Genomic DNA, 72,089 nt, shown 5'->3' with positions numbered 1-72,089 from the left:
CACGGCAAAATACTGTAGGTACAATTCCTATCCACTGCTGAGGAAACCGAGGCAAGTCACTTAAGTTCTCAATGTTAGTAAAGGGTGGAGCCAAGCTTCATGCAGTCTAAAATTGGAGCCTACATTTCTAACTCAAAGTCCCCTATGTACTTACTATTAGGGTTGTTGCTGGAAAACTACTTACTCTTTGGGTAAAGCTATCTCTGTGGAAGTTAAGATTGGAGGTAGACATCTATGGAAACTTGAAAGATCTGGGGGGAATTTTTCTACCAGCTAGAATCCAGAGTAGCAATTCCTCTGCAGGAAGAAACCTCTAGAACTGGAAAACACTGCAGAACTCTGCATGTTACCTCTGCTCAAAATACCATATAGACAGTATCAATGGAGCAGATCTTGACCAAGATGACCTCAAAGAAATGGTACAAGTGGAATCCAACTCTCAACATGTTTGAGAATTCTAAGATTTTTTTGATTCAAGCCAATCCTCATCTGGAAAAGCAAGCAATGGGACTTTTGATTTCATCTGAAATACCTACCCTTGTAATCAGGGATTTCATAATTTACTGCCATCAGAGTTAGAGTAAAAATTTGTAGAATGTCAAATATGACAAGTATCACTATGCCAGAGACCATTCTAAAAGTTAAAAATTCTTATCCAAGTTAAAAAAAAAAAAAAAGCCATGTACTTTTGAAATTTCCTTTCAAGCAAAAATTTCCTATTCAATTCCTTTTGTATTTTAAATACACAGCCTGGATTTATTTTTTAAATTTTCAGGTATTGGCTACCATTTTTTGCAAGAAGAGAAGTAACAAAGATCCAATTACTTGTTTAATAAAAGGTTCTCTCTGTACCTTTTTAGGAGAAAAAACTTTGTACGTAAACTTATGTGAGTGCTTACATGCAGTTTGTGGAGGAAGTAGGAATCACCAGTCTGTAGTTTGAAACTGTCTTTTATGATTTTGTAGCTGAGAAGTAGATAGTTTAAGGGGTGAATGTATGGGAAGAATAGGATTTTGTTGGAAGTCTGTGTGTAGATATTCTCAATGGGTCCCTCCAGATTCACTCTCTATCCCTCCAGCTCTTCCTTGAACCTCTGGCAACTGACATGTATGGAATACAGCATGACTCCCCTGCCTTCTGGCTTCCAGTTGGTTCTTCTACCTAAAGCCACTCTCGTCAGCAGCCCCTCTCTTTCAGCTTCCAGTAGCTGACACTTCCCATGGCCCCTTTAGGCCTAGGGCTGGCAACTGTTTCTACTAGACCATCACCTTTTATTTCCCTTAAACTTGACCACATCTCAGTAAATAGTCTCTTCACTACAATCTCTTCAATGACCTTTTGACTATGTTTTATATTAGCACCCTGATGAATGCAGGCTGTCTCTCTTCTTTCACTTTACCTAGTTAAGAGGATTTTCTTTTAAGGGACTAAAAAAAAAAAATAAAAGAGATACATCACCAAAGACCTGATCCATGAAAGAAATAATTAATAAACTGGATTTCATGAAAATTAAAAACTTCTGTTCTTTAAAAGACAATGTCAAGGGGCCGGCCCAGTGGCTCAGGCGGTTAGAGCTCCATGCTACTAACTCGGAAGGCTGCCGGTTCGATTCCCACATGGGCCAGTGGGCTCTCAACCACAAGGTTGCCAGTTCAATTCCTCGAGTCCCACAAGGGATGGTGGGCAGCGCCCCCTGCAACTAAGATTGAACATGGCACCTTGAGCTGAGCTGCCACTGAGCTCCCGGATGGCTCAGCTCAGTTAGTTGGAGCACGTCCTCTCAACCACAAGGTTGCCGGTTCGACTCCCGCAAGGGATGATGGGCTGAGCTCCCTGCAACTAGCAATGGCAACTGGACCTGGAGCTGAGCTGCGCCCTCCACAACTAAGACTGAAAGGACAACAACTTGACTTGGAAAAAAAAAACTAAGACTGAAAGGACAACAACTTGACTTGGAAGTACACACTGTTCCCCAATAAAGTCCTGTTTCCTTTCCCCAATAAAATCCTAAAAAAAAAAAAAAAGACAATGTCAAGAGGATGAGAACACAAGTCACAGAAAGAGAAAAAATTATTTGCAAAAGACACCTGACAAAGGAATGTTATCCAAAATATACAAAGAACTCTTAAAACTCAATAGTAAGAAAACAAACAAGTTTAAAAAAATGAGCCAAAAGACCTTCATAGACACTTCACCAAATGAGCACATGAAAAGATGCTCCATGTTGTATGTTATAAAGAAATGCAAACTAAAATAAAAATGAGATCCTACTACACACTTATTAGACTGGCCAAAATTCACACCACTGACAACACCAAATGCTGATGACGATGTGGAGGCAAAGAAGCTCTAATACATTGCTGATGGGAATTCAAAATGGAACAGGCATTTTGGAAGACAGTTTGGTGATTTCTTACAAAACTAAATATACTGTTACCACAGAATCCAGCAATCACACTCCTTGGTACTTACCCAAAGGAGTTAAAAATTTCGTCTATACAAAAACCTGTACAAAGATGTTTATGGAAGCTTCATTCATTATTGCCAAAACTCAGAAGCAACCAAAATGTCCTGTAGATGAATGAATAAATAAATTGTGGTACATCTAGACAAAGGAGTATGATTCAGTGCTAAAAATAAATGAGATATCAAGCCATGAGAAGGCTTGAAGGACCTTACGTGCATATTGCTAAGAAGCAGGTCTGAAAAGGTTACATGCTGCATGATTCCAATTATACGACATTCTGGAACAGGCAAAAGTATGGGGACAATAAAAATTGTTAGTGGTTGCCAGGGATGGGTGGAGGGAAGAGAGGAATAGACAAAGCAGAGAGGATTTTTAAGGACAGTGAAAATACTCTGTGTGATACGATAATGACAGGCATATTTAATTACACATTTATTCAAATCCATAGAATGTACACCAAGTGAACCCTAAAGTAAACTATGGACTTCAGTTGATTATGATGAGTCCATGTAGGTTCATCCGTGGAAAATATATACAGAGGGTGCCAAAAAAACGTATACACATTTTAAGGAAGGAAAAAACTGTATTGAAATTGTGATACTCAGTGTATACCGACAACAAAAGATGAATACAAGTCACATTTGACTTCAAGAAGTGCTCAAAGTGGTTACCATCAGCGTAATTTTAATACAGTTTTTTCCTTTCTTAAACTGTGTATACATTTTTTGGCGCCCTCTGTATATACCATTCAGAGGAGAGATGTTGATAAGAGGTGAGGCTACGCATATGTGAAGAGAGGGGATCTATTAAAAATCTCTACCCCCCTTTTAATTTTATCGTGAACCTAAAACTGCCCCCAAAAATGTCTTTAAAAGATTTTAAAATTATTTTAAGTAATTTAAGACTGAATTTAGTACTTGCTCTACATTTCTCTTCTACCACTTTTTCTTTTCAGTGTAATCGTTTTTGTAACCTGAATAGTCACAAGGCTTTCTGCCACCTTTTGACTCACCCCTGCCGTCTCTCTCTATACCACTATGGAGATCTCCAGAAAACACAATTGAGCGCCATAAAGCATTAATGAATAGTGGTGTCTTTAGAGATATTTTCTTGGGCAGCTGAAGAAAACGGTTGTATCAACCTTTCATAGAATAATTTCTCCTAAATTCTCCTCTTTTGGAATATCTTTCCAAAGTGCCTCCCCAGGAGCAGCTTCCTCATCCTCTCATCTCTCTCCAGAACTCACCTGTCTTTCCTGATGCTTGGCCCTGCCCCTTCCCCTCCCCCACCTCCACACATTTGCACAGCAAAACAAAGACCAGCCAAAACACTGCTCTAACACTACTCTCCTTCCACCAGATGTCCCTGATGCTTTGTTCCATGGATGTATCCCTACAATGCTGTCTGAGGGGAGGTAGCAGTAACTATATATAATCAACTCCCTTTATTCCAAAATGATTCTCTGAACCGTTGTCACCAAACCATCAAATCTCTAAAGATTGTCTTGATGTACATTTTTTCAAAAGAACAACAAATCTCTTTTCTGATAAGAAACTAATGCTCCCTCATTGCTAAAAAAAGAAACTTCAAACATTTCAGAAATGCATAACTTATAAAGTTAAATGTCCCTTTAATTCTAATATCCATAGATAGCCACTTTGTTGGTTTGAGGAAGGGTCCTCCAGGCCTTTTTCTTTGCATATACTAACCAATAGTATTTCTTTTTATTTAAAAAAACAACAGGTAATTTTTTTAACGAGCAAAAGATTTGAACAGATATGGATGGCAAATAAGCATATGAAAAGATGCTCAACAGTATTAGTCATTAGGGAAATGGAAATTAAAACCACCATGAGATACCACCGAGCACCTATTAGAATAATTAAAATTAAAAAGTCTGACCATATCAAGTGTGGGCCAGGATTCTAAGACTGGGACTTTCATACACTGCTGATGGGATGTAAAATGGTACAGTTACTTTGGAAAACAATTTGACAGTTTCTTAAAAAGTTAAACATATTCGTACACCTGCCTTATGAGCCAGTCATTCCACTCTTGAGTATTTACCCTAAAGAAATGAAACCATATGTTTATACAAAGACTTGTACACAGATGTTTATAGACTTTCTTATAAATAACCCAACACTGGAAGCAATCCAAATGTCCATCGACAGGCGAATGGATAAATAATTTATACTGTATCCATACAATGAGTTACTACTCAATGATAAAAAGGATAATATTATTGATAATAAATATTGATAATAAAATGATACTACTCAATAACAACAATAAATAATACTATAATAAATGATAAATGATACTACTCAATAATCATATACTAGTCAATAATAATAAAAATTACTGATATATGCAACAACATTGATGAATAAAATACTGAGTGAAAGAAGCCAGATAAAAATAGTATGTACTGTTTGTATAATATTTCCATTTTCTTAAAACTCTAGAAAATGTAAACTAATCTATAGTGACAGAAAGCAGGTCAGTGATTGTTTGGGTGGGAGGGAAAGGTAAGAGAGATTATTAAGCAGCACAAGGAAACTTTTGAGGTTGATGGATATTTTCACTCTCTTGATTGTGGTGATGAGTTTACAGGTATAGAGATGTAAAAACTTACCCAAGTGTACACAAATATGCAGTTTATCATATGTCTATTATATCTGAATAAAGCAGCTTAAAAATGGAAACAACACAAGACATACAAGTTTGTTATTTATGGTTCTCAGTGAACATGTATTTGATTTTATTTTTTTTATGTAAAGGAGATGAAGGGCATAATTAACATCAGTTGTACAAAACAAAATGCCCACCAATAATGAAAAACTATTCAACGAATAATCTGTTACCGGATGATCCCCCACCTTTTTTTTGCATATTTCACTTGTGTGATCTATAAAGTTTCTTTAAAATAACCACTGATTTAAGATTGGTAAAAATTTATAGTATAAATGGGAAAGTCAGTTATTCTATATGTTTTGTTGCCTTTCTCAGCTATTTCTCAATCTCTAATTGGTTTAATTCTATTTTTATCTTAAATTATTTGGAAAAGGAAATGCTTATTGATATATATTTTTAAATGCTAGTAGTTTTGATGCCCATATCTCAAAGTCAGACAATCTGAGTTTGAATCATTGTTTTGACCACAGTTTAAATTTCCTAGCTTTAATTTACTCGGTAATAAAAAGGGACAAAATGATATCTATATATTAGGGTTTTCATGAAAAGTAAATGTAATAAATTCATATAATGTACTTATCATATAGTAAGTACTCAACAAATGTTAGTGTCCTTCCCCTTGTTCTTCCTACTAAGCAGATTCTTTTACACCAGAACATAATTTGCTATGTAGGTAGTGATAGGAAGACAAATGAAATGTTTCAGATAATCTTGGAGTGGCAGATGTAGCCTTACAGTTGAAGCCAGTGGAAAAAGGACCCACACATTCAAAGGGAGAAACTAGACACATCACCTCGGACATAGGTATGTTGATTCAACAGCCAACATCCACCAAGAGCCCAGAGATTCATTGGAGAAAAGAATTCCTTCGTGGAATTCTTGAGAGGAGAGAACACTGCAGTAGTATAGACCCAGGACTGCAACAAGATCTCAATGCAGTGTCGAGTGACTAAGAATTCTTATGGACGCTTGTCATATGTCCCCCAGGTTTGGGGGCAGAGGCTGATGCCTGAATGACCCTGACCACAGGAGAGTGATCTGAGCTATCAGCAACGTCAGGGTAAGGAGGCAAGACAGGAGAGGGCCTGCCATCTGTTTAGCCACGAGTTAGAAATATTTTGAGTTGCAATGAAGCTAATAATGTCTCCTATCAAAATAAAAATTACTCTCACAAACTGAAGACAAATATATATGCATCTGCGAGGTGAAAGGGGAGTTTAGGGTTTCATTGGATTTTCCATCAATGTTTATATAGTTCGTACATATATGAATAAGAAGTACTTAAACATAAATCCTTAGGTAGTTCTAGCTGGAGGCAGAAATATTTGAATATGTTACGAAGAGAAAATATGTGAACATAAGAAATTATAATAAGATTCTTTGAAATAAAATTATATTTGAAGGTAGGGGTACTTACATCCCCTTAACTATAAAAAAGTTTGTTCTGTATACAAGTGTAGGTAAATAAAACCTTGGAGGGTAATATCACTGAACTCATAATCTGTCGGTTTAGTTGAGTCAGATAATTTCTATGATCAAAAGAAGCTGTCCTCAGAACAAGCGAGTACTTCTAGTGCCTTTGACATAAATGAGTCAAAGATGGCCCCTGTGTTTTGGCCCTTAGTTTGTTTCTTCGCTGCAGGCTGAGACAATCTCAAAAGCCCGTGGTACCAAACTTAAATTGGTATACATCCAATTATTTTATAAATAGCAACAATCACAATTTTAACCGTTTTGCATCTGCCCACTTTACATACCCCCAAAACGTCATCCAACAGCATCACCTATTGATAAAACAGGTACTTGCGGTGGTAGGCCCCTAAGGCAATGCTGCCAGGCGAGCTCTCTCACCCAGAGACTCCACATCAGCCCCCTCTGTCATCCCTGTCTCCCCTGGGAACTCCCTTGCCTTCCTCTCCCTCTGAATGGTGGCCCCTTGCAGTAAGCCTCTGTCTGGATGGTCTCATGCTGTGAGGGACTTCCTGTCTCATGCAACCTTTTTCAAGTGCCATCCAATAAAGCTTCTGGGTTACTCTTCATCACCTGTTTCCTTGATCAGCCCATATTCCTCAGAGCCCTGCATAGACTAATTACAAAGTCAGTGGAAAAATTACGAAATGCTGCCAATTAATGATTAAGATACAACTATAGAAAACAATACTGTGAGATACATAGGTTAAAACAGAATTAAAGTGAATAAATGTGAAGATGACTTGGCTTTATTAAGCAATTCATGAACCAGACAGCACACCATCTGGCAACTAGAAGGGAGCCCGAGGGGTTGTACAAAATGGAAGTTTTTTAGAGGAAGAAGGATAGGGCAAGCTATTGACAAAAGAAAAGAAAGGATGACTTGTAGACCAGGACGTTTTGGGGAGGGAAGGGAATGGCAAGGGTTTTTATCATGCAGATTACCTCTCTGTTCTTGGAGGGAGCGTGGTGGGGATGTCCCACATGACCTATTACCTTCCTGGGGCTTGACCAGAAAATTCCAGACGGGTTGATTAAGATTACATTTCTGGGAGAGACTTAAACTCCAGTTAGATCAGGTATTAAGTCTAGGTTTGGTATCATGGGCTTTTAGCACAAGTGATGCTTTTTGGGGCCTGTGATTTTCTCTTTAACACATTTAAAATTCATTTATTGTAATCTGAGATTATTAAGGAGAGAAAAAGTGTGGGAATTTTACAAAGATTCAAAAGATGTCAATTTGGGCTTAACAACCAAATATGTTTCAAACTTAAGTAAATTGTTCCTATTTCCACCATATATTCAAATGGGAATGGACCATGATCTTGGTTCTGTCATTTACTAATAGTGCAAACTTGAACACTTTTTTTTCAATCTCTTTGAACTTTCAGTTGTATACCAATAAAATGGTACACAACTAATCATACTTAGTGTGAAGTTATTGTGAGTTATTGAGAATATTATTTGAGATAAATGTGAGTACCTGCTACCTAACAGTTTTCCCAATTTGTTAGCTCTCCACCCTAGATATAATGGAACCATGTTATTTCTTTACAAGGGTCATATTAATATGTATTTTGATTTATGTCATTGATCTTTACAAATAGGGGAGTGTTTCAGCAATAATTTACTCCAGAAAAAGCTAACGGTTCCAGAGGTAGAGGCGGTCCAGCTCACTTGCTTATGAAAAAGGTTATGCTTATAGTCGCTCCCCTCCCCCTTGCCTCAAAAGAAGTCTTCGCACAATCAATGAGTGGAAGAGTTTCCTTCCTGCTGGCTTTCAGCAGTACTTTGGTTTCGTTTGGAAAACAATGTGGTCTAGTGGCTAGACAGAACAAAGATCTTGGAGCCAGCCGATTCCGGCAAAGTGTAGAGGAGGTTAGCCACAAAATCACGCGTCCTGAGACCCCAGACAAATCCCTTGACCTCCCAAGCCCCAGTCAAACCCTTGACAACAAAGTGCAACGTGCTAGAGTCAGGCTCCCTTTTTCTAAGAGTAAAGCATCCGTTAAAGGGCCAAAACAGCTTGAGAATTAAAATATATGTGTATATATCATTCAACAAAATGAACTCTGAATGCAGTAGCAAAAAACAAGAACGCAAATATCGTTGTTTTGCATCAAAATCCAAATGTCAGAATCACAGAGATGGCAATTCCCCCTATCCTTCCTAGCTAGATATTTGGTTTAAGCTTCTATGATGCCAAGCAGAACGGGGAATTCTGATATCTAACATGTTGATTCAGAAAAATGAATGGAAGGGGTTCCCTTAGGTACAATCCAAACTTTTACTATGTGTGGGAGAGAGGGTGGTCTAGTTTGCTTAGAACCTCACATTCAACTTAGAAACATTTTAAAGATTGTTGTTCTAAAACTATCTAATCCAAAGCAAAGACCTGGAAAATATTTGCTGCAGAAAAAGCAGGAGGGCAGAACTTAGAATCTGCATCCTCAAGTCTCAAGATGTGCAGCTTCCATGCTGAGTCATTCTGCATTCTAGGTCTCAACATTTGAATTCGATTTTAAGTCCATCAGGCTGTCAAAACATACACATATACATGCAATATCGAAAAATCTCTACATCACATAACTCAGGATCTAATGCCATCTAAAGGCAGCTGTGGCAAATTGCAAAATAAATAGGAAACTTTTCACTCTGGATACAAACATAAGTGAGATGTTTTAGCTTAATATATTCCTGTATTGATTCTTTTGGAGACAGAAAATAATTTTCTTCCTACCCTCCTAAATTCTTCTAGCTGGTCTAATAATATTCAAATGACATACAGCAGATTAACAGGAGGAAATTGCACGGGGGATTTCACATATATATGAAAACTGCAAAGATAGTAGGTAATGAGGTATACATGTCATTTTGAACTAAGGAGGGGAAGTAGGGGTTTGGACTTCAAAGGGAAGTAAGGCAATTCACAGGGAGATGAAAAGAGTTAACGTTTAGTAAGCAAATGTTTATTGAGTCATCTTAAAACAATGGGACACAGAAAGGACTTTGCAAAAATGGGCCTTACTAGGTTCCTTCATGTCTATCACCCCGAGTTCATATTAAGCTATAGTTACCTATGATGATAGCTCCCTTCCTGGAGCAGGTCCTCTATCTAAATTCTTGTAGGCAGTTAGTGGGGAGGTCAAAGTTTTTTTCCTGAGTCTTTCCTTTCTTGAAAAGAACCAGCTTGAAATAATATTCCAAAGAGGCATATTTTGGGCTAGCAAATTTTGTTCACTTTCAATTCCATATAATACTTATTAAAGTCAATAAAACTTTTGTCCAAAGGTTAAGCATAAGCAAAATTACAAATAACTAATCAAGAGGGGAAAAATATGAGTGTATGTATGTGTGTATGTGTGTGTGTTCAGCGTTGCAATAAATCAAACAAATATAATTTAAAATACATAGGGAAAAGTCTTTGTATGTATGTATGTATGTATATATGTATGTATGTATGTATTGAATGGGGCACTTTATTTTTCAAAAGCCTCAGACGTTATTCTATTATAAAGGAACACAGTGAACAGGTAGGAAACAGATTCCCCATTGTGAGTTCCACGATGGCTTCTGCAAGAATGATGGAGATGTTGATTACCTGTGTTTTGGAGCACACTTCATCTTATCCTCCTGAGATATGATATTGGTGACTACTATCGCTTCAAAGCATCCGTTATCAATGCCAAAAATGGCTGGGCCAGAAAAGATTGCCTGAGTCAAGATGGCATAAACTCTGTTGGCTCCCGCTGAAGGAGGTTTGTCATCTGCATGGCAGATTGTGCCACAAGAGTCAGCCATGTCATCCACTAGGATGGGTGACCCAATCCTTCACGTCTCCCACCAGCACCATGGGTTCCATTTCACTGGCCTTCTTCCATTCGTTGTGAGTCAAGGGCAAGTCCACATTCAACTGGTCTGCAATGGAGGTTGATGTAGGTGATGTTGGATCTGCTAGCAGTTTCTGAGTATGGGCCAGGATCGTGTCTCTTGAAGCCAAAGAATGGAAACACGGACCAGGGAGAGGCAAAAAGTTTTTAAAAGAGGATAGTTTATTAGAGGCAGGAGAAGAGGTCTCAGCTCTCGAGCCAAATGGGGTCCCGAATGAGGGGTGCTCCATGACTGAGGCAAAAGCTCCTACTTTTATAACTTCCCTTTGCCTGTTTGGGGGAAGGGGAACTCTTTGGAGAAGGGAACTGTTTGAAGAAGGGAACTGGCGCCTCCTAATGAAATTCGTCTACCAGGTTTGTTCTGCTTACCCATCCTGAAGGAATTAGCAAAGTAACCCACTCTTATCTATCAGATCTGCTCCATTTGTCAGGCCAAAATGAATTTTATGATTAACCTGAAGGCCTTGTTACATTATGTCCTGGAGAGAAGGAGTGATTTCAAGACGTGGAGTTTTAGGATATGGCTGTCTTTTCTTTATTCCACTAGGGACATCCCTGTCTACCTAGGGACATGCTAACTCTCCTGTATCACTGCCGCTGAAGATTTTGAAATTCGGTAACTTGGCCAACTATCCTAGGCACTCTTTGCTCAGTGATCACTGCTGCTGCTGAGACCCAAACTGAATTTGGCCCAGAGACTCAGTACTACTAATCGCTTTGCGTTGCTACTCGGCAAGGCCAACTTACCTAGAAGAGTCTTTTTAAAATTTATAATTCAGCTAGCCAAAAGGTGGAAGCAACCCAAGTGTCCAATGACAGATTAATGGATGATAAACAAAATATTGTATCTCCCTGTAATGGAATGTTATTCGGCTTTATAAAGGAAGGATATTCTGACCCATGATACAGCAGTGTTTAATGGGTATAGAGTTTCACTCGGCAAATGAAAAAGTTTTGAAAATGAATGGTGGCAATGGTTGTACACTTAAAAATTATTAAAATGGTAAATTTTATGTTATGTATATTTTACCACAATAAAAAAATTTCAGTGGTGGTTTAAGTGGCATGAGATGCACTAGTACACTGCTGACAAAGTGATGTAATATTCCTGGAAAATATGTGATAATATGTAGCAAGAAATTCTTAAATATTTGTATCCTTTGATTTGTTAGTTGTGTGTCAGGACTCTACCAAAATATATATATCAGCGATACATTCAGAGTATTATGTACAAGGATGATCATCAAAGCCTTATTTACAACAGAGAAAAACAGAAAAGAGCTTACAAATCCTATATATAACAGGGGAATAGATAAATTAATTATAGAGGACCCATATAGATTGGTGTGTTGCATTTATAACCATGTTTATGAAGAATACTTAATGACATGCAGAATTAAATGGAAAAAGGGGGATTCTTGTCTGATTTATTTTTGTGTATTTTACATTCTATTATCAGCATTTCTCACTGTTAATTGTAAAAATGTTTATATATATAAACAATTTGTGACATGAGAGAGTTGAATTAATTCTCTATTTGAAATATATTGTGAAGTTATTTAAGCAAAGTCTCAGAATACCTCATGTCACAAAATACTAATGGCCAAAACTATATTCTGTTTTAACTTGATGAGAAATCCATTGAGAATGTTTTAAAATTTTTAAGGCTTTTCTTGAGATGTAATTAGTCCCTTGTTTCACAGAAAAAATTATTTGGATATTCAAATTTATTAAAAATTCACAATCTGTCTACCATTATGAGAATCCTTTATGAGTGACAAGAGCTTACAAATCCTGTATATAACAGGGGAATTATTAGGCCCTATATTAATAGGCCCTTAATAGATTAAGTAAATTGTATCTAAAACCACCATCTCCTTTCAATCACCATTAGACTTTGCCTGAACCTAAAGGCGTGATACAATTTTTAGATTAACAGAAATCTTGTTCTGTAAAAATAAAAATAAGCATTTGGCTCCATGCCAAAGACAATGTTTCAAAATATTGATTGTTTTATTCAATTTAATGAGTATTTCCTAAGTACTGTCTAGGTAGGTATTTGAGATACAGCAGTGAACAAAACAGATTAAAAATCCCTGCCCTCATAGAATTTACAGTCTAGTGAGGAAGAAAGAAAACAAACAATAAGTAAAATATAGACTATGTTAGATTATGGTAAGTGCTGTGGAAAATAATAAAACAGAAAAAAAAGATAAAAGAGTTTTGAAGGAAAATGAGTCGGGTGATAAAGGAAGGTGATCTTTGAGGAGATATAATGGAATTGAGGGAGTAAGCCATGCATTTGGATATCTGGGTAAAAGGTAAAGGGCATTCCAGACATGTGCAAAGGTCCTGAGGTAAGAGAATGCCTGTATTGGACAAAGAAGAGCAAGGAGGCTAGTATACCTGGAGCAGAATAAGCAAGAAGGAAAATCAGAGATCAGAGAGGACAGGAGCTCATATAGGGCCTGTCCTCGTCTATCATTATAAGGACTTTGGCTTTTGTTCCACAAAAATGCCTGTGAAGCCTGGAGACATAATAACAATTTGTGTTATTTTAATTTTTACAAATTGAAGATGTCCTTGATAGCATTATATGTATTAGCCTATGTTTTCAGACTTTTTGACACACCTCTGCTCCACATGTCTCATCCTACCACAGGTTAGCTTAGAGATGTTCACATGGCATAGGAACCAGACACCAAGTGACAATGGGCATGCGCTTTTTCAAGTCTCTACTTGAAAACATCTCATTGGTCAAATCAAGTCACATGGCTAAGACCAGTATAGAGTCCTGAGGCAGAAAATCCCATCCAGAATCGGAAGGTACTACAAAGTTACAAGGGCATGGATATGGGAAGGAGTGAAGAAGTGGGGCCAATTATGAACACAACTCGTGGTTGAGAGCGAGTGGCTGCAGATCCTTCTCCTTTCTGAGTCAGATGATAACCTAAGGACCTGCACTAGAGGACACCAATACTAGCATCTAAAATCCATCGTTCCTGTGGGAAGTGTGGTTGTCAAACAAAGGTACAGCCCAAGATGAAGATCAATCTATCTAGGTCCAGCCAGCAGGGAGAGGATGAATAAACAGAATCCTCAGAATGATTCCTTATTGAAAGAGAGCTGCTGGAAGAGAATTAAAAGTATAATAAGAGGGCTGGCCCGGTGGCTCAGGCGGTTAGAGCTCCATGCTCCTAACTCCGAAGGCTGCCGGTTCGATTCCCACATGGGCCAGTGGGCTCTCAACCACAAGGTTGCCGGTTCAACTCCTCGAGTCCCGCAAGGGATGTTGGGCTCCGCCCCCTGCAACTAGAATAAATGGCAACTGGACCTGGAGCTGAGCTGCGCCCTCCACAACTAAGACTGAAGCAACTTGAAGCTGAAGTACACACTGTTCCCCAATAAAGTCCTGTTCCCCTTCCCTAATAAAATCTTAAAAAAAAAAAAAAAAAAAATAATAAGAACTCAAAGAGTTTCATGAACAGCACAAATGGACGAGGAATTCAGCATATTAATACAAGAGAAGATGTTTAAAGTTGACAAATTACAGGTCTGAAGATCAAGTGAAAGAGATCTCAAAGCATAGAACAAAAATACAAAGAGATGGGAAATCATTAGGGAAATGAGATTTGAAAGATAGATCCTAAAGACCTAACATATGAATAATAGGCATTCCATGGAAAGAAATAATGGGGAGAAAAAAAGGGAATAAACACAGCATAAGAAAATTTCCTTGAGCTGGAGAAGGACATGCAGACTGAAAGGACTCACCGAATCTCAGACGGTCTTAATCAGGAAAGATACATTCCTAGGCATATTCTGGTAAACTTGAAACTCTAAGTATTTTGGATAAATAAAAGCTTCCAGGGGCCGGCCGGTGGCTCAGGTGGTTAGAGCTCCATGCTCCTAACTCCGAAGGCTGCCGGTTCGATTCCCTCATGGGCCAGGGGGCTCTCAACCACAAGGTTGCCAGTTCAATTCCTCGACTCCCGCAAAGGATGGTGGGCTGCGTCCCCTGCAACTAGCAACGGCAACTAGACCTGGAGCTGAGCTGTGCCCTCCACAACTAAGACTGAAAGGACAACATCTTGAAGTTGAACGGCACCCTCCACAACTATGATTGAAAGGACAACAACTTGACTTGGAAAAAAGGCCTGGAAGTACACCCTGTTCTCCAATAAAGTCCTGTTCCCCTTCCCCAATAAAATCTTTAAAAAAAAAAAAAGCTTCCAGGAAGAAATTTTTTCTTTTTTTTTCTTTTTCTTTTTTACTTACAAAGGAAGTAAATAGAGAAACTGCCATCTAACTTCAACTCTGTAATATAAGAAGCTAGAAATTCGTAGAATAACATCTATACATTATTATAAAAAGAACTGAAACTCTAGGATATTTTACATAGATTAAAAAATATTTGGCCAACTGGGAAAGAAAGTTAAATGACTTGGTGTGAGCGAGTCCCAGAGTATAGATAATGTGTACTCAAAGCAGACAGAGGAGGCCATTTGTGAGAACAGTGAGAGTCACACATTTTGCAGTCTGAAATATAAAACAAAGCCAGCATCTATGGCTGCAGTTCAGGGGTGGAGAAAAGGCTAAAGACCTAGGACCTTGCTCTTAAGCCTCTTTCAATGACAGGGTAGTCTCATGTTTGCTGGAGAAAGGAAGAGCCATCCTGCATGGCTTGTTACCAATCTTTCTTATCCTTCATCTGTCGTTGCTTCCAGAGTCATAACTAACTAGAGTCAGATGCCAGCATGCCCCAGGGGGAGAATAGCAAGGCCTGATTCAGGAGGAGACAGCTCTATCCTAACATAAAAAAACACATAATAGCTACACTCTTATGGTCTCAGGTCCTTCGGAATAAAGGTTATAGTCACCCAATAAGGTAAAGAATTCCAACAATGAAGGCACTGGGTGAGGACAAGAGGACTATGGAATGGGAAGTGAAGGAAGTAATAAATATCACCTTTGACCTTGTAATAGTTACAGAAATAAGAGTTGTAGCACGTATGCAAAAATACACACACACACACACACACTCACACACAATATCTATCTATCATCTATTTAATCTGTGTATACGTATACACACCAGATCTTTTTCTTTCAGATTTTCCCCCTCTCGCTTCCCCACTATGTTGAAAGAGAATTGGTAGTGCTTAATTTTACAATTGAGTTCATAGGTCAATGTCAGGAGCCACATTAATGAGGATTGCACGTCACCTGAAGAACCTTGAGATGGATGCAATGGCTGATAATACTTCAGTCTCCCCTTGCTGAGAGGATGTCAGTATCTTTGTTTGCATGATGGATAGTAAGCTTCATGTTAGGCAGAGCATTAAGTTTCTCTTCTGTTGATCTAAGGGTAAGAATGGATGCTAAATAACAAAGAGGCTAGATTCTCGAATCCATTGTCTGCCCTTCAGATGCTCTACTCTCAGAGCGTAACTATTATACATCTCCCAGTTCCTTCTTCCGCTGGCTTCAAGGTAGGTTCAGCCTATGAGAGGCACTGGCAGAAGACTGAAGGACAGGAGGAGGGGAGAAGGTAAATCATTTGCAACTCTGCCTCATGCAGCACCTGCAGAAGTGGTTGTGTCACATTCTTGGTTTGGGTTCCTGCCAGGCAGCCCACTCTGTCCCAGCTCAGTGGGAAGCTGAGTGCCCCCCATTCTAGCCCATTTTCTGGACTTCAGTAAGTACACCTCCTCCAGTGGTCCTGCTTTGGGGTGGTGGTAGCCTAATCTCTGGGTGGCCTCAATGTCCTACGTCTCAGCTTTTCTATCTTTGGTTTGTGACTATTTAATTCTCTGAATTATTATCCCCTTTTGTAAAAGACCTTGAGTGGTTTCTGTTTTCCTGCCTAGACTCAAACAGAAACATACATATATTTCATTATAAATGACCTCAAACTCTTTTAGAAGTAGATAGGAGTTTTAAAAAGTAAGATATTATAACCATCTAAATACTTAAAAGTTTATCACAGTCATCTCTTTTAAAAGTCACCGTTACTGATTTTATAAAATGTAAAAAAAAACTTTGTCCCTTTGTAAATACCAAAGCCCTTTAAATGTAAGATGGTGTTATTATTTACATGAATATTATTGACTATTTTTCTTGTAATGTGGCAAAGCAATAACCTTTTAAATTTTAGTCTCTTGATTTACACAATGGATGTAGATAATCTTTTGATGGATGGAATTCCACAAATCTACCCCAAAAAAGCATATTTCCCAAATTTTATATTTGACCAAGCTCTAAATATATTCTTTCAGGCATTTTTTTTTTCTCCTTGAAATTGCATGTGAAGTTGTAAATAATCCAGATGTTACTGATTTGTTAATATTTAAGTAATCAGCATTGTTTGGTATAAAACATTTGAAGGCTTATGATGCTTTTCAAATATCTTTATTCTTTGAAGAGCAAGGTTGAGGACTGCCAAGGCTAAATGAAACTTGAACTACGCAAGACTGAAGTCCAGTGAACCTTAGAAATGTTAAATTTGCACAAAGCTAACTGATGTTTTCACATCTGGCCTTTGATAGATACCATGCCACCAAGGAAGAGTGGGTTATTTTTTGTTCTGTTTTGCTTTGTTTTTTTGATGGTTAATTCTGCTCTTGTTGAAGGTTCCCATTCAATCACAAATTACATTTTATGATTTATGATTTTGACCAGATGGCTTCAAGATTATACTGCATTGGCATGCAAGAAGGCAGCCAATCATATTTGGCCTCTATTCTGAAGCAATGTTTATTTTGGTTTGTTTTTTTGTTTGTTTGTTTTTTTGTGTTTTTTTTTACTGATCAAATGAGATAACCAGTTGCCAAATAATACCTATACATTTTTCCCCCCACTTACCCAATTTTAGTAAGCTGATTATAGCCAAAGGTTTTTGAAGAATTTAAATATATTGAAAGAAGTAAAGATCAACAGTATGGCAGAGTGATTGAACACAAGTTTTAGAGTCAGTAAGACCCAGGTGTGGTTCCTAGCTTGTCAGTTACATCAATGTTCTTCTCTGTAAGTGAAGATAAGAATAGTAGCAGTCTCATGTAGCTGTGGTAAATAAAAGAGAAAATATATGTGAAGAGCTGAGTATATTGCCTGGCACATAGCATATCTTCAATTAGCTATTGCTACTCGTATTTTAATACATTTTTCAGAACATACTTTTTCCATGTTAGAAAATTATTTTATACAAGATGAAAGAGATGATAAGACATTCCTACATGTGGGTAGAACCAGTGAAACATATGTGGGTAGTTTGTTCACCTGTATAACATTTTCGTTTTGTTTACATTTATTTTTTTTCCAAATAGTACATTTACATAGTTCAAAATTCAAAAGGTACTAAAAATATACAATGAAAGAACTCCCTTTCATCCCTGTACCCCGTTTACCCAACTTTACTCCTCGTGAGGCAACTAATGTTAGCACTTTTCTGGTGAATCCATAAAAGATATGTTATGCATATACAAACAAATATTAATATGATCCCTTTCTTTTGCATAAATAGTAGCATGCTACACAGTTTGCTTGTTACTGCACTTGGCATTTTTGCTTCACAGTGTATTTTGCCTATCATTCCATATCAATATGACTGCATAGTATTCATCTATGCATTGTTTAGCATATATGTATATGCTATACATGTCAGTAGGGTAAAGCCTGTATATCTGTAGGATAAATTCCCAGAAGACCTGCTGGGTCAAAGAGTATATGTGATTGTAATTTTAATGGTTATTTGCAAATTGTTCCCCCTAGAGATCACACCATTTTATATATGAACGAACAATGTGGACATGTAAGAATCCATTTTCAGGGTTAGAAACAGACCAAAGGTTCAGCTAGCTCAACAGTGCATGTTGAGATCTGCATGTACTTTGAGTCCCAGGTCCTTTTTTTAGTGATAAGCTCCAGGCAGAAGCATATCTCAGAGAGATGTCCTTTTTTTTTTTACTGGGGAAGGGGAACAGGACTTTATTGGTGAACAGCGTGTACTTCCAGGCCTTTTTTTTTTTTTCCAAGTCAAGTTGTTGTCCTTTCAATCTTAGTTGTGGAGGGTGCCGTTCAGCTTCAAGTTGTTGTCTTCAGTCTTAGTTGTGGAGGGTGCAGTTCAGCTCCAGGTCCAGTTGCCGTTGCTAGTTGCAGAGGGCACAGCCCACCATCCCTTGCAGGAGTCCAACAGGCAACCTTGTGGTTGAGAGGACGTGCTCCAACCAACTGAGCCATCCGGCAGCTCAGCAACAGCTCAGCTCAAGGTGCCGTGTTCAATCTTAGTTGCTGGGGGCGCTGCCCACCATCCCTTGTGGGACTCGAGGAATTGAACTGGCAACCTTGTGGTTGAGAGCCCACTGGCCCATGTGGGAATCGAACCGGCAGCCTTCGGAGTTAGGAGCATGGAGCTCTAACTGCCTGAGCCACTGAGCCAGCCGAGAGATGTCTTTTTGTCTCCATGGTGACACTTACCTACTTAGAAACTTCAAATTATTGTTTCTATGTTACAAAGTAAAAATTTTGGATTAAAACATTCTGCCGACTCCATGTTTAAATAGAAAAGAGACAAGAAAAATCCTCATAGGCAAACAATGGTACACACACGTGCCAGGGAATTGTTCCTTTTAGGAATTTTCTTAGTATGAATTTGGGGGTATATTTTTCTGCTCTCTGAGGCTTTCTTCAATACGCCCTCTGACTTTTGAGAAAGACTCTAATTTGTTTTGTTTATTGACAGAACATGGAAACGGGTCAGGTGGGAGTGGGGCAGTTATGAGTTTGCACTTAATTTTCAGCTCCTCTAAGGAGAGAATTTTGCTGGTGTGGACTTTGATGACTTAAATGCATTTAATTTTTTTTTTTTTTTGCTATTAAGAATTAAGATTGTAATAAACAGTGTTCTCCAAGGACAAAAATGTGCCTACTTTTCTAATTTTCTTTTCAATTAAAACAGTAATCAGAAAAAAAGAATTCAGTTGAGCTATTGGAAAAATCTCACAGGGCAGAAGTAAACACAATCCAATCCTTAGTGTTATGAGTTACAGGAAGAAAAGTCCCTGTAAGATAATCCTTCAAAAACATCAAAGAGGTGTTTCAGGTATGTGTGTGTTCCTGTCACTTAGGGTCCCTATGTGAAAATCTGCCCATTTGAAGAAAGGATTCGATCGGCTGTGAATGTACTTGTTTGCAACACTGAGCAGTTCATTTGTGAATGTGTGCCCATCTGAAGATTAACTGTCTTCTGCATGTGGACCAAACCATAGGAAGGTATTTAAAACAAAAGGTTTCTTAGGGTTTAAGCTTCCACTAGAATCTCCTTTCACAGCATTGATTTTAAATTCAAATTCATCAGTAAGTGAAGCCTAATTTAACTGGTCCAGCTTTCTCAAGCTTTTCAGAGTGAATACTTTTCTCCTTGTTTCTTTATTGGTACAGACTTACTCTTTGAATTCTGTATGACTTGTAATTTCAGTTAAAAGAGAAAGAAAAATAAAAGCAAAATTTTGTCTGTTGTGTGATAATAACTCAAATCAGTTATTTGCCATACTTGAGAACAAAAACTTGACTGATGTAACAAGCATTTTGCTTTCCATCTATTTTGGCATCATAAATACAGCTACTGAAACATTTTCTGATTGCAAGTAGTCAATACAGCCCCCAGTCTTTTCAAACTTCTAAGAACAGATGTGGAGTTGAAGTGTGAACTATAGCAAATGAATTACAATTACTTTATTTACATCAATAATAATCCTTTTTAAAAAGCTAATTAAAAACTCCAGCATGTACATTTTTATGGATAATTGCTCACAGTAGCTCTGGGAAAAAGGGAATTAGTTGGGTCAACTAGCCAAAAAATGTTTTAAAATTTAAAGTAATTTTGACTAATGACCAAAAATCTAATAAACCCACACCAAAGATGTGGTAATAATTGAGAAAATGCTACTTCGTGTGTCTTTTGCTAATCAATGCATAAACTTAATTTGATATAATATTTTAAATGGTCTCATTTTATATATCAAGCAAAATTTAAAAAAAAAAAATAAGAGAAGGTAATTTGGCCAGGGGCTATTAAGACAAGCTATCAGACCTACTTGCATATATTTGTTTTATATTTTTCTCAGAAAAATAAAACTAGCTTTAAATGTTCACTGATTTTATTTCAAGACTATGTCCAGGGCTTCTCTTCACTGCAAAATAGTAGCGTCAAAGGCTAATCAGGCTGATGGGACCACATTCCAGACATTGCCCCCATCCCATTGTGTGTATGAGATTAAACAGGCAGGTAAAGAGGACCCTATCTTGAGTGGATTCAGTCTTTCCATGTCTTTATAAGGGAAGAGGTGGATGTTCCTACATGTTATAGCTCGCAGAATGTAGTATTGTATTAGCCAGCGTCCAGTCAGGGAAACAAACAAACAAAGAAAACACTAGGTATTTTAATGGGAGATTTTAAATAGTGAATTGGTTATTCAAGACTGTAGGCCTGAGAAAACAACAGCGGAGCACTGGTGTTCCCCAGAGCCAACAGCAGAAGCAATAGCTATATCTACGTCTGGGGAAATAAAAGGAAGGATAATGGGATTACTATTCACCTCCTTGGAGGAAGGGCCTCTTTGGAGCTGAGGATCAGCACTGAGAAGTGCATGCTGCCTCGCTGCTTCTGAGGGAGCAGTAAATTGGGCCTACACAGTCAGGAACTGCAAAAAAATCTGGAAAGATGTCTCTTCTCTCCCATCTTCTAATCTCACTCTATTGCCTCCTATTGGCAGAATTTAACAGCCAGATGGCAAAGGAGTCTGGGAAACGTATTTTACAAAGTCCGAGTCCTACTGTCAGAGAAGCTATACAAGGGTCAATTTGGGGTTGTAGGATTCAATTACTTGAATTTTTATAGAAAACGAACCAAAATGCTATGTGGCAATAAAATTCAGACATTCTTAGGTTACTCTGTTTTTGTAAAGGATTTTATAAGTTGAAAAAATTCCTGGGGCAGCCGGTTAGCTCAGTTGGTTAGAGCACGGTGCCCATAACACCATGGTTGCTGGTTCGATCCCCCCATGGGCCAATGTGAGCTGTGCCCTCCACAACTAGATTGAAACAACTAGTTGACTTGGAGCTGATGGGTCCTGGAAAAACACACTTAAAATAAATAGAAAGTTAAAAAAAATAAAAATCCTACTTATGGGCTAGTTTACCAGAGAACTAATAAAAACCACTAAAGGTATTAAATTAGTGATTATTTTCATGAATTATTGCAATACATTTTATGTCTCCTTAGTAAAGAGAAACAATGGAGTATTATCTCTATTACTTATTAATTGCTATATAACGAATTATTCCAAAATTTAAGTGCTTAATACAACAAACATTTATCATCTCACACAGTTTCTGAGGTCAAGAATCTCAGAATTAAGATCTGAGTTTAGCTGGATGGTTCTGGCTCCAGGTTTCTCATGAGGTTTCAGTCAAGATTTCAGCGAGGGCTACAGTCATCTGAAAGCTTAACTGGGTTGGAAGATTTGCTTCAAAGCTGTCACATGGCTGCTGGCAGGAGACTCCAGTTCCCTACCAAGAGAACCTCTCTGTAAGTCTGCTTTTAGGACCCATAACAGCCATCATCCACCAAAGTGAGTCACCCATGAGGGAGGGAACGTACGAGAACAACCAGAATGCCGAAAGTGTCTTTTATAATCTAATCACAGACGTGAGGTACCATTACTTTTGCTCTACTGTACTCTATTGATCATCCAGACCAACCTTGGTACAAGTAGGGGCAATTATACAAGAGTGTGAGTACTAGGAGACAGGGATCCCTGGGGGCCATCTTAGAGGCTGGCTACCAGAATACCAAACCTTTTTTTTTTAATTTTTAAAAAAATATTATTTATTTATTTATTTATTAGCTTCATGTGTACAAAACACTGTAATAGTTAGACATTTATCATTTATACCCCTCACAAAGTGATAATCCCTCTCCCCCAATCTACTATCCCTCTGACATCGCATACAGCCATTACATTTCCACTGTCTCTATTCCTTATGCTGTACTCCACTTCTTGTGACTATATATACATATATATATATACATATATATAATTATAGTAGACATTCATTATTATTCAGCTTCAGCTTCAGGTGTACAGTGCAGTGATCAGGCATCTACAGCATCCCTGAAGTGGTCTCCCTAAGACAAGTGTCCATCGGATACCCTATAAAATCTTTTCAACATTATTGATTATATTCCCCAAACTGCCTTTCATATCCCTGTGGCAATCTTGTGGTTACAGATCGTGCTTTCCTCACCTTCCCCCTTATCCCCCCCATCTAGCAACCCTCAGTTTTTCCTCTATGTCTCTGAGACTGTTTCTGATTAGTTCGTTCATTTATTCTTTAGATTTCACATATAAGTGAGATCATATGGTATTTGTCTTTCTCTGAATTATTTTAGTGAGCATAATGTTCTCTAGGTCCATCCATATCGTTGTAAATAGTAAGATTTCATTCTTCTTTATGGCCAAGTGTTACTCCATTGTATAAATGTACCATAGTTTCTTAATCCAGCCGTCTACCGATGGGAATTTCGGTTGTTTCAGAATACCCAACCTTTTATTGGAAAAAAACTCCAAAAAAGTCTATCATTTTTTAAAACAAAAAATCCCATCCAGTACTGTTTTTAGCTCCAAAGTTTGTCAAGCAGACTTGAGGTATTGATTGTGTATAAGAAAAGAAAGGTGACACATTTGTGTAAGATGAACTTGATTAATTTCATTAGGTTCTCAGTAGCATTGTATCTTTCAGGTTTTATTTGATTAGAACGTCTGCTTAAAGAGTTCTTTGCTTTTGCTCGTCATAAATGACTTCCTCGGAGTGAAGATTTTCATTTTAGATGTGGCTTCTTGAAAAGTTTCATAAGTTAATGTTAACAAGTAAAGATCCTTTGAAAGTGAGTTTCTGTAAGTTTTGGTCCAGTTTAACGTCATAGGATCCTTTATCGTTGCCTGAATAGTGAGCTATATTTGGGGATTTGGCCAAGGGTCTGTCTTGGACTAGGTATCAAAATACCTAAAGGATTTCCTTAAACAGGCCCAGGGTCAGATACAACAGGTGCTTTACTTCTAATTTTGGAACTAGAAGCAGATAGTTTAGAGTGAAGCTGTTCTGTTCTCATTCTGTAGGAGTGAGGACAATAAGTAATTTTGTCAAGACATCGAGTGTAGAAAAGACCAGAAATGTGTTATTCCTTCTGATAACAAACCACATTTTTGCAAGATAACATAGAATTTTGATGAATTCTGATAAAGGCCTCTGTTTTCTTAGTATTTAAAAATTCATTTAAAAAATTTGAAAGTGGACTTTAGTGTCAGGTTCAATACTTGAATAGTTAAATGACAGTCTTATTTTGATTATACTATTGTCAGTGAATTAAATTTTTGTAATGGAAAATAAACATATTGTAGAATTAATGATGTATTTGGTTTCCTTTTTTCTTTGTTTTTTAACTTTTGTTTAAGTGTGTTTTTCCAGGACCCATCAGCTCCAAGTCAAGTAGTTGTTTCAATCTAGTTGTGGAGGGCACAGCTCACAGTGGCCCATGTGGGGATCGAACTGGCAACCTTGTTGTTAAGAGCACCGCACTCTAACCAACTGAGCTAAACCGCCACCTCAGGTTTTCTTTTTTCAAAGTATTTTAAAAGAATTTTGGGAATTTAGAAGATGGTGATATTACTTTGTTAAAAATACATGAAAGCATATTTAAATAAGATTAAAATATGGATAAAATAGAAAGTATGCTTGAAACACACTGAGTCACTCCAAATGAAATTATTGTGCATAAAAGCAAAACTTTTGACTTGAATGAGTTTTTAAAAAATGAAAGCAATATAGTCACAAACGTTTCAATTACAAAAAAAAAGGTTGATAAATTTTCAAATGTGAAATCCTTGGAAATATATTTCTTATATATCCTCAAGATAGTCAATGCAATCTTACCACGATACATACAGTATACTTTCCATTAATACATACTGAATATGAGATTAGCTTCAGAAATTCTGATTGAATTCTGTTTATTAAATGTTATTAAATGTTAGGAAAGGCATGGTTTTCTTTTGGCATATCAGAAAGTCTGTTGCTTATAAAATGAATACTACAGAATCTATTCATTTTAGGAATTCAATATTTAAGCTCTACAGTTTAGGTGTTAACTTTCTTTGAATTTTTCTGCGGATTGAAAGGCAAACTATGCTTAAAAAAAAGAAAAAGAAAAAGGAAAAAAAGACAATCCATGTTGTAAGTAGTGACAAATCTCAGTAATTCTTTTTGAGTGGAATGAGAAGCATATGTGGTGTAAATATTTTTAGAGAAAAGGTTTCACTTGAAACTAGATTTTTCTAAAAGTGATTCCATAGTGTTTATTTCTCTACTACATGTAAAAAATTTAATATTGGGACAAGAAAATTTATTTAGGTGACACTAACTTTTGTAGTCTCTAAAAACAGCACAACTGGAGATAGAATCTTTAAACATTAAGACATCAAATTGAGATGCTCCAAGGAAAGTGAATACACAAGTCATTAATTGCTTGCACTGAAAACAAATTTCTAGAGTCTTCAGTAGTTTGCATTAGACTCACCATCTGGCCTACCTTGTCCCCATTCCAGAGTTTGACTACATGTCAAACCTACAGTAACCCCCCCCTTTTCCCTTCTTCTGACCCACCCCTAACCCCCACCATGGCCTTGAGACTGGAGTACATTTTATGATTAACTACGTATTTAAATAATTAGGATACCAGCTGCTGTTGTATTTTAACAAAATAAAATTCTGATGTCACAAAAACGTGCTGGAGAAATGCTGGGTTCTAAACATAACTTGACATTCAACTTCAGAGGGTGGGAAGTTGAGCTGGAAACCTCAAGCACTGGAACCCATGGCAAGTCCAGTATGTTAGTTATCAAGCAATTAAAAGATGATTTTTTTTTAAGAAAAAAAATTCTAATTTGCCGACCAGTGACATCTTTTTGTGCTGGGGTGCACAGCTACAGTGGAAGGGTGAACAAAAGTGTCTGTGGCAAAGGCATCTTGCCATAGTGCGTGAGCTATACTTTGAATTTCTAACAGGAATCAGCAGTTCATGGGTGATTTATGGACAGTCTGTGTCGTCCTACACTGTGCCAGTTCCACCAGCCTTCACCAATTAACTGTATTTTCTGCTTAAGCCGTTAAAGCCACCTCCATGGAAACGCTTCGAGAAGAGGGGGTGGGGGAGGGAGCAGACAGGTGCGCCCTCTGTTTGGGAATACACAAAGGGCCCACCCAGCCGCCGCCGTGTCCCTGGCAACTCCGCGCACTTCTCAGGGCGCGCACTCACGGCGCTAGCTCTTTCTGCGGCATCGCCGTGCAGTGGGCGGTCCGGCCTTCCGCGAGGCGCGCGGAGATTACTGCGCGTCAGCTCGCTGAGACCCTCGTCCAGCTCGCGGACGCTGTGCCCGGGAAGCGCGTAGCGGGGTCCGGGGGCGCCCGTGCTGTAGGGACTTGTAGTTCGCGTGCCTCCAGGGCGCCTCCTCCACGGGCAGGCCGGCTGCGCGTCCCCGCCCGTCGCAAGCCGACTTCCTGCTTCCGACAAAACTACATTTCCCGGCATCCTCCCCGCTGTCGGGTCGAAAGCGAAAACAAATTCTGGGCTGCGAGGGTGCTGTCCTCCGCTGAGCGCCCCCACCCGCTCCCCGCCCCTCCGGCGCCCTTCTGCGAGGTGGGGAGACGAAAGGCCGCGTCTTTCTCTTTTGGCTTTCTTGGCTTCCAGTGTAGGGAGCGCGGGGGACGCAGGCGTCGTTTCACCTGAGCCGGCCCCGCGTGTGGGGGGCGGGGGCTTTCTCGCCTCACCCCAGTCGGGACGAGGAAACTTGTAGGGAAGACGACCCCCGGCTCAGGTGCTGAGCGGGGCAGCAAGGCCGCCGGGAAGTGAGTTCTCACTCTCGGGTTTTCTTTAATTTCCAATCGGTTCCCTTGGGCGCGCGGTCCCTCGGGAGGAGGCCGCGTGCGCACAGCCATGCATTAGGCAGTGCTCCCCCATGCGCGCGGAGAGCGCGGACCGCTGCCTCAGGCTGCCGTCACCGCCTGCCGCCCGCGGAGCCCGAGCCAGAGCCGCCGCTCGTTCTAGGCCGAGGCGTTGAGGAGCCGGCGCCGCGGCCATGTGGGGTTAGCCCGCGCCGCGCCTGGCCTGCAGCAAGACCGGCAACATGGAGGCAGCCGTCGGCTCCCTCGACGGCGGGGACCAGGGCGTCTCAGAGCTCCGCGAGGACGCGACGCCCATGGACGCTTATCTGCGGAAACTGGGCTTGTATCGGAAACTGGTCGCCAAGGACGGGTCGTGCCTGTTCCGGGCAGTGGCAGAGCAGGTAAGGGGGCTCGGGGGTGGGGTGGGGGCGTTGGGGCCGGGTGGGAAAGCGGCTGCCGGCAGCTGTCCGGGCCGCCCACGTCCGGGGCTGCGCGTGGCCCCGCTGTCGTCACAGCCGCCCATTGTAACGCCGGAATGGGACGCTAGCCTGTCTGGAAGCTGTAAATCGAAACTTAAAAACCCGTAAATTAACTGGGTGTCGTCCCTCCGGGTTAAGAGGTAATGAGTTGAGGACAATCTATGAGGCCCGCTGAGAGCGTGCACATTTGATTGATTGCTGGGGACTTGGCGAAATGGTATTTTTCCATTCTGTTCCGCATTCACCGTGTCTTCGTTTTGTAAGCAGAGCGTTCACACCAGTTAACCAAATGTTTACTAGAGGAGGTGGTGCACCAGACTTTACTCGTAGAACATTAGTGTTTCTGCTCCTGGACTTTGGAATGTGGGGTAGTCAAGCCCGCAGATGTCCACTGAATCAAAAGGGGGAAAATGTGCAATTTGGGAAAACCAACCTTTTAAAAATATAGAATGTTTTAAAATAATAGTTTTTGAGTAGATCCCACACTTTATTATGTTCTGCAAGGCAATAAAGATACGCTGAAAATCGTTTACTTTTTTAAAAATCTGTTTTGGTGTTGGTAGTAGGAAAGGTATAATTGGGGATGCCTTAGGGCCTTCTTGGCCGAGTTTTTTCTCTGTTAATGGTCAAAATAACTTTGTAACACAATTGCCTAGGAAGGTATTTCTGATTTTTCTTGTAAGAACTTATTCTGTTAGATAACACTGTAGTTGGTAGTTATGCAGTTACCAAAACCCATCCTATATTGAAAAATAGCTGTTGAAATAGTTGAATAAAAGTTTCAGGTTACCTCCTTGGTGTGTATTTCATACCTTTCAGTTTGCTTTCCTTTCTTAGGTTTAAGATTCCTCCCCTCCCCTCCATGGAGTTTTTATGTTTCTGTTTTCTCACCTTTTTTGAATGCTAAATAGCTTTCAAAATTTCTATTTGTGAGTAAGTGTTTTACTTAACATCTGTAGACCAGTCTATTTTCATTTTTTTCAACGTCGAAAGGCCAGCCATTTATTTACTAAAGGTCCTCATTTTCACATCAGTATCATGAAATTGTTTTTTTTAAAAAACAAATTGATTTAACTGGTACAAACCTTTGCATTATATTGCAGGCATTGTCACTCAGACATTTTTCCTAGAGATCCCCAAATCAAGCTTTGTCTTTCTCAGTTCATTAGATTTCTCTAATTTTTAGAAATTCCGGATGTTTCGGTCTTGCCACCCACCCAAGTCATTACTATTAGTAGGTAAACAAGTCTGTCCCATTTGTGAGTTTGGGGATCTCCATGTCCCATTTGTGAGTTTGGGGATCTCCATCGTCCTACTTCCTCTTCCTCAGCCTCCCTGAACTCCTCAGCACCTCCAGAAGCAGAGGGAAGAGGTGGAAGTGAATTCAGCCTCTATTTATATGTATTAGCACTAGCGAGAGTTTGGTAAGGGAGGAGGTAGAAACAAAGAGAAATAAGGGACGTATGGCACTTATTTGGAATTGGATTATCCAGATCCTAGTTTATCTTGAAGCAGAAAAGAGTGTCTGATTTCCAGTATTCCATGCCTTAGATAATTGGTGAGCTTATTGTAGTGTGGGATCTCTATTTTTAGGTAGAAAGGGGCAAGAACTAGTTATACTGAAAACTCATTGGTAACATCAGATAAATCTCATTACAATAAGATGCAATAAAATGAGTTAGGCATAAGGGACTATCTCCTCCACTTATGTGACTGATTTTTAGTATACTGAGCTTAGAAAACTTTAATAACATGACTTTTGGGGAAATTTCAGTAGACATGAACTAACCCTGTAGACTTCATGGCCTATAACAAATTGGGGGTTGTGTGTGTGTGGTGGGTGGGTGAAGTAGCAACAATGACCTCAGGCTGCACTTTAAAAATATGTACAGAGGGTTTAATTTTTTGCCAATATTTTCTCCAAAAATATCAAAATAATTGAACATTACTAAGAAGGAGTCACAGTAAATAATCTGAATGGTGTCTGGGGGGAGTGGGGCAGAGACTTGAATTAGGAGTAGTGGTACCTCTCCAAATTACCTGATTTAGATAGGACCTTCCCTTTTTACACTACTGGACTTGGGCCTGCAGGAGGCCTGACCTGAATCAGCTTTGTGGCTGTGGAGCTAAAAATAGGGCACTCTTTGAGGACTTGCTAAAGCAGTGTATCTGAGCCTTTCTCAGTGTTTATCACTATCGTTTCCCAAGTAAATATTGGAAAGCCGCCTATTTCTAGCTTCTTTTCATGTGTATAATAATTTGCAGAGATATTTGTAATACCATTTGAATTTTTCCTCAGCGTCCTTGAACTTGCACAATATTAATACTTTTTAAACACTTGTCATGTATGTAACCTTGTTTTTCTTGCAGTGCTTGACTTTGTAAAGTACCAGCACCCAATACTTTATGGAAGTTGTTGAGAGTTTTGCTTCGAGTAACAGGTTCAGATTTCATGTGCTAATAAAATCTTTGTTAAAAGGAGAAAAAACAGTAAAAGGAAAAAACAGGAGATATGCCTACTATTGTTTTTGATGGAAAATAAGCTTTAATTCATTTGTCTGCCACCTGTTGCTAGGTAAATCACTTTAAGACTAGCTTCACTTTGCTAACTGCAGGAAAGCCATACCAGATGACACTATGGTTTACTCAAACTAGTAATTCCTTGATTCGGAATAGTGTCCAATATAGCTTCTGTGAAAGAAGTGTTGTTAACTATCATTTGTTGAATTGGTAAATTGTGTAGTGGTTGTTTTTTCATATGGACAAGCCTTCCAGTGCTGGAAGGTTACAGGGTATAAGTGTGTTTTTAAATATTTCTCAGGACAGCAATGTAGGTACACTCAGTTAAGCTGAAAACCAGCTAGTACACTGAACGCAAACTCATTGCTAACCTCACTAGAAATAGTGCATCTTCAGTGTATCTCAGTGTAAAGGGACACACTGTGTTTCCCCGAAAATAAGACCTAGCTGGACAATCAGCTCTAATGTGTCTTTTGGAGGAAAAATTAATATAAGACCCGGTCTTATTTTACTATAAGGGAGACTAATATGTGTTGGTTGTGAGGTTATTTTGGTGTGAAAGATGGAACTAGGTTGCAACTTAAATCTTAACAAAATGCTTAATGATGTGTTGCTTTTTCTTTTTAGGTATTGCACTCTCAGTCTCGCCATGTTGAAGTCAGAATGGCCTGTATTCACTATCTTCGGGAGAACAGAGAGAAATTTGAAGCGGTAATTTGGAATTTTAACATGTATTGGTGTCTTGACTTGTTCAGCCTTTGGAAGTGGCCTAGTGGGAATTTCACAGCCTGAATCTTAATGCAGGTTATGAAAAGCAGCCTATAAAAAAGAACTGCTTTATTGAATTTGCATCCAATTATGTTCAGTTTTTTTTTTGTGTGGCTGTTTTGTGGTATTCATTTATTCAGACATTTAGAACGCTTCTATGACAGATAAGACACTGAGTTGTGGACGATAGAAGGGTGACTTGGGCAGGATCCTTGCATATTAAGAGTGAGCTTTGTCTAACATGGTCAGGGAATTGGATGTTGTGGTTAATAGAGTTTTCTGTGATTGTAACCCCTATGAATTTAAAATATTTCAGACTTAAAGTGTAAAAAATGCTGAGTATAGCTAATAACTGAGCCTTTTATTTTATCAGCAGGCATTACTAGGTTTTTAATTTTTAGGGTTCATAATTGTGAATCACATCAGAACACTAATTACGTAAATAATGGTTAATAGTTAATAGAATTTTATATAGCACCTTAAATTGTAATTTTTTTAGTACTATGGAGAAGGCTGTGAAAAAAGATGACAGTGACCTATTTTCTTCATTTTACATTGAAAGCCTTACAGGATTTACTAGGTATTGGGTTTATGACTAGGATTATGTTATCTGACAACTTTCAATGGCATTTTCCTCTGTTGACTGCCAAAACACCATTTACACTTTGCAAATAACTCAGTTCTAAGAGTCAATAGGTAAATAGTTCTGTTTGGATGTATTCTTGGTTCGGTGTTCCTATATTCAAGCAAAATAATTGTTACTGGTGACATTTTTCTGGATGCCATCTTATAAGATAGATAGTAATATATTCCAGAGAGGAGAGTTACCTGCCTGATCAGGAGATACGAAAACTTGTCTTATAAAAAGAAAAGTGGTAATGTGGAAGCTAGATAGAGAGTTTTAGGTTGTAGTGGAGAAGAGGGGCCTAAGTGGAGTGGTCTTTAAGTATTTGAAGAAATTACAAGTGAATTAGTCACTGCTGGCCCCAGAAGGTAAAAACCTGTTGTTGACAGTAATGGAAATTGTTAGCATTGGTTGAGCACCTACTATGTGCTTGGCATTGTTTTAAATGCTTTGTGTGTTATTTAGCCTTTAGTCTTGTGAGGTATAATCAGGTTGAAAGTTTCAAGGAGGTAAGTTTCACTTTCCTTGTAGTGGTAAGCACCTTTAGTTTCTATTGGCCAGATTGGAAAAGGCTGTCATGGGAAGGGGGAGTATACCCTGTGACCAAGAACATTCAGTTAATGGCCTAAATGGATGCTTTCTGATAAGAAAGGAGCATCTCATACTGGATGCAGGTTTGTGTCAGAACACTGCTTAGGTCTCTTCCAACGTTAAATGTTTTGTTGGGGTTTTTTTTAAGTCTGTTAATAATCACCTAGTACAGAACAGTAGCCTCTGATTGGTGGGACATTTAAAATATGTAGCCATTTTATTATAAGTATGTGTTGAAACTTAAGATAGTTTTTGGAAAATTGACAGTATACTGTCTATAAAAGAATCTGAATATTAAAAAAAAAAAGAGGAACAAAAAAAGACGAAAATCCATGGACATTTAAAAGATTTTTATAGACTGGGAGTGTACTTTAATGTTTTTAACTGTATTACTTTGCTAAATTGACTGGGACTGTAATTTAAATAAGATTGAATTTGGTGTTTCAGACTTAACGTCTTTTAGAGCTTTCTGAATTAAATTAGTGCAGTCGCTCTTAGAAAAACAAAAAATATCACATCGCTTGAATAAACTCAATTTTAATTTTGTTAAAGTAACAATGATTAAGCTGTATTAGAAAATTTTTGTTGATTCTTCAAAATATTTTTCGCATTATTTTTATCTGTTTTTAGTATAACACCCAAGATACAATGAATGTTCATATCTGTATTAGTAAACTAATTTCTTAGCTAATGTTATCTGTGTTTATTTAATTCTCTTCTAACCATTGGCTATTAAATTAATCTTAAAGTACTGTTTTTTTATCATGTAATTTCTCAGTTCATAATATCACCTGTAGTGACCTTGAATTGCCTTCTCCCTCTTCTGAAAGCCCTTCCTGGGCTCAAAGCCCTCTATAAACAGGTGTCCAGTTGAGTTCCTCTCTCCCTAGGAAGTTGCCCTGTTCCTTCCAGCCAGGTCACTCCTGTCTTCCCAACACGGTGCTCTCACTGCCTCCATATGCCATGTTGTCCCTGTGCCCATCCAGATTCTGTCCAGGAAGCCTTTTCTGACAGTGCTTTCTTCTGTAAATTCTTTTGTATGTTTATGATCTTCACTTAGTGATTTGTATTTTCATAATTAGATTACATATGTATATTTATTTTTTACCATTTCTAATGTATGCAAGGTTTGTGTAAGAACTTGGTAATTCACAGTGAAGAGGTTAACTATTGTTTTGATGTATTCTTAATAGACTTTCTCTTTTCTTTTTTCAGTTTGTAGAAGGGTCATTTGAAGAATATTTAAAACGTTTGGAAAATCCACAGGTGTGTAGTAATCTAATATATCTTTTTTATATTTAAGATTAATGTAGTACATGGAGGGGTTACAGTGAGTTACCCTGTTTCTTTATAAACATTTCTTAGGTATACATTTTTTTTTATTTCAGGTGTATAAAACAATACAATGTTAGACATTTACTCCTCTCACAAAGTGATAAAACCCAAAGTCTTACTACCCCTCTGATATCATACATAGCTATTAACAATACCATTGACTATATTGCCTATGCTGTGATTTTCACCTTGTGACTACCGTCTTTCCCTGAAAATAAGACCTAGCCAGACCGTCAGTTCTAATGTGTCTTTTGGAGCAAAAATTAGTGCAAGACCCGGTCTTATTTTACTACAAGACCCGGTCTTATAGTCAAATAAGACTGGGTCTTACATAATTATAAGACCCGGTCCTATATTAATTTTTGCTCCAAAAGACACTTTAGAACTGATTGTCTGGCAGGGTCTTATTTTCGGGGAAACGGTATATATACAGAGGGTGCTAAAAATATGTATACACATTTTAAGAAAGGAAAAAACTGTATTAAAATTGTAATACTCAATCTATACCAATAACAAAAAATGAATACAAGTCATGTTTGACTTCTGCAGTTACAACAGGTGCTCAAAGTGGTTACCATCAGTGTAATCTTAGTACAGTTTTTGCCTTTCTTAAAATGTGTATACTTTTTTTGGCACCGTGTGTGTGTGTGTGTTTGTGTGTTATAGTTGACATTCAGTATTATTTTATTTCAGTTGTACAGCATTGTATTAGGCATTTATGTAATCGATGAAGTGATTCCTCCCAATAAGTTCAGTACCCATTTGATACCCTGCGTAGTCTACATTATTGATTACATTCCCCATACTGCATTTCACGTCCCCGTGACTGTTTTGTGACTACCAATTTGTGCTTTCTAATCCCTTCACCTCCCCCCGCCCCATCTAGCTCTAACTCTTAGGTATACACTTTACACGGCATTTAATTAGAAGACAGAGCTGTGTATTGTGCACTGGATGTTGCCTAAGGACAGAGTCATGGTGTCTTTATTTTTGTTATAATGGCATAGATTGTAGCATAAAAGACCTAAAATAACAGTGGTGATGAATTTCAGGATGCTGTGTTTGTTTGTGTATGGAGTTTGGTGGACAGGGCAAGATTTTTATTATTTTTTTAATTTTAATTTTAATTTATTTTTTTAGTTTCAGGTGTACAAAGCAATGTAATAGTTAGATATGTAAACCCCTCATTAAGTGGTAACCCACCCTGCAAGCTACTACCCCTCTGACAACTTATATGGCTGTTATAATACCATTGACTCTCTTCCCTATGTTGTACTCCACATCCCGTGACTATGTAGACCTATATATTTAGTAATAGTTGACATTCAATATTATTCTACTTCAGCTTTCAGGTGTATAGCACATTGTTAGGCATCTACACAGTCTATGAAGTGATTCCCCTGATAAGTCGTCCTGTGTCCATCTGGTAACTTACGTGATTTTTACAACATTGTTGATTGTATTCCCCATACCGTATTAACTACCAATTTGTATTTCTTAATACCTTCACCTTTTCACCCTGCCCCCAGCCCCATTCCCATCTATCACCCTGATAGATCTAGTACCTATTTGGCACCATGCCCAGTTGTTACAATATTATTGACTATATTCCTCATGCTATACTCTACATCCCCATGACTACTGTGTGACAACCAATTTGTACTCATTAATCCTTTCCCCTTTCATCTATCCTTAACCCCCTCCCATCTTAAAGAAGTCCCTCTAAGATTTCTTGTAACACTGCTTTGGTGGTGATGAACTTCAGTTTTTTCTTATCTGGGAAGCTCCTTGTCTGTCCTTCAATTCTAAATGATAGCTTTGCTGGTAGAGTAATCTTGGTTGGATGTTGCTTTTCATCACTTGGAATATTTCCTGCCACTCCTTGCCTGCAAAATTTCTGTTGAGAAATCAGCTGCCAGTTTTATGGGGGCTCTCTTATAGGTGACTGCTTTTCTGTAGCTACTTGTAAAATTCTCTTTGTCTTCAATCTTTGGCGTTTTAATTATGATGTGTCTTGGTGTTGGCCTCTTTGGGTTTATCTTGTTTGGGACTCTCTGCACTTCCTGGTCTTGTTTCCTTCACCAGGTTAGGGAAATTTTCTGTCATTATTTCTTCAAATAAGTTTTCAGTTCCTTGCTGTCTCTCTTCTCCCTCTGGTACCCCTATAATGAGAATGTTGGTACTCTTGATATTGTCCCGGAGGCCCCTTAAACTCACCTAAATTTTTTGGATTCTTTTTTCTTTTTGCTGTTCTGGTTGGGTGTTTCTGCTACCTTATCTTCTGCATTGGTGGTTGAATCCTCTGCTTCATCTAGTCCGTTGATTCCCTGTAATACAGTGGTACCCCGGTTTTTTAACATAATCCGTTCTGGAAGACGGTTCGAGTTCTGAAACATGCAAAAACTGAGGCACAGTTTCCCCATAGAAAGTAATGCAAAATGGATTAATCCATTCCAGACCTTTAAAATCAACCCCTAAAACTGCAAATTTAGCATGAATTTTACTATATAATGATACCATAGATCCATAAATTTTATGGCGTTCGTAAACCTAAATGTTCGTCAACGGAGATGTTGGAAAACCGAGGAACCAGTGTATATTCTTCATTTCCATTATTGTATCCTTTATTTCTGACTGGTTCTTTTTCATGGTTTCCATCTCCATTTTTATGCTTCCTATCTCTGTTCTTCCTGAGATCATTGAGCATTCTTTTTTTTAACTTTTATTTTAAGTGTGTTTTTTCAGGACCTGTCAGCTGCAAGTCAAGTAGTTATTTCAATCTAGTTGTGGAAGACGCAGCTCACAGTGGCCCATGTAGGGATTGAACTGGCAACCTTGTTGTTAAGAGCACCTCTCTCTAACCAAGTGAGCTAACTGGCCGCCCCATTGAGCATTCTTATAACCAGTATTTGGAACTCTACGTCTGATAGATTGCTTATCTCCATTTCGCTTAGTTCTTTTTCTGGAGCTTTGTTCTGTTATTTGGGATGTGTTTCTTTGTCTCCCCATTTGGTTGCCTCTCTGTGTTTGGTTCTATGTATTAGATAGGGCTGCTATGTCTTCCAGTCTTAGTAGAGTGGCCTTGTGTAGTAGGTGTGCTGTGGGGCTCAGTGGCACAGTCTTCTGGTCACCTGAGCCATGGGCTCCTGATGTGTCCCTTGTGTGGGTTGTGTGTGCCCTCCTCTTGTAGTTGAGCCATGGTTGATAATTGCACATCATCAGTGGGAGGAACTGACTCTTGGGCTCACTAGTTGTGAGAACTGGCCTTAACTACAGTGGAAGGGTTGTTGTGCAGGGCTGACCAGATGGAGCAGGGTCTGCCTCAGCAGGACTCTGGTGCCTGCCCAATCTGTTCCTTGGGTGTGTCATACTTGGAGGCAGCTGGGTAATGCTCCAGCTTGTTTTGAAGCTGGCCACTGGGGGCGCCAGCCCCAGGACCACCTTGGAGAGCATCCGCTGTGGGTCTACTTGAGCTGTGCCCCGTACCCCCCCTCCCCCCGGCCCCCTCCGGGCCACCCAGCGGGAGCCACAAAGAAATCCACTGCCACAGTCACCAGTGCTGAGCTTGGAAGCGCCTTGAGAGGCCATGCCACAAACGAAGGCTGGCTGCTGCTAGTGCCACACTTAGGGCTGTTCAGCCAGAGGTACAGGACACAGTCAAGCCAGATGCTGCTTGTCTGGGGTCTGCGAACCTTTGAGAGACCCTAGGACAGTCTGCAGCTTGAGCCAAGGCTGGCCGTCTGCATGAAAAGTCTGTGCAGGGCTGACCAGATGGAGCAGGGTCTGCCTCAGCAGCCTGGGTGTGCCCAAAAGTTGGGCGGGACTGGGTTTTGAATCGCTAGGGCGTGGCGATTCAAATGATAGGAGGAGACTCAGATATGCCAGTTACCTGTGTCTGCACGGGAACCGGAGCCCTTAGCAAAGAAACAATGGCCTCTGCCAGCGCCAGCTCCCCTATCCAGGAGAAAGCCGCTTCTCTAGCCCCTGTCCCAAACCAGACAATTTAATTCCCCACTATATGACCCTGCCGCCTTTCCAGCTGCTGCCCCAGTGCTGGAGCTCAGAGCGAGTGATTCTGTTGGTGGGTATGTCCTTGCGCAGTCCGTTTAACAGGAGTGCCTGTGAGTGCAGCAGTTCTTGGTCTCACTCAGTCACAATCTACGGGTTTTCACAACCAGAAATTATGGGGACTTCTTTCTCTGGCACTGGAACCCTGGGCTGGGATCTCTCACTCCTTTGGAGGCGTGGGAGAACCTCCACAGCCAAAATACTCCTCCCCATCTTTAATGGTCACATGCAGGTGTGAGACCAGCCCGGTCTGGTCTCTGCCCCTCCTACTGCGCGTCCTTAGTTGAAAGGCTTCAGTTTAGATTGGTTTTAGGTGATTCTCGATACTAGTTGTTTTGTAGATTAGTTGTAATTTTGATGTGGTTGTGAGAGAAGGTAAGCACAGCGTTTATCTACTGTGTCATACTGGTTATCTCTCTTGACAGGACAAGATTTGATTGCTTCCTTAGGTAACTGAGAAGACAAGGTTGTGTTTTTTTTTTTATGGAGGTTCCATTTCAAATGATGAGCTTGAGAAGAAGGAAGAATGAAAGGATAGGATAGTACTTGCACACCGGGTCCTGATGCCACACTTTCTCAGTCATGTTGAGGTTAAAAGAATATTTTTTCTGTTTACAAAACTAATATTCTCCCTGTGAAAATACAAATATTGTGGAATGTCATATAGAATGCCATGTAGAATGTTCCATCAGCCCCAGAGGTAATCATTGTTAAGTTTAAAATGACTTTAGGAAAGGAAGAAGCTATGAAGAGAAGTCAGGTAGGGATGAAAGGGGATAATAACACAATATCAGGGTGTTTGATCAATGACCGGTGTCTCCATTTGATTCCCTAACACTAATTTGAGTGCTTGTTGTGGGACAACATTTGTCGGTCACCCTGGGGATACAGACGTAACTGAGATTTGAATGCTATTCTCAAGAATTTCTTTGTGGTGGAGAAGAGTATCTAATACAAGTGAGAAAGTACATGTTTCATGAGAAGTATAGATATGATGCTGTCGGCATTCAGTTTTATTTGCAGCTGGGTAGGCAAAGCAAGAGTTGGAGAGTGAGTTGGCATTTGAAGTCTGAATACATTCTGAATAAGAAATGGCAGGGTGAAGGACATTTCCAGGTAGTGAAAAATGTGAGCAAGGCAGATTCAGAAAGCAGTCCAGTTTGTGTGGAGCATGGAGCTTGGGAAGGTAGGAGGTAGTGAGAAATAAGTCACAGGGCAGACTGTGGGTCAGATCATGGGAGGTCCTTCGTGTTAGTCCCAGCAGTTTGGAGCTTATGCTTTAGGTCAGCATTTCTCAGAGTGTGAGTTATGTATCATCTGCCTCAGAATCATCTGAGATGGTTGTGAAAATGCAAATTCCCTGGCCTCCATTCCTGACCTGAATTAAAGTCTCTGTGCCTGAGGAATTGGGCATTGGGAAGCCTTTCAAGTTTTTTGAGACAAGAAGTATGTTTTGTTCATTGTTGTGAACCAGAGAATAGTGTGTGGTATGTTTGTTGACTGACTGGATGGACGGTTGAAAGAATTTTGTGTAAAGATGGTTTGGAGGTGGCTCAGACCAGAGGCAGGAAGATTAATTGCAGTGGTTTAAAAAAATTGTTTAATGCATGGAAAATGTACACACTATATTAAGTGTGAAAAAAGGAGTAAGTGTAGTATGACTTCAGTTTGGGAGAAAAACACCCTCTGAATCCACTCTTGACCATGATTTCAATACTGAGTTTTGCCTATATGCCATGGTCACAAATTCATTTTCCTGAAGTTTATATTTTTTTCTCTTAGTTTATGAGTATCTTTGAAGGCAAGCATTGTATATTGCTTTTAGAATTCCATAGTTATCTTTCAATTTGGGGTGCCTAATTGATGATCAATTTGTGTGTGTTAAATAAATGTTAAATCGATGTTGTGTTATATGTCATAGATAGGAAAGATAGAGGCCAGAATGTTGGAAGTTCTAATTTCTAGATAGTAATATTACTAGTGATTTTTAAAAATTGGTAACACCCCGTTGGTAGATTTTATTGCAGTCAAACTTGTAGAGATATAAATCACACAATTAACATATTTTAGTGTCTGTCATGTCCTTGGGTGCCAGAAACCATGGAGAAAAGGACATGTGAACAGACATTAAGATTCTTTCACTTGATTTAAGGTAACTTAAATGAGAGTTACTGGTCATTTTTACTTCTTTTATAGAAAATAAAGGAAATAACAAAACCATTTATTTTTTAATCTGAACAAACTCCACAATGTTATTTTATAGTAATCTTTGTGCAGCCTTTCAGGCTGGTGGACTGTGAGGGTCTGAAAAAGGATAGACATACTGGGAGTGGAGCGAAGGGCACAGAGGGAGAAATGAGGTAGCGTGAACTGAACTGAGATTGATTTGAGAGCCTGGGAGAGAAAGGAGGGAAAGGAAGGAAAGTTGATGTGGTTTAAGTACATGGGACAGGTGCCTCTTCTCCAGGCTGCTGGATGGGAAGATTTTTTTTTTTTTTAAAGATTTTATTGGGGAAGGGGAACAGGACTTTATTGGGGAACAGTGTGTACTTCCAGGACTTTTTTCCAAGTCAAGTTGTTGTCCTTTCAATCTTAGTTGTGGAGGGTGCCGTTCAGCTTCAAGTTGTTGTCCTTTCAGTCTTAGTTGTGGAGGGCGCAGCTCAGCTCCAGGTCCAGTTGCCGTAGCTAGTTGCAGGGGGCACAGCCCACCATCCCTTGTGAGAGTCGAACCTGCAACCTCATGGTTGAGAGGATGTGCTCCAGCCAACTGGGCCATCCGGGAGGCAGCTCAGCTCAAGATGCCGTGTTCAATCTTAGTTGCAGGGGTTGGAGCCCACCATCCCTTGCGGGTCTTGAGGAATTGAACTGGCAACCTTGTAGTTGAGAGCCCACTGGCCCATGTGGGAATCGAACCGGCAGCCTTCGGAGTTAGGAGCATGGAGCTCCAACCGCCTGAGCCACCGGGCCGGCCCTGGATGGGAAGATTTTTAATTCTTATCACCCCTCCTTCCATCTGATAAACTGCTTCCCCAGATGTTTTTGGTACCTTCTGAACAGTTGTTTGTTCTTCATTTTAGCAACATGTTTATGTCTTCATTCGTTTTTCTTTCTCCCTGATATATGGGATTTATGAAATGAAAAGAAATATAGTTGACGGATAAACTCCTTTGCTTCATCCAATTTCTCAGAGAAAGCATCTTTATCCTTTTTGTTTTAAAATTTTTTATTGGAATATTGGGGAACAGTGTGTTTCTCCAGGACCCAAGCAAGTCGTTGTCCTTCAATCTAGTTGTGAAGGGCGCAGCTCAGCTCCAAGTCAGTCGCCGTTTTCAATCTTAGTTGCAGAGGGCACAGCCCACCATCCCATGCAGGAATTAACTGGCAGCCTTGCTGAGAGCTTGCGCTCTAACCAACTGAGCCATCCGACCGCCCCATCTTTATCCTTTTATTTACGAAAGCAGTGGAACATTTTGAAAATGCCTCAAATGTTTTGCAAGAATTTATTTCTGTCCACTTTGCTAAGGTATAATTGACATACAAGAAAATTCACCGGATGTATGAGTAAGTGTATAATTTGATGAGATTTGACAAATGTATTTAGTTTGTAACCACCAGCATAAACATCACATAGGACATTTCCATCACTCCAAAAAGTTCCTCATGCCCCCCCCCTTTTTTTTTTAAAGGAGGGCACAGCTCACAGTGGCCCAGGTGGGGATCAAACCGGCAACCTTGGTGTTATTAGCACCACACCCTAACCAACTGAGCTAACCGGCCACCCCTTCTCATGCCCTTTTGCATTTACTTCCTTCTCCCACCCCTCTCAGCAACCACTGATCTGATTTCCAAGTTTCACTTTTTCTAGACTCAGAGAGTGATAACAGTTTGTAGTCTTATGTGTCTGGCTTTTTTCACCTAGCATAATGGAAACTTTGAGAGTCAGCCATGTTGTCATATGTATTAGTAGTTCTTTTTTATTGCAAAGTAGTCATTAGTTATGTGGATGTACTATAATTTGTTTATCCATTTACCAGTTGATAGATATTTGGGTCCTTTCCACTTCTGGGGCTGTTATGATTAAATCTCTAAGAACATTTGCTTTTAAGTCTTTGTGTGGATGTATGTTTTCTTTTTTCTTGGATTAATACCTAGGCTTGGAATTACTGGGTATTATGGTAAATGTATGTTTAAGTTAATAAACCGCCACACTTTCCCAAAGTGGCTATGGTGTTTTGCTTTCTCATTAGCAATATATGAGAATTCCAATTGCTCTACATCTTCAGTACTTAGTATTGTCAGCATTTTAAGTTGTAGCTTAAGTTTTAGTGGTTGTGTAATGCTATTACTGTGATTTTTAATCTGCATTTCTCATAATGTTGAGCTTTTCATGTGCTTATTTGCCATCCACATATCTTCACTGGTAAAATGTTTAGATTTTGCCAATTTTTTATTATGTTGGAGGTTTTATTGAATTATAAGAATTCTTTATACTGCATGGGTATATATTTTGTAAATATTTTCTTCCAATTTATATCTTTTCATTTTCTTAATAGTATCTTATGAGGAACAAAAATTTGCTTATGACTACGAACATTTAAATTATGCATTTTTGATATAGTTCATTGGTTAAAGCAGATCTTTGCAGAAATACTTTACTCTCACCCACTGTAAGGAAGTATATCAAACATCATAAAAAGTGTCGAATAAATAAAATTATAGCCTTAAGATAGAAGACTGGTAGAACATAGATTTTTTTTTTTGTAACTTAAAATTGATTGGTTAGAGAAGACGAGGATATTATAACCATTGTTTACTTAACCACACTACAGCAGAATTTATTCTGAAGATTAAATACTTATAAAATGGTACATTATTTAAGAGGTAGTATTTTGTTGACATGAGTAGAATAGTTTTCCGTTTTTCAAAGTGATGTAACTAACACATTTTGCATAAAGCAGATGTGCTTGTGATCTATGCTTCACTGAAACCTTCACTGGTTTCAGTGAAGGATTTCATCTACACCAGAGGGTGTTGCTTGTAGCAGTTTATGAGAGGCCATGATTGTTAAGCAGAGACCTATTTTAAGAAATCTATTTTAATATATGGCACCCATTTCATTTTGAAAACTAGAGCCAACTTTTAAGAACTATTAAAATGAAAAGTCTAGAGGGAAGGACTATTCCTTGTCTGAGATCAAAACATTGTCTAAAATCTTTTCCCTATCTCAAATTTATTTCAAGGAAAAAGAGGCAGCATTCACTTACCATAGTTCATTATTTTTAGTGAGTGTTCGTTACTAATTTCATTGAATACATTGTCATGTAGAATAAATTGTCATAATAAAAGATTGAATAGAGAGTGAAGAGTGAAAAATCTTTCATTTTCTCTTATCTTGAATTCACTGTCAGAAATTCTGCACTGTCAGTTTAAGATGTGTCCATCCAGTTCTCTTTCTAGGAATGTACACATACATATTAAACATACCTTTTTGTTTGTTTTACACAAGATTATTTTACTATGACTTTTCATACTAATCTGAGTGATCTTTCCAAGTCAATTCATATGGGTATACCTCATTCTTAATGATTGCATGTTGTTCCGTGCGTAGTGCGGATGAAACGTAAGTTACTTAATAATTCTTTACCTGTTAGTGGAATCTTGGGGCTTAAACTTTTTTTTTAAACTATTACACATAGGTACAGTGAACATCCATCTTTGTGGACATATGAAATATTTCTTTAGGATAGATTTATAGAAATTGAATTGCTGTCTGAAAGGGTATATGGACATACTTTTAAATTTTTATGTATACGGTTCATTTCTTTCTAAAAGGCATAAAGACTTAAAAGGACTGTAGACTTTCTATCTCATTTCAAAAACAATTGCTGGGACACTGCTCTGTTTCTGTCTTCAGTCACCCTGAAGATAAGAGACCTGCCCTTTTTATCCCTTTCTGATTTCTGAGTTCTGCTTCTATTCCACATCTTGTTTTCTGGGCACATCCCATGTGCTGGGCTTTGCCATGGGTGCTGATTTGGGGGACAGAGCTCTTGCCTTCAAAAAATTCAACAAATTCTCAACTGAGATATCACTCCATGGTCTTACCACACAAGTATTAAGGATTTCTTGCAACGGAGACTTGGGCTTTTAAGTATATATTACAGCCTATTTTATAGAAATGTTTTTGTAATATTTATAATAATGAGCTTTTGTAGTTTATTAGATATATTGTGTAAAAGCATGTTAAGATATTGTTTAGAGGTATATTGTAAAAAGCATGAGACATTTATGTGCCAACTTTTTTTCTTTAATACAGGAATGGGTAGGACAGGTGGAAATAAGTGCCCTTTCTCTGATGTACAGGTAAACACTATAATAACATTAAACAAAAATAAAGTTAGTGGGAAGTTCGTATATTCCATTATACTAAAATTGTTAAAATAGCAGTTTTATGCATTAGTTGTGAAGTATGTTTTCTAAGTTTTTTTTTTTAATTTAAATTTTATCAGTTAGATTTTGAAATTTAGATATGTCAATGTTTAGAAATTTTAATATTTAAAATATTTTTGGAAAAGCGTACAGAAATTTTTCCAGGCCTATAAACTATATCACTTACCAACCTTATAGAGAAATTATTTCCTACTTTGTCAAGGCTGGCATTGAATGGCCACTAAAATAGGCAAAACACGTTATTAATTTTACTATTATAGACTAATAGAGGAGCAGGTGAATGCTTTATTTTTTTCTTTTCAAAATGCCTTTATGTATTTCATCCTCATGATTTCTGGGTTTTGAGGTCTCCTTTTAGAATTATATCTGAAGTCACATATGCAAATTATATTTGAAATTGTATTTTAAAAAATACTTTTACATAGGTATTTTACAGCTTACTCCATTACTGCCTTTTGTTTACTGCTATATCTTTAATACTAGGCTCTTGATGAATGAATGATTGATTAAATGAAGAATTAAATCTCAATTAATGAAATATATTCCATAAGAAGTAATTTCTAATGTTATTTTCAGGAAAGATTTTGTAATTTATCGGGAACCAAATGTTTCTCCTTCACAAGTAACTGAAAACAATTTTCCTGAAAAGGTAAGAATTTTTCTAAGTGTTTCCTAAAGGATTTAAGTAAAAGAACCACTCAGTTGCTACTTTGACCTCCTAAGCTATAATTTTAAAGTGATTTTTGGAAATACTTCTACATGAAGGTTATCTAATCAGTTTTTTTTAAATTCCTGTTAATCATCGAGCCAGATTATGTATATGTTTTTCTCCACAAATCACTGTGTTGGACCCTGTCATAACAATTTACCAAAGGGAAAAATATTGCATGTGATTAATTAGATTATTATTGTTTTACATCAATATAAACATTAAATAGTAAAATAACTTGTGAAAATAGGTTGTGCTATTGCATCCAGAAGTACTTTGGTAATTGTGATATATTTACCATTACAAAGATGATTTGCTAGTTAAGGTGTCATTATCTATTCACAAAGCAGAAACACTTGAAAAACTATGTTAAGTCTAGGAAGAAAACTCAACTGACTCATTATAAGAAAACTTTGTGTTAATTAGCTGATTTGTAATCATTCAGGCCAAATTGAAGTGTCTTACCACCATGCTAATGGTGGTTGGGAGGCAGGGAATTGAATGAAGGACTACCTGTGTAAGGACTTGGGCTTTCCAAGGTGCTTGGCTCTGGATCTCGCCTTTCTCAATTTTGGAATATGACATAATTAAACAAAATTTGTGTGCATTCTCTTTGCATAAGTAATTGACTAGTTAGGAAGTACAGTTGACCCTTGGACAACATGGGTTTGAACTTCATGGGTCCACTTAGACATGGATTTTAAAAATAAATACACATTCTGAAAAAAAATAAATACACATTCTGTCCTTTGTGTCCCAGAGTGTCACATTTGTGGATTCAGCCAACCACAGATCAAAAACGGTATTTTCCATCCAAGGTTGGGAATCTGCAGGTGCAGAGAGCCAAGTGTATACATTGTTGTGTACCATTTTATATAAAGGACTTGATCTTTCTCCGATTTTGGTATTGCGGGGGTGGGAGTTGGGGACTATGTTCTGGACCAATCCTCTGTGGATATTGAGGGAGGGCTTGTTAAGTTTTGGGGGAGTTAAAAGTTACATGTGGATTTTTGACTGTGCCCGGGGTCAGTGTCCCTAACCCCCACATTGGTCCAGGGTTCACTGTACTTAAAACTATAAAGAAGCAGGAAAAAATGTTTTGAGTCTGCTTCTTAAAGTAAGCATTAATAAGATTTGGAATATTTTCTTAAAAGCTCTTAACTCTTGTTCTTTAGTTGAAATCATGTTGTTTTCATATATTGTATGTATTTTTTATGATCCATAAGCATTTCCCCAAGTCATTAAGAACTTCTGATTTAAGGACTATGTAATATTTCAGTATATGGATGTACCGTAGTTGACTGCATTGGAGCTTTAGGTAGCTTCTAAAATATTTACTTTCTGGTTAGAAATTATTTGTTAGTACTTCAAAGATATTGTAGGTAATAAGTGGCTATATAAACGTCCTATGTGAAGCACTGAAAGCTGTCTTTTATTTTTCCCTTTCAGGTTTTACTGTGTTTTTCAAATGGAAATCATTATGATATTGTCTATCCCATAAAGTATAAAGAGAGCTCTGCTATGTGTCAGTGTAAGTATCACCCATGTGTTTGTATAGGAAATGATATTCCTAAGCTACCCAGTCTTAATACAAACAAGTCAGGGCAAATATACTCTTGTACAAAAAGATATTTCTGAGAACCTTAGGTTACCAAAAATATTAATACTATAATAAATAGGGAAAAAAGAGCTAGTAGCTTTCGTTTGACTTGTAAATACAAAGTTATTTCTTTCCTGCAGTCATTAAGTATAGTAATAAGGATTTGTATGTGTTTTTAAAGCTGGTAGTGTATATAGCTTGAAAGCTTACATGACCGAGCAAATCAGACACTTGATTGTATTTAGCTCTAGAGCAGGGGTTGTCAACCTTGGCACTTGGGCCAGATAATTCTTTGTTGTGAGAGAGGGCTGTCCTGTTTGTTGCAGGGTATTAAGTAGTATCCCTGCCATCTACACAGTAGATGCCGGTAGATTGCTCTCCCATTGTGACAACCAAAAATGTCACCAGATTTTGCCATATATTCCTTGGGAGGATAAAATGCTTCCTACCAGTAGTTCCTTCCTTTATCTCTTATCTGTTCTGACAAAGTGCACATCATTCCTACACAGCAGTAGTTGGGCATATGACAGCTTTCTCCCCTGTAGTTAAGCTAGTGGTGACCAGTAAAGAGAATGTGTCATGCAAGATTTTTAAAATTGATCTCTTGAGGTATGAAAGTCTAGCTGTCTAAATCCTGGGCTGTTTCCACCTCTCCCAGCTGGTCAAAATCTGGACATTTCAGCTTTAGGAAGGATAGCTCATGGAGCCTACCTTCCTATACTTCTCAGTGTCTGTGGTTTCGATGATATCAGGGGTATAGAAGTAAGATGATCTGTGAGAAGGAGGTCTCTTCGGGAACTCATTTCGAGGGTGGGCATCCATTGTTGATGAATTCTTAGTGTCCTTGTTTTCATAAAGATTACTGTAGTAAAACCAAATGAGAGTTCTAAATTCTATATGTAAGTGTTTTTTAATATTTGGTCATATATATTTCCATGTGGTTTTTTTTTTTCATTTTTTTTTTTCGTTTTGTTTTTAAAGCAAAACAATTGTGTATGCTTCTTTAGTGGTTGCAGAGAATACATTTTACAAGTTTCTTTTTAGTCCCTTATGAACAGTTATCTTCTTTCTAGTAGTGTTACTGTTTTCCATCCAAACCTCTTAAAGTTGGGCAGATTGTATAGCATCTATAATTCTCGCGTTCCTGGAATTGTATAATTCCATCCGTACAATTAGAATAATTACATTACTGTGTGCTGGGATTAAATATGAAGGTATGTAAAGGCTTAACACAGTATAGAGTATAGTAATTGTTCAATATGCATGTTTAGCTTTTATTATCATCACACTTGTTTTGCAATTGTGATACCTTTTTGTGTTATTGTTAGTTTTTAAAATTGCAATATCTTATGAAATTTCAAACTAATTAACTGTACAGACACAAATTTTGGCTGCTCTCTAGGTAAATTTCTGATTGAATTGTGTTGTTGACCATGAGATGTTGCAGATGTCTAGTTAGGATTTTAGAAGCCTGGGCAATAGACACTCACAATTTTATATTAGAACATAAAATTAGTTAATGTATAATGTTGTATCTCTCTCGTTAATTGCAGCTCTCCTTTATGAATTGCTGTATGAGAAGGTCTTTAAAACTGATGTTAGTAAAATCTTGATGGGACTAGACACCTCTGAAGTAGCTGATGAAAACAACAGTGAAATATCAGATTCAGAGGATGACAGTTGCAAGTAAGAATGAATTAAGTTCTAAAATATCATTATAGTGCCATACAAAGAAACGGTTCAGTAAATGTTGCTGCATGGTGTTGCCTGACGCATTGCAGTATTATGATATTCCTAAAATAGTGAAATGTGCAGAAGTTTCTTTTTCCCTGCCACTAATTTTACCTAATCTCTATTATGGGACTGTTTCTTTTGAAAATTGATGTTTTGGGTTGATAAGAATCTATTTGTATGTAATCTAGATGTTGAATACATGTAGAATAAATTTGGTCCAACCTATATGTGTGTATATTAGAAAATTTTAAGGTTAACCTGTCAATTGTTTACATATCCAGGGATGAAAAAGAGGCCATTTGGATTTACTTGACTTTATTTTATTGTTTTCTTTCTTAGATAATGCCACCTCTTTTTCTTTTTAGATAAAAATCCCAAGTTGGGGTATAAATGTGAACAGCCTCTGTTTAGGTTGTGAATAGCACTTAACTTTGATTCTCTGAGGCTTATTTTCTTTTTCCACACAGGACATATAGGGTAGTGGTTGAAAGCTTGGGCTCTGGACAGACATCTAAACCTGGTTTCAGTCCTGGCTTCCTGCCAACCTACTAGACTTGGGGCAAGTTACTGTATTTTGTCATGTATAAATAATGTGCACTTTTGGCCCAAATTTGTGAGGGAGAAATAAGGTTGTGCATTATACGTGGGTAGTACTAATTCTGTATCTATATAAATGTTCTTAATTCTTTTATTTATGCTTATGAGTCAAAAGTGTAACTCTAGAAATCAGTAACAATATCTGTATGCAAAATAATATCCTGGAATACAACAATCGGTTTTGTTGAACTTATGACAAACTTGCAATGACGAAGAATTCTTCACCTTCTGTGATGCGTAAATATTGTAAATTTGTTACTGGTACATAAAATTTCTTGTACCTTGTACCTGTTCTTATGTTTTGTAATTATTTGTTACATAAAATTTCTTGTACCATAATGTTAAAAAATAAATGCAAGAATTCCTTAACAATACAAAAAGCAAGTACCAAATATAAACAAACAAAAGTTTGAATTAAAAAATTAAAATGAAAGATTTTTTTACCTGAACGTTTGGGCCAAAAATGTGGGTGCTCATTATATACGGGAGCACATTATACACGGCAAAATATGGTACTTAAATTCACTGAGAAGCCTCATTTCTGCTGCTAAAAGATGAGGATATATTAGTATTTCCTCAAAGGAGAGAATTTATAAGAATTAAATGAAATAGCATTTAAAGTGGAGTCTATTTCTTAGTGTGTCCAACATATATTAGTTTTTATCAACAATTAAGAAGTTTGTATTTTATAAGAACCGACTCTTTTCATTCCCAGTGAAGCTAAATGTATATTACTCCTCTTGCATCTTAAATAGGGAAGTATCCTATTTGGTTACATACTGTGAAACTAGAGAAAGAAATGTAGTTAAGCCTTAGGATATCAAATCTTTATGAAATACTTAAATTTCCTTTTATCTGTAGTTCTAGTCATTTGCTGAATTAAATTTTTCTGATCCTGATTGAAAATTTGATTGACTACCATGTCTTTGTATGAAAGAAATGAATCATTTAGATTAGAATCTGGGTCTGCTTTTGTAAATATAATGCTAGAAAAGACTAACTTTGCATTGATAGAAGTTCTGCTCCATGGTTTTCTCCAGGCACCTGTCTGATTAATACATGTCATTAAGCATAGAGGAAAGTTAACCAGGGAAGGTATGCTCCTTGTGCTGCTGTTTTTTTTTATACTGTACTTTTGTAGCTCTTGGAACATGGAAGCCTTTCTGGTTAACTTTTTGTTGTATTATTAAAATTTCTTTTGATTTGTGTCACGTCTGGCTTAGAGTGCACAAGCCTTCAATTATGAAACACTGCTACGTAGTTATGGCAAAATAGGTAATGAGGAAGGACCAAGGATGTCATGTACTCTTGTGCCTGGATTCTTTTTGCATTCATATTGGTCAGTTCTGAAGTACTAGAAATTATGGGTGTGTTTTTAGTGTAGACTGTATATACTTGGGGACTCTTAAAGATTACTGAGTTTAAGGGTGTAGACTTGGAAATTGTCCTGAAAACTAGAGATTGATTTAATGACGAATTGTAGGACAGGGAGCCTCTCATCACATATCCCATTAGACTTGCGATCACTCTATTGCAGCCTTGCCAGCCCCTTGGCCACCCCAGGGTCTTTGTACTTGCTGTTTGTCCTTTCTGCCTGGAATACTAAATAGCCAGCCATAAGCTTTGCTGTCTCACCACCTTTAATTCTTTATTCAAAAAGACATCTCACGTCGTTTCCTCATTCCACTTTTTATTATTTGAGCCTATAACTCAGCACTATCATTTTTTCCTACCCACCCCCGCATAGCACTTACCAGCATTTAACATACTGATTACTTAGTTTGCATCTACTCTTACTAGAATGTACATCTTGTTATAGTGGAATATTTTTTTTAATGGAGCCTCACCTATGTATTAAAAAGGGAAATTTTTTACATTGAATATTTTATAAACTCTGTCCACCCAAATTTCTTTTTTAAAGTTTATTGGGGTGACAATTGTTAGTAAAGTTACATAGATTTCAGATGTACAATTCTGTAATACATCATCTATAAATCCCATTGTGTGTTCATCACCCAGAGTCAGTTCTCCTTCCATCACCATATATTTGTTACCAAATTTCAATCTAAATACGTTTTTTTGATTGAGCCAGTAAGAATTACTGATAAAAGTCTTTGACTTATCTCCCTCCCTCCTTCTCTCTCCTCTCCTTTCTCTTTTTCTGACACACACACACACACACACACACACACACACACACCCCACCCCCCCCGTCCCCCCCTCCCCATACACACTTTACTTAAAACTTGCATGAGCTCATTGGAATATAGCTTTGACTTTTGGAATATAATTGACTTTTGAGATTTTTATATGAGGTTTGACTAAGTTAATTGCCTGCAAACACATTTTGTACTCCTAATTATAGTTACATGTCTTCCTTTGTAGGAGTAAAGCTACCACTGCTAATGCTGTGAATGGATTTAAGACCTCGTCAAGTGATCAGGTATTTTTTTTCTGTTAACAATATAAGAGCTTATGAAATTGTAATCTTAATTTTTTCCCTCTTTTCTGGTACATTTTCAGTAGTCAGGAGCATCTACTAGTAAGAAATTTTTCAGCAACTTTAATTTTTGAAGTTTTGTTTTAATTTTATTCTTACATATCTCAAACAAAAATGGTTTGCAAGCATTTCTGTGTTGATTGGACTTCCTGACTTTGTTTGTTTAGCACCTGAAAAACAATGGGAAATCCTCAAGCCTTCCTTTGTCTAGAAAGGTTCTTAAGTCACTCAATCCAGCAGTCTATAGAAATGTGGAATATGAAATTTGGCTGAAGTCTAAACAAGGTGAGTTTAAAAATCTGCATCTTCCATAAATTTGCTTTGTGGCATTGAAAATAATTAAATCAACCTGATATTATACTGATAATTGTTTACAGCTCAACAGAAGCATGATTATTCCATTGCTGCTGGCTTACAATATGAAGTTGGAGATAAATGCCAAGTAAGTGATTATATAGAAGAAAAGATTTTACTTGAAATCTTGTTCTAACAGGAACCAAGAAAACAGATCAAGTTTGAATGTGTTGTTAATTTGGGATTTCAGAATATATTTATAATACATACATTATAATAGTCACAAATATGTGGCATCTTAATCTGTTTAAATACATTACCAAAATTGTATGTATCTAAATTTATCACATGATCTTTAAAAAACAATTCAGTCTTTGATATTATTTGCTTCAAAGAAGTAATAACTTTAGATTTTAAGACAAAGTTTTGTTACAGTTGGCAAATAATTTACTGAAATTGAATCAAGCTTGACATTATAGGTCAGTATGTTTTGTTTATAAAAGTCATCCTGAAAGATGATACATTTATAATCTTTTCTGTTGAACAAGGAGTTTTACCATTTACTTTGAATAAACTATAGCTATGGATTTAAGTAGTTCCTTAATAAAGGGAAATGTTGGATTAGATCAGTGTTTCTTGGAGTGATTTTGCACCCTGCTCCCCCTCCATTTAGCAATGTCTGCAGACATTTTTTTCTTGTCTGCAAGAAAGGTAGCAGAGACCAGGGATGCTGCCAAACATCTTACACTGCACAGGACCTCCCCGTCCCCCAACAAAGAATTATCCAAAGTGTCAACAGTGCCAATGCTAGAGAAACTGGATAAGATAATTTCCAACGTCCCTTTTCTGTCCTTTGTTTATTTAAAAAAAAAAAAAAAAAAGCTATTTCCCAAACAAAAACAACCCACATACACAAAAATGTTATTTGGAAGATAATTTTCATCAAAAAGTGTTACCTTTTAAAACCTAGTTTAAAAAAGCCACTGACAAACATTTCTTCTTGACATGTGGGGGAAATGCTCATTTCCTTTGTGATAAAGTGGTTTATGTTTTAAGTATCTGATTGACCAGGATTATATCTGGGCACTTTTAAGAGCTTAATCGTGTTCTGATTCTGGGGTATTTGAAAAAGGAAGAAGAGGATATGATTCACTCATGTTCTTCTTTACGGGATTATCAGAAACACGCTCCCATTACAGAACAGAATTGTGGGATCTTTTACTACGGTGCTTTGGAAAACATGGAAGACGACAAAAGAGTAGAACCAGGAGGGTTTAGGGCTCCCGCTGCCTCGCTACCTCCTTAGCAGAGAAGAGAAGATTGCTTATCTTACGCTGCATCATTTAAGTTGTGTTTCTTGTTATTTCAAATCAAGCATATTTCCTTTGAGGTTGCAGTTGCTTTTGGTAAAGTAGATGCTGTTGATAAAGTAGATGGTAAAGCAGATACTTGTTTTAATTTTTTCCTTTTTAGAGTATTTTGTTTCTATTTCTACTACTTAACAATTACACTTGGATAAAATTTAATTGAAATTTTACTATGGAAACTGCTAGGACTCAAAGGTGACTTGCTTACTGAAGGAAGCATGTAAGATGTAGTTTAAACTTTTGATAAGTAATGTCAAAAAAATCTTTTTTCTTATTAAACTGTTGAAAAGAGGAAGGTGAAGTGTGTCCCGATGAGATTGATGAAGAATGAAACCTCAGCTGAGGACTTTCACTAATAATAAAAGTAGGAGGTTACTCAAAGCAGTGCTTCCTGCAGTGTTCCTAGTGATCCTATGCAGTGATGTGCAGGTGCCCTGTTTTGACTAGAAAGAAACCTAAGGGGTTACTCTTGTGTCACAATTTACTATTGGGAAATACCAGTTGTATGTTAGAGAACAGATAATGGATCTGTTTTTAGGGAGAAGATGGGTCACAGTTACCCACTTTAAATATTGGAAAAGCGAGAAGATAATATCGTAATAATAATTGATTTCGTATTCTTTATATATATCATACCTCCCTCATCCCATCTCCAGAGTCCTATGACTTTGGTACTATTATTAGCCCCATTTTGCATGTGAAGACACTGAAGTATGAGATGTAACTTGCCCAAGGTCAAATTGCTGGTAAGTAGAAAAGCCAGGCCTGGAATCCTGATGTGTATGGTGCCACAGCCCTGAGTTCAGAAACAGGACACGCTGCCTCTCTTGTTTGGAGCTTTAGTAGATTGTGCTCCTACTTGAACTGTTTAGAAAAACAATTTAGAACAATTTTGGAAGGGTAAACAAAAAGTGTTTTAGGTTAGAGGTACATGAGTCTGGGAAGTCAGAGAGACATATTATACACTCTTTTCAATTTAGTTTGTGTTTAACAATATACATTTCGTTTTCTCTTTCATTGAAAACAAAATAAAATTTAAAAAGTGATCATTCGTGCAAGGAAGCAGGTGACTGATCTTTCTGGAATTGTTCAACAGGTTAGGTTGGATCACAATGGGAAATTTTCTAATGCAGACTTTCAAGGGGTTCACTCTGTGAACGGACCAGTTTTGGGTGAAGAACTTGGAAAGAAGTATGTACTGCTTTTCATCTAAAACACTTACTGTCTTTTCCATTACCCTAATGTAATCACGAGAATTTCTAAATGGCCCCATTTATTTGCAAATGCAATTAAAGGTGTTGCCTATGTGTAGAAAATATATTTATTTAGGTCTTTTTAAAGAACAGTTTGAATTCAAATTCAGTGTCTTGCATGATGACATATTTTAAATAAAAATACTAGTTTTGTTGCTTACTGTTTAAAATGTGCCATTCTTTACAAAGGCATTTTGGGAAATTAACTGTTGTTAACTGTAAAGTAGAAGCTTTGGAGGGCAGGAACCATAATCATTTCTAGTATTCAGTACTGCATTCCATGGAGTTAATTTTCAGTAAATGTCAAATGGAGTAAAATTTTATGCTTAACTTTCTGTTACACAGTGTTACTTTAGAGCACCTTTTGTTTCAGTTGCTGCTGCCTTTCTTAGAGGCACCTAAACTTTACTATGGAAAATTTCAATCATACGCAAAAATAAGGAGGATAGTACAGTGAACCCCAATGTACCCATCACCCTAGTTCAGCAATTAACATTTGGTAGTTTTTTTCTAATCTGTTCTCCCTAACCCCTTTTTTAAAAATGGAAATGAAATTGGAATGTCTCAAAAAATCTCAGACATCACACCATTTCTCATACACACATAGATGCTTTTATGTGTCTCTAACACAGTAAGGACTCCTTTCCCCAACCTTAACTACAGTACCACCACCACATCTAACAGGATAGCAACCATTCCTTCTTTATCTGATCTTTTGCTTTGACTGTATTAAGGCGGTTTAGTCTTTTTTTTTAGGTTAGAAAATATGCTTTTGATTTATGTCATCTTATTTGATTAGAATTATATCTGGATTGCTAAATGCTTTGTTTTTACTTTAATTTGTTTTTAATACAAGCATTAAAACTGGAAATTATTATATAAGTTGCAAATAAAATATTTATGCAGAATTCTTTAATAGATACCCTTATGAGGAATACTTCAAATATTACAAGGTTTTTTCTTTCTTTTGAAGACAGTTACCGAAGAACCTCAAACCACCTCCCTCAGAAAGCTGGAACACAGTGTCAGGGAAGAAGATGAAAAAAACTTCCCTTTCTGGACAAAATTTCCATTCTGGTAGGAGCACATCAAGTTATTCTTTCTTTGGGAGAGGGATGATAGTACATGGGGTTGTTTATAATAAGAAAATTATGAGGTATTTTTGGCTTCTTGTCACAGACGTGGATTACAGAGGGCCAAAGAATTCAAACAAGCCAGTAAAAGCCCCATCAGCACTACCTCCTCGACTCCAGCACCCTTCGGGAGTAAGACAGCATGCATACTCTAGTCATTCTGCAGGGTCACAGTCTCAGAAACCCACCAGCGAGCACAAAAATCTTAGGACACCCTCACAGACCATAAGGTAAACTTTCTGAATATAGGAGACAGAAATTAAGTGAGGGGCATTTCTTTTATTTGCCGCGTTACATGCTTTTGAGTAGTTATAACTTTTTGTTAATATACTTGTCTACAGCATATTAAACGTATTGTTGGTAAACTACTATGTGAGGATTTCCGCCTTTATAATTCTCTTTAAAAACATCAAAATAATGTTGTAGGGCAAGACATCTTTATTTTTGAATAATTTTTTTCAAATGATTTGGTAGATCTTATCCTAGCCAAATCTTATTTCTGGCACTTAATAGTTTTCTGGTAGCCTGTAACATTAAATACTGGATTCCAAATTGCATTCTAATATGCTCGCTTCGGCAGCACACATACCAAATTGCATTCCAAATTCCTTGGAGGACCTCTCCCAACAAACAGAATTCTTTGGATGTTTCCCTTTATATAGGAAGTTAAGTCAACCAAGATGGGTGGTTTACTTTGTACTGGTAAGTTTGGATTGTTTGTGGTAATGTGTCTTAAATGGGGTGCCTGTTTTAGGTTTATGTAATCACAAATATCAGCATTCTGACTGAATATCCAAAGACAGATGAGTTTCAGGGTCATAAATTTCTGTGCTGTGGATTTTGTTTTTTCCCTAATCTGCCCTTCTGTGTAGTTTATAACCCTTCGGAGGTGCTTTATTTGAGAGTGTATCTTAAGTGCAGGCTGTCCTTTTCATGTAAACTCGGCCATATTTCCTGTGGGCGCTGGAGCCATCCTGGGTTACTGTGACCAGTGCATTCCCTATCCAAGCTCCCTCTCCCCAACTGTCTCAACAGCTGTGGCATCATCAGCTTATGTGCTTGCCAAGCTCTAGTCTTTAGTTCCTTTATTTCTGGCATTTGGGCATTCCCCCTTTCTTGGGAATGTACTTAACATTTTGTCATTAATGATAGTTTATGTAACATCTTCAAGACAGTTGTAGGTTCTTAGTCTGACGTGTTACCAGTACTTTGTTTCCTTTGCTTGGCGTAGCAAGGTACAACAAACTGGGTGGCCTAAAACAACAGACAGTTCTTCTCTCATAGTTCTGGTGGTAGAAGTCTGAAATCAAGTTGTCAGTAGAGCCATGCTTTCTCTGAAGACTCCAGGGGTGGTGGCAGGCATCTTAACCAGTGCAGGCAAAGTACCTAAGAGGTCTGACTTATTTTGAATATTAACTTTGGAAACCTAAAAATTTGAAGTAAACATAGGAAAGTCATAGGCAGAAATGAGATTTAAAAAAAAAAAAATTCTCATTTTTTTAACAGACTAGGAAAGGAGCATTATTTTCCCTTGAACACAAGGATACTTACTCTTCAGTGTCTTAAAGATTAAAAAAGGGGCAGCTGGGTGGCTCAGCTGGATAGAGCGCGAGCTCTGAACAGCAGGGTTGCTGGTTCGATTCCCCCATGGGCCAGTGAGCTGCGCCCTCCACAGCTAGACTGAAGGACAACGACTTGGAGCTCATGGGCCTGGAAAAACACAGTTCCCTAACGTTCCCCAATTAAAAAAATAAACAAATAAAAGATAAATTATGTAAAAGATCCATGTTATTTGTTAAAAAAAAGATTAAAAAATAAAATACACATAGACTACTGAATGGGTAATTTAAATATACTTTTGTTTACCACAAACTGAATTTATATCCAGTGTGTTTCTGGTGTTGTATCCAGTTTCCCAGGAATTGTTAGAATGATCTGGCAGGTGTGAAATGTCTTTGTCTCATTAGGATCCTTTTTTCTTTTATGTGTTAGCTATATATTACTTGGTATATCAAAACACTTTGGCAGAAAGTAATGGCTAATACATGACATGAATCTTTAGAAAATTTTTGACATTGTGACTGATTACACAGGAACCTAGTTATAGTTGCAGTTAGTATGCCTTCTTCTTTGTGGATATGAGAGTGGATTTTACTAGTATAAAAACAAATTTAGGGACTGCTGCAGACCAGATACTTAAAGTAAGATTTAAAAAAGACCTAGTCAGAGTTTAGAATTTTATAGTCAACAGGCCACTTGATTTAAGTCCATTAGAGTTTATCTTGACTTTCTAATATTTATCACATCAGTGTTGAATTCTTCTAGTTATAAAAGAACTGTAATGTTGGGCATGAGACCTTCATGACTTCACACTTTTCGTTTCTTCTTCACTGATTTCATTTTTTCCTTTGGAGAAAATAAAATATAGAAACCAAACAGGATTGCCCTATGTGGTTTCATTAAGCAAGTGTTGAAAATGATAGTAAAGTAATATTGCTGAATGTCTCTCCAGCTAGGTGCAAATAGGAAGGATTTGATTCCTTCTGCTGGGTGAGGATAAGATGGATGTTTTTGAGCAATAGGCCACAGTGATGTTCTGTAACTTTCCAGACACTCATGGTATTTGCTGAGTCTTCCACCACTGGGGTTTGAGGACTGGTCTAAAATTATGAGGCTCCAGATTTGCTCCCCTGCTTTTTTTTCCAGTATCAATGGGGTTGGCATCTGCCCTGTTGGAATTAGGTTGTGATTTTAAGTTGGACTGTCTGAGGGCATTAAGTGACTAATCTTTACTTTGAGAGTAAATCAGATGGTATTTCTGTGATCTTCCCACTCTTTAGGGTGATTCTGTCTCTTCCTATTGTGACAACGTATTTTTTCTGTAGGTTTTGGATTTTCATTTGCCACTGTTGTGGAACTGTTAGACATGGTAGAAATAGTACTCGTATCGCTTGTACTAGTTACAAGCCATATAAAAGCATCAGGGTTATATTAATAGGCTATTAAACTCTATTCATGCATTTTTTGTCATCCTTTAACAAAATTATATTGAGATGATAGTAGTCTTATCTGTGCATCTAATATTTAGCCTGGCACATTTTAATTTTTCTTTTCAGCTTTCCATCTCCCTTGGTGGTGTCATCAAAAATCAGGATAGTCCTGGTGTCTCCTTTGATCATTGCCCTTTACTTAGAACAGAAAGTAAGAATGCTTTTAAGACCTAAACTAATAACTCTCTTTCTCTTGAAAGGGAATTCTTATGAAACTGTTAGAATATGGAGTAAAATAAATACAGTGCTTACATTTCTGCTCTGATGAAAAGTAAAAAAAGACCCATTATTTCTGTATCACTTGGAAGTGAGTTGTATTTTTCTTTTCTTGTTTTTCACCTAGGTATTGTAAGTTTATCTTCTTGACTCTGTAATGTAGGGTGATGCTATAGGAGCTTCCCATTTGCTGAACATTTGTTGATCAGGTTTCCAGTAGTTCTGTAATGTCACAGTGGAGCTAAATTAGTCAAATTTGTATTGCAAAACAGATTATTTTATTTTAGGTACTCAATACATTTATCTTCTTTTTTATGACAAGAATGTTTTATTTGACAGAAAACCTGATCGTGAGAGAGCTGAGGATTTTGATCACACGAGTCGAGAACCTAACTATTTTGGCTTCTCCCCAGAAGAGCGCAGAGAGAAGCAAGCTATAGAAGAATCTCGTTTACTCTATGAGATTCAAAACAGAGATGAACACGCTTTTCCAGCCCTTTCTGTATGTATAAAAGGAAATTATTGTTTGGAAATCTCTACTTAATATACAGTTGATCCTTGAACAGGGGTTTGAATTGTATGGGTCCACTTATAGTAGATTTTTAAAAATAAATACAGTTGGCCCTCTGCATCCCACCACCCCCTCTGGTTTTGCTTCTGTGGATACAATGAAATGTGGAATCTGTGGATGTGAAGGGTCGACTGTACGCTCTACGCTGTTTATGTAAGGGACGTGAGCATTCACAGGTGTTGGTATCTGGGGGGGTCCTGGTACCAATCCCCTGTGGATACTGAGGGATGAATAGTTCAGTTTGTGCAGATTTTCGACTGTGTAGGAGGGGGTTCACATCCCTAACCCTCATGTTCAAGAGTCAGCTGTAGTATTTATATTAAACCACAGTTTCTAATGGTAGACTAATAATTTTTAAACTGAAGGGTACCTTAATGATCATGTAATTCCCCCTCCTTTTCACATTTTTCATGAGGAGGGTGAGTTCTAAAGATATTACTAGCTTGTGGCAGGGGTGAGGCAAGCAAATTGGTTAGCTCATTTCTAGTTTAGTATTTTCTTTTGAACTAAAACATGTTTATTTTGCTAGCCAAAGTAATATGCAGTAGAGGCTCACAGTTCACTTACTAAGCCACAGGTATAAAGTCAAGAGAGTCTTTTCAGTGTTCCATATTAAACACACCAGAACCTGGTGACATGATGTGTACAGTGAGAGCTGTTGTTCAGAGTGTTTGCTCTCGGAGATGGTGGTACCTGTGTTCCATGTGTAAAATGCTGGGCTGCAGTGGATGCTTCTCTGATGAAAGAAATGTTCTCTACTTTTCGGTTTCTTAATTCTTTTGCGGGAGTCACAAGGGAAAACTGTTCTCATGTAGAGTGAAGTAAATGCCAGGTGAAGAGGGTTCATTGGCAGCCTAGGTGAAGTGTCAAGTCAGTTTCAGGCCCTGTACCTATGGGCTCTTTTTCTCAACAGTGGATGAAACGAAATGAAATATTACAGGAGGCTACCCAGTACACGTGTAAAACTAATGCCCCCCACACACAATTCTCTGTCTACTGGCCTCAAATCATTTAGAGGTGTGAGATGCTCCCTTTAAAACAGTTCCTCTGGAATAATAGGTCAGTCTGGCACAGGTTTTGGGGCTTAGGAATTACTGGGAAAAGTGCCCACATCCATGTGTGAATTAGGCATGGTCTGTATGCTAAGTATATTTATGTGATATGTTATTTTCCCATAACTTTTAGATAAAAAAACTACAAGTCATTTAAGTCTGTACTAGTAGCATTTTGTCCTTTTTCAGTTAGTGAATGGTATGAATACAACTACTGTAATGTGGGAATAGAGTGTGAAATTTTTTGATTGTTAAAATGGAGTCTTCTTACTCATTTTTAGACTGGGCAGTTTGAATCCTGTCTTGGACTTGGTGGTTATTCAGGTTTGTCTTCTAGAAAACGTCTGCCACAGAGGGCTGAGATCCTCTTCTCAGCGTTTACTCATAGTGCCAGAGGAGTAAAGGACCCTCTGATAATTTAGCTTAAAAACCTGATTTATTCCAGTCCCTTTGTTACACCGATTAGAAGGTTGGATCTCAGGCAGAGCTTACATGAATTGCTGACAGTAGCATTTCAGTGATAACAATCCTAGTGGCACTGTATCTACTATTTACACTTAGGTATCTTTCCCCACAAAGGATTGTGACTTTACAATGGCTGCTTTTGAAGTCTGTATGAAATGAAGGGTGCTGTTCTTTGTGCAAAGAATGTAAATTGTAAGGTGAAGTTTTGGTTAGGGTGACTTCTTGAAATGGAGATACGAAGAAGTCTTATAGTAATTTAAGCCAAAGGTCTGATTGACTAATACTTTGGTTTAATATAATTAAATATGACTCTTAGGTCCTATTTTTTGAAGTTTTGGAAGTATACAGGTTTATGAATTTTGAGATTTTTTTAGACGTATAAAGACTAAGATTAATTACTTTAGTTCATATATGTGGGTAAATCTTTAACACAAAGTATTGGGTTTTGTTTATTTGAAGAGCTCATCAGTCAGTCAGTCAGCTTCTCAGAGTAGCAACCCATGCGTCCAGAGAAAGCCATCACATGTAAGTGATAGAAAAGGAAGCAGGCGGAGAATGGATGCCGAAGAACGAAAAGATAAAGGTATGTTATTTCATCATTCAAAAGCAGATGCCAGAAATATGTGTCTAGTTTAAAGTTATACATTGCAAAGAGAGAACCCGTTTAAAATCGGTAAGCAATTTGATGTCACATCACACTGTGGCAGAGAAACTGACTCTAAAGTTCACGGTAAATGTTATTCTGAAGACTATTTTTCGCTGACTGAACATGATTCATATGGTACTTTTGGTTTTCTGTCTTCCTATTTTGTTCTTCACATCTGACTTGTGGCTGATGCTGTCTTTTTTATCTTGATCTGTTTCAGACTCTATCCATGGACATGCTCACTTGGATAAAAAACCTGAGCCAAGCACATTGGAGGTAAATGTCTTAAATACTAATTGCATCTTTTCTTTTTCCTTAAAATTGTGATAATATAGCAGGAAGAAGTAGAAGAAGAAGATGAGGACTTCATTTGTAACAGGGAGGTAGAAAAAGTAGAGAAAAATGATAGTGCTTGAAGAGAATTCACTCACAGATTGTAACCGTTTCTTCAAGGGTACATTATGATGACTTATCTGAATTGGTGGAAAGTAGCTTTTACTCTCCATTACCCTACAGTAGATTGAGATTTTTTTTTTTCAAACTTTTTAAAAAATTTAGTTTAAGTGTGTTTTTCCAGGACCCATCAGCTCCAAGTCAAGTAGTTGTTTCAATCTAGTTGTGGAGGGCGCAGCTCACAGTGGCCCATGTGGGACTCGAACTGGCAGCCTTGTTGTAAGAGCACCGTGCTCTAACCAACTGAGCTAACTGGCCGCCCCTAGATAGATTTTTAAAGGAAGAGTGTGTTGTTTGAAACAATGCCCCCAATAAAAACATCCCAGTACTTGAGATGTGATAAAGTTGTGTAGGCAGTTACCTATTTGTTGAGGACCAGACATAATAAGAAACAAAACACCTCATCTGTGAGAGGGTACAGTCAGGTGCAGGTTGGAGGAATTGTGAAGGCAACCATGATGATCCTAGAATGTGGGTCTTTGAAATAACAAAATTATTTTTTATTTTTGCTTTTAAAGAATATTAGTGATGATAAATGTGCAAGAGTTTCATCACCATCAAAGTCAAAGAAATTAGAGTGCCCACCTCCAGCAGAACAAGTAAGTACATTGTTGCATCTGACACTGAAGGCTCCATTCTCAGGATTTCTCAGCTCTGTATGTGATCATTTAAAAACAAAACATCTACCTAGGAAATAGAATATATTTTGGATACAATTACGATTTTTCTTTTATAATTCTGTTGTGGTTAGTCTACAATATTCTCAGTTTTTATTTTTTTAATAAATTTTATTGGGGAATATTGGGGAACAGTGTGTTTTCTCCAGGACCCATCAGCTCCAAGTCGTTGTCCTTCAATCTAGTTGTGGCCATTTTAACTCTTTAGTTGTGGGCGGGTGCTGCCCACCATCCCATGTGGGAATCGAACCGGTAACCGTTGTTCAGAGCTTGTGCTCTAACCAACTAAGCCATCCGGCTGCCCCAAATGTTCTCAGTTTTTATTGAATGTTGTTTTATAATCACCATTTTTTGGACATAGAAGTCATTCTTCTGAATTGTTTCATAGAAGGGTGGGGATATAATGATTAGACTGTAATGACAAGTCTATAATCATTTTTAAATGAGAGAAATACACATTTAAAAAGCAATGTCATCAATTTACAAATCTAATGGTGAAGGAACCTGAGATCTAACAGACATTTTGGTTCTTGATTTAATACAGGAGTAGGAAAAGTTCTTCGTCCTTGCCTTTCAGTCAGCATGTCAGTTAAATAGCATATAATTTTGTGGCATGTCGTTGTGTGAGGAGCTCTTCTAAGTAACTCATGAATTTCAAGGGGATTTCAATGATTTTGCTTCCTTGCCTTAAAAGTATTGTGTTCAAATTGCTTTAGGATTTGTTTCTGTCTCTACCAGCGACTTTTACAAGTTTTGACAGGCAGTCCCTGGTTAGGATCAAATTTGTGTAGAATTTTTTGCTACTGTTTTTTTTTTTTAAATCTCTTTAATTTCTAAGACCAGAAAGCTCATTTATATACTGTGTTTCCCTGAAAATAAGACCTAACCGGACCATCAGCTCTAATGTGTCTTTTGGAGCAAATATTAATATAAGACCCGGTCTTATTTTACTATAATATAAGACCGGGTCTTATATAATATAATGTACTATAAGACTGGGTCATATGTAATATAATGTAGTATAACATAAGACTGAGTCTTATAGTAAAATAAGACCGGGTCTTATATTTTTGCTCCAAAAGACACATTAGAGCTGATGGTCCGGATAGGTCTTATGTTCAGGGAAACACAGTAGATATTGCAGTTGTATAAAAGATAGACAACTCAAGGTACATTTGGTGGTTAAAACTAACGTTAAGCAAAATGAACTCTTTTTCTACTCTCTCTTCTTGCAGAAGCCAGCAGAGCATGTGTCTTTGTCAAGTCCAGCTCCCCTTCTAGTTTCTCCAGAGGTACATCTAACTCCTGTGGTGCCTTCTTTACCAGCCACTGTGCCCGCCTGGCCAAGTGAACCTACAACTTTTGGACCAACAGGTGACATAAGAATTTTAAAAACCTAGTGAACCATCCAACAAAAGCCTTCTAAATCAGAGACTAAATAAATTCTCGAGTGAGACCTTTACCTCAGAGTAGGGCTGGGTGTGTGGGCCTCACAGAGCTTTTTGTGACCAACGCTTTGCTGTGTTTCTAGTGTGGAGTACCGTGTTCATTTGGTATTCATGGCAGATATGCCCTTTACGTCTCAGGTACAAGATGTTTGAACTGGTTGGTTGTCTCCACTGCTTGCTTTGGTTGCTCAGCACTGATGCCACAGTTTGCATCCCGTATGGGCCAGCTCTTTCTGGCCCCGTATTAAACCCTTTGCCAGGCTCTGTGTTTACATGTTTGTAAGAGCTACTGTTAGAAGACATTGACGCAAAGCTTGTTTCCTGGGCTCATTTCCTCCTTTGTGTCCAGGAGGGTTCTTGGTTGATATAAAAAGCACTTTTTTAGATTGCTTTTTACCAGCTTTTTCAATTGTGCAGCATTCTTTACTTCTTAGCTTAAGGTAAACATATTTGTAGAGGAGAGAATTATTTTCTTTTTTTTATATTTTTTTTATTCCTTTCCCTCTTTTTTGTAGGTGTCCCTGCGCAAATCCCCGTTTTGTCAGTGACACAGACTCTGACCACTGGACCTGATTCTGCTGTGTCCCAAGCTCATTTAACACCCTCTCCAGTTCCTGTGTCAATACAGGCAGTTAACCAGCCTTTGATGCCTTTGCCTCAGACACTGAGCCTTTACCAAGACCCACTCTATCCTGGGTTTCCTTACAATGAAAAGGGAGATCGAGCCATTGCACCACCGTATTCACTGTGTCACACTGGGGAGGACCTGCCTAAAGGTGAGATTCTTCTCCAAGTCCAAATTGAGTTTATTTGTCAAATACTGATACAAGTTCTACTTACTGAGAAATGAAGTAGAGGTCAAGGTAATGTTGCCGAGTAAGCCAAAGGACTTACGTGGGAAGGACAGCAGAGGTTTGGCTATTAGTCATTCACTCTCCTGTTTCAGCTTGTGTTTGATTGGATTATGTTTTTTGTATGTTTGGTGATTACCCGTGTCATGTTTTTCAAAAGCAACCTAAAACCATTTTGAATTCTTAATAATGTTAATAACCAGAGAACTAAACATTTACTGAGTTTTCTCATCGCTGTTCATTACTTCATCCATGAAACTAGAGAATGAATATAATAAACAACATTCATAGTACTTCGTGCAACAGTATATATATATCTAAAAAATTTTTTTAAAAAATTGTCCCTTTGTCTTTTAAATGAATTTTAGTTGCAAGATGTCCTATTTGTAGAAAATCTGAAAGTAATGCAGTGATTCTCTCTGTGCTCTTTGCCTGGATTTTTGTGGATAATTCTGTTTTATTAGTCAGTGGTCTGATGTTTGAGTCTGTGGGTAACTGGCTTAATGCCAAGTGAATACCTTGGCTGATTGCCGATTAATCTTACGTTATTAATGAGTTAGATTTGTGTTGATTTTACTCTTATCCCCTAACATTTTGATTTCATAATTTTTTAAACACCACAGAGAAGTTGAAAAAGAAATACAGTGAACACCTGAGTTTCATTCACACAGATTTAATAGAAATCAGATAAAAATCTCAACTTAGCCATTTTGGGACTTAGATGTTAGCACAGACAAAATATTGAACCTGGAATTACCCTATAGTAACAGCACCTAGTTTTGGTTATACTACAGTTTTTATCTGTGTTTTATATTATAGACTAGAGAGTATTGCAGTAGGCAAGATTGTCTTTAGAACTCTGTTGTTTGAGGATAATGAAGAAAAGTTTTTTGAATGTATTTATCATTTTAGTGATTATTATGTTCTTTATTTTCAGATAAGAACATTCTTCGATTCTTCTTTAATCTTGGTGTAAAGGTATTTACGTTTAATCATTTTAAAGTTAACACTTTCAAATTATTTCTCGTTAAATGATCTTAACTCTTATCCTGTCAGTCATAACCTGAGGTTTACTAAACCTTATTATTTTAAGGACTGCATTTTCAGTACTGTATAGTTTCTTTCTTTTTGGTGATGATTGAGGCTCCAGTTTTTGCTTAATTTTCCTTTTATTTGGCAGTGATTTAACCCTGTGAGTATATTCAGGAAATAACCCTGTCCCAGGTAGCCTAGTGGAAATGACCTCACTGAGGAATTAAGTGAATCATCTGAGTTTGAAGTTCTGCTCCATCACTTTTTAGGTGTAGAGCCCTCATTTGTGGAATGGGGATAGCATTTTCCACTTACCTCGGTGTTGAAAAGATCAAAGGAAATCACATGTGAAAGCTCTCCTTTGGAAGGTGGTGTGGTCACTAGTAGAGCAGAGGTGTCCTTTGGAAAGTGGTCAGCCAAGAGCTAGCTCGTCTGAGAAAAAGGCTGGAGAACTCTGTCCTATCAGTGCTGTGCTGTCTCCTGGCTTGGATTCGTTTCTGTGAATCCTAGACTGTTAACATAGAAAATGAAGTGCCCTTCTGTAGCCTACTGACAGTTCATAAAGGAGACTTGATTAATTGCACCATTCGCTGCATTCCATTGCCTAATTTTGTGTTTATCTAGTTAATGTTGGCTTTAGGTAAATTAGCCAGTTAGCTGATAAACTGTGTGTGTGTGTGTGTGTGTGTGTGTGTGTGTGTGTGTGTGAGAGAGAGAGAGAGAGAGAGAGAGAGAGAGAGACCCTTTGCAGGGGAGGGGTTTGGAGGGCTTCATTTTCAGTTTTACCCTTCTCTGCCTGGGAACCTAACTTGAATCCTTGTGGAGTGCTCTGGGGGCCCCTAGAACTATGGAGTCCTAATTAACATTGGGGGTCATCTACTCCTGTCAGCATTTTTCTGGTAGAATAGGCCCAGACCAGTTTTCTGGTAAGCATGGGGTCACTCAGTGAACTAGTGGTAAAGCCAGGACATGAGTGCAGGTCAAGCTCAACAGCCGGCGATTTGAGATAGTCGAAGATGGAGGCTCAAGTGCTTGCTGGTCTTTGTTTTTGATACTTGGTATCACCCATATTATTTCTGTGTAGTTGTAGCTAAAGGATGGAATTAATCGTCACGCTAATTGGGTGGGTTCATTATATTGTTGCTTATCAACCTTTATATAAGACTTTGGTTTGGTTTCAGGATAGGACTAGGAATGGAGTTTCAGTGCAGTGGCTTAATTTTGTACTTTCTTTTCATGTTGAGTGTCACAGTAATCTAGAACTTGGACTGCACATTATATGGTCTTTGCAGGCATGAGAAACTTACCTTGAACCCTCTCTAAACTTTGTTTTGCCCCTTTTTGTCTCTTTTAGGCATATAGTTGTCCTATGTGGGCCCCACATTCTTACCTGTACCCTCTGCACCAGGCCTACCTGGCAGCCTGCAGGATGTACCCAAAGGTCCCTATCCCTGTGTATCCTCAAAATCCTTGGTTCCAAGAAGCTCCTCCTCCTCAGAATGAAAGTGATTGTACCTGTCCCGATGCGCACTTTCCTATGCAGACTGAGGCCACTGTGAATGGTCACATGCCACAAGCAGAGATTGGACCGCCGGCATTTTCTTCACCTCTGGTTATTCCTCCATCTCAGGTGTCTGAAAGCCATGGACAGTTGTCTTATCAGGCTGATCTGGAATCTGAAAACTCTGGGCAGCTTCTTCATGCTGAATATGAAGAGTCACTGAGTGGCAAGAATATGTTCCCACAACCATCCTTTGGACCTAATCCATTCTTAGGCCCAGTTCCCATTGCACCTCCTTTCTTTCCGCATGTTTGGTATGGGTACCCTTTTCAGGGATTCGTAGAAAATCCAGTAATGAGGCAGAATATTGTTGTGCCCTCTGATGAGAAAAGAGAATTGGATGTACCACTGGATAATGTGGAACTGGCTAAAGAAAGTAGTTCAGTTTCAGCACTAGGTGAGTTTCACGAGGTCAAATGTGAAGACACACATTCTCTTCCTGAAGCAAGTGTGAGGAGGCATGAAGGCCGGGCAGAGCAGTCTTCCCAGACAGCTCAGGCAGACCCGGCACTGGCTTCCCTCCCTCCAGTAGCAGAGGGAGAGGCTCATCTTCCGACTCAGATCCTAAACAGGGAGAGAGAAACTGTGCCTGTTGAACTCGAGCTTAAAAGGACCATTCCAAGTCTGAAAGAGAAACCAGAAAAAGCGCAAGATCCTAAGACTGCTGCTGATGTGGTCAGTGGGGCCAATTCTGTGGACAGCAGACTGCAAAGACCAAAAGAAGAGAGTTCAGAAGATGAAAACGAAGTGTCTAATATTCTGAGAAGTGGTAGATCCAAGCAGTTCTATAATCAGATGTATGGAGGCAGGAAGTACAAAAGCGATTGGGGCTATTCTGGTCGAGGGGGCGGATATCAACATGCAAGAGGTGAGGAGTCCTGGAAAGGGCAGCCAAGCAGAAGCCGAGATGAAGGTTATCAGTACCATCGGAGTGTCAGGGGGCGGCCGTACAGGGGGGACAGGCGGAGAGCAGGCATGGGAGATGGCCACCGGGGACAGCATACTTGATGGTTGTTGCTGCAGTGTATTAGAGCAGAAACCCTTTCTTAGGCGGAATGTTTCCGAAGGCTTTAAAAAAAATACATTAAAATGAAAACCCAAATTGGAACTCTTTCCTCCCCTCCCCCTTTATCCTCACTCCAATTCTGGACAAGAGATTTTGGATATGGTTTAAGGGGGCAGGTGAATTCTTTAGTGTTGCCATTATTCTTTGTTCAATATTTATCGGGTGACTGCTCCCATAAAAAGTAGAAAATAAGTTTGTTAAAGTATTTTTATAAACAGCTTAATATAATACATAGATTTAGCGTTTGGTTTTTTTCCTTATCTAAATTTAATTTCAAATGTTGGAAATGTGTGCTTTATAGTGTTTACTAAAGTGACAAGAAAATGTACCATTTGACACACTATAGATTCAAAAACATAACATTGCACCAAATAGAAATGTATATTTTATTATGCAATGCCTTAGTCATAAACTGGGCTCCAACAGTTCTTAGCCTAAAACACTGTTGTCTTTTGAAATGCTTCCAACCCAAAGGCCTTTCATCTCAATATCTGTCAAACTTGAACAATGTCTTCTCTTTAATATTACACATGAGACAGCCTATTAACCTGTGTCTTAGAAATGTTGTATATAGTACTTTTAATATTAATAGGGTATATTTTTGAATTTTGGTATTTGTTGAACGTGAGATCGCATACAACAGATGTTTAAGAAATAATAGGAAATCTAATGAAATGGCTGTTTCCACCAAGGATTCTTAGCACTGGTGTAAATATCATGGTGCCTACTCGAAAGAAATGTAGATGCTATGCATTTTGAAAATAATCTGCATCTATTAAAACTGCAGAAATTTTTTAATGCCACTTTAACACTAATGCACTGACAGATTTAAATATTTTGTGAGAAGAAAAGTTAAAAATTTTTAGCTTGACAAGTTTCTAGAGTTACTGTGTTTTTTTTTCTTCTTTTTGCACCATTGTTTATATGTATCACTTTACATTCGCATGTTCAATTTGTCACGGCTGGAACTATTGTACAAAAAAAGGATGATTGTGACTTCTAGTTCTTTTCTAGAGGATGCTGCTAGAAAATGGTTTTGCTTTGCATTTTATAGCTGTTACCCCTTGCGTATATGTCTCTTGATCATGCTCCCTCCCTTCCAGTCTTTGCAGTATTCACTAGAAGTTAGTTCCTTTTGCATGTTGCACTCTGTTTTCATTTGGAGATTTGATTCTCTGAATTAACACAGTATTCATTCATGTGTGTTACACTTTATAAATGACTGTAGTTTGTATTTCTTATTTGTACATACTAATGTGAAAATCTACCCTTTTTTATGTTCTTTTGATCAGGAAGTTTGAGTGCTATGCAAATAAAGTAGTAGTTTCTCTTTGCATGCCATGTATAACTAGCCAAAAATAGATTTTTTTTGTTTGAAGCAAATTACTTTAAAAGCAAATACAATTCACTTGAATTTGACAAACTGAAGCAGATGAGTTTTCTGGGTTTTCTGATAACCTACAGGAATGTTTGGATGCCAGCTAGGCTCAGTGAATCTCCAGTGTACTGTAATAATGGTTATTTACCTCTTTGTGTTTTTTTAATTAATGTCTGTGTAACTGCTGATTTGAGTAGTGATTAGCATTTAGATGTTTTGTAACAGGATTTTTAGAGAGCACTTTGAAAGATAGTATTTTATGATGGTGCTAGGTAAAAATTTTAAAGACTGGGATGGTTGTGTGGAAAAGAAAAAAATTCTTGAGAGAACCTGTTAAATTTCTGTTGTTACCTTCTAAGCTTGAACAATTGGAGAAGATACTGCTTTTAAGCCATTTTTTTCTTAGTTACCATCAACAGTTGTTATAGAATGAGATTAGAAGGTCCTTCACTTTCAGCTCATGCTTTTTTTTATGTAGTTTTAGCTCACCTGACAATTTTTATGAAAATCACATTTAGATACAACGACCAGATTTAAAAGTTCAGTAAGTTTAATCTCAGGAGTCCAAAAGAAATAGCTGTTTCCAGTGTCTTGTTTTATGGACTAGGATTTCATCTTCTTAGTTTCTTCTGGAAATGTTTAAAAATTGAATAGGAAAGAATACTGTTCATTTCTTCACTGTCAGTCTGTCTTACCTCAGTTGAGTAACAATACTCTCTAGTTCCTGAAGGAAATACTGATTTGCTTCCTGTTTCCTATATTTTACCTCCATGACATGATGAAAGAGAACATTACAGATGGTACTTTAGTTGGTAACTTCTGGAATAAAAGAACTCTGACTTTTGGTAATGAGTTTTTAAATTATCAGTTTTTGCATGAAGGTCAGTTTTTTTTCTTTAGTTTTGTTTTAAATGTATTAGTTCAGGGGATTTTGCCTTATGCTGAGGTCGAACTAGGGCCAAGCAAGCTTTTGTCCTTCATTTTAACTGAGTCATGGTTTGTTGACCTGAGATATAATGTTTCTATAAGAAAAATGCTTGGAAGTGAGAATCATTTATATTTTGAGTTAGAAATTATGGAACTTCATTGTGTTGTGATCATACATGTTTTGAAGAACAAATGTTTAGAATGACCAAAGCTCACCTGTTCTGTTTGTTAGTTGCTTTTGCTAAACTTGATTTTTGTCCCTTTCCTTTTAGTATTGTGTCTATTTGTCCTCTCAGATAAATCTTTGGCTCCTGCTCCATGTACTTGTTGGCAGCAGGATGCTAGCATCTGTGTAGTCCTCACCTGTTTCCTGTCTCCCGTACGTTCATTTTCATGGCTGACCTAAGCTCACACCCTGCCTTGACCTGGCAGCAGTAGGTTTTCCCAACCCACAGTGCTGATATAGCTTATTTGATGCAAACTATATATATTCTTGTATTGTGTTTCCTTTGTGACTCAAGGTTGAATTAAAATGCCTGTGAACTGCAAACTTGCTTATGATTGACTTGGTGCAATAAAGTTTCTTTCTAACCATTTCTGGTTTAGAAAACATTCAGCCATCCTAGAAACTGGCAATATTTATTTATGCCTCATTTATTTTACCTTCAGTTTTAGGTGGGGAAACCTTAGTCTTTCACTTATGGGTACTAAGCAAGGTCCATTTCAGTGTGGCTCAGTAGAATGCATATTTGGCTACACTATTTCTGTTTACTGTATTTTGCTTCCAATTTAATGTCTAAATGCTATTGTTTTTGTTTAAAATCTTAATGGCTCAGTTCCAGTATGTCAGTTTCAAAGAACTAAGGTTTTACTATGAGTTTTAGCCATTTACTCTCCCATGAATTGGGATTTCCCACTAACTGGGTTTTTTTTTTCCCCCTGAAATACTAAGTTTTAGAAAATCCTAGAAGCGGGGTGGGTGCATGTCTTAATGCTGGGAAACAGCACCTTTAGAGTTGATTTTACTTGAATGGATTGAAAATTGCATTGTTACAGAGCTAGAGAAAAATTTAAGTATGAAAAATAATAGCCTTACACTGAGTACAAATAATACTTAAAAGCATGTGAAGATGTGATCATTCGTGATGTTACTTGTAAAAAAAAGTATATATACATATCTTTTGAAGTGTTGAAAGGAAAATAGTACTTTATATTCTTTATCATATCACTTTTTGTAAGTGTTGACTATATTCCTGTTTATTTTTCTATGTTCTGTTTTGTAGCCTTAAGAAGTGTTTCAAACATACCTGAATGTATAAGAGTAAATGCCCTACATGGTGTGATGCTGCATTATATATAAAACTGTGTGCATATATTAAATTTTGTCTCTTTATTCTGCTTGTGATTTTTTGGTTCCAGGGTAAACCAAGTACTATAGCATATAGATCTTAAAAGAAATTTAGTAAACTTCTAAAAATAAGAGATGGTTTCCATGGTTTTTATCTAGTCAGAAGGTAACTCTAGTATGTGCAACTAAAAACCACATGGGATATAAACTATGGGGTAGGTACTGTTGTTTTCCCTGCTTTATATATATATAATAAAACCGACAGGCCAAGTAATTTGACTAAGGTCATGCAGCTAATAAGTAATAGACTTTGGAATTGAACCTAGCTGAGTGGTTTTAAAGTTCTGCCATTTTTTTAAGCAGTCATTAAATGAAATAGGAATGTAGAATATCTAAAGAATAATTTAAAGAGTAGATGGCCATTTTATTTTTTTAAAGTTAGTATGCAATATTTGTCTTCTGAAGAAAGATAAATAGTGTGTAAGGTTTTTTTTTTGAAAATAAAAGTAAACCCAAGTTTCTTAAGGCTGTATTTCATTAAATCAAGTCACCTAAGAATATTACTAGTCAGTACTTGATTAACCTATTAATATGGACTTTGTCTTAGAATGGCTTCCCCAGAAAGCAGAGCCTGAAACAAGGGCTTCTTCATTCAGTACAAGGGTTAGATAGAAAGGTGATTTAGGAACAGGAGTAGCAAGCTGGGAAGAAGGATAACAAGTTGTTAGAGTACGGTTGATTGCTGTATCACAGAACCTTGGGGGGGATGAGAGGGAGAAAGAAAGAATGTGGGAAGGAAGC

At 37.8% G+C, this 72,089-nt stretch overlaps 1 protein-coding gene and 1 pseudogene across 1 annotated transcript; one reads left to right on the top strand and one right to left on the bottom strand.

Annotated features, from left to right (window-relative positions):
• Positions 1-10,114: 10,114 nt before the first annotated feature.
• On the bottom strand, positions 10,115-10,488 carry LOC117038414 (ribose-phosphate pyrophosphokinase 1-like; annotated as a pseudogene).
• Positions 10,489-26,175: 15,687 nt separating this feature from the next.
• Positions 26,176-67,667, top strand: OTUD4 (OTU deubiquitinase 4). Its single transcript, XM_033134479.1, has 21 exons — positions 26,176-26,925; positions 30,151-30,234; positions 32,723-32,773; positions 43,227-43,273; positions 43,937-44,009; positions 45,519-45,600; positions 47,223-47,355; positions 50,386-50,443; positions 50,668-50,785; positions 50,878-50,942; positions 53,258-53,352; positions 54,388-54,491; positions 54,594-54,777; positions 58,153-58,315; positions 60,361-60,484; positions 60,768-60,823; positions 61,519-61,599; positions 62,913-63,051; positions 63,641-63,901; positions 64,914-64,954; positions 66,363-67,667. Exons 1-21 carry the CDS (start codon positions 26,767-26,769, stop codon positions 67,575-67,577), a joined length of 3,333 nt encoding a protein of 1,110 aa, XP_032990370.1. The 5' UTR covers positions 26,176-26,766; the 3' UTR covers positions 67,578-67,667.
• Positions 67,668-72,089: the final 4,422 nt, after the last annotated feature.

Source organism: Rhinolophus ferrumequinum, chromosome 18 (genome assembly GCF_004115265.2).
Source record: "Rhinolophus ferrumequinum isolate MPI-CBG mRhiFer1 chromosome 18, mRhiFer1_v1.p, whole genome shotgun sequence".
Taxonomy (NCBI): Eukaryota; Metazoa; Chordata; class Mammalia; order Chiroptera; family Rhinolophidae; genus Rhinolophus; species Rhinolophus ferrumequinum.
Note: the sequence above shows the minus strand (reverse complement) of the source record. Positions and strands in the feature narration are given on the sequence as shown.

What these genes read in the sequence shown, in the direction of transcription:
- OTUD4 (XM_033134479.1), top strand. Translation starts at nt 26,767, where the DNA reads ATGGAGGCAGCCGTCGGCTCCCTCGACGGCGGGGACCAGGGCGTCTCA. An exon ending in TCAGAGGATGACAGTTGCAA is followed by an intron (nt 47,356 to 50,385) that starts GTAAGAATGAAT and finishes CTTCCTTTGTAG; the next exon opens with GAGTAAAGCTACCACTGCTA. An exon ending in GCCCACCTCCAGCAGAACAA is followed by an intron (nt 61,600 to 62,912) that starts GTAAGTACATTG and finishes CTCTTCTTGCAG; the next exon opens with AAGCCAGCAGAGCATGTGTC.